Source organism: Somniosus microcephalus, chromosome 10, assembly GCF_052327205.1.
Source record: "Somniosus microcephalus isolate GS21.2 chromosome 10, FLI_Smic_1.0, whole genome shotgun sequence".
In the NCBI taxonomy this organism is placed as follows: domain Eukaryota; kingdom Metazoa; phylum Chordata; class Chondrichthyes; order Squaliformes; family Somniosidae; genus Somniosus; species Somniosus microcephalus.
The window spans coordinates 1426453-1495007 of record NC_140996.1 but is presented as its reverse complement, the minus strand read 5'-3'; the positions used below and the strand labels follow the sequence as shown (position 1 = coordinate 1495007).

The 68555-nt window shown below is 47.4% G+C and overlaps 1 protein-coding gene across 1 annotated transcript; it reads right to left on the bottom strand.

Annotated features, from left to right (window-relative positions):
• Window positions 1-12921: 12921 nt before the first annotated feature.
• Window positions 12922-43204, bottom strand: LOC147111384 (uncharacterized). Its single transcript, XM_085999879.1, has 7 exons — window positions 42977-43204; window positions 33004-33421; window positions 32383-32435; window positions 26968-27081; window positions 21245-21301; window positions 13999-14100; window positions 12922-13056 (listed from the first exon to the last, which is right to left on the bottom strand). The coding sequence occupies exons 1-7, from the start codon at window positions 43202-43204 to the stop codon at window positions 12922-12924; spliced, it is 1107 nt and encodes a 368-aa protein (XP_085856005.1).
• Between the last annotated feature and the right edge of the window lie 25351 nt (window positions 43205-68555).

Sequence of the window (68555 nt, the reverse complement as noted above, 5' to 3'; positions counted from 1 at the left end):
GTGTGCTAATTCCTTACACTGCTCTCGGCAGCTCCACCGCAGCCAGAGTTGTGAACTTGCCCGAAACCCCCCCAGAGCTCAACAAATACGGTACACTGAAAGCGCACCTCTTACAAACTTTCAGACTCACCGAAGCCGAACGTGCACGCCGGCTTCTCTCTCTACCCATGCTTGGCGACTCCAAGCCCTCGGAGCTGATGGACCACATGCTGGCCCTCCTGGGCACACACATGCCGTGCTTCCTCTTCAAGGAACTGTTCCTTCAACAGCTGCCAGGTGAGGTACGTTTGGCTTTAGCCAACTCTTCCACTACCGATTTCCGCGACCTGGCCAAGGAGGCCGACAAATTGTTCTCCGCTGGGGAACAGTACTGCATGGCCACGCGAAGACCTGCCCCCACTGATACAGCCCAACGGTGGCAACCCTCAAGCCTCTGCTTCTATCACGCACAGTTCAGTCCCAAAGTCAGACGTGCCGGCCACCATGCAGTTTTCCAGCATCGAAAAAATCTAAAGATCACTCATTGGCTGCTATGGCTGCTGGCATTTCAGGCAGTTTGTTGTTTATTACAGACATACCCGACTCCGGACCTCATTTCCTTTGTAACAGGGGCGCCCAGGTGAGCGTCCTGCCTGCGACAACCATAGACATTCAAGGGGGAAACCACGGCCCCGTACTCGAAGCCACCAATGGTAGTTCGATCCGCACCTTCAGGAAACGGAACGTGGTGCTTTGTTTTGGCGGGCAGTGGTTCACCTGGGAGTTTGTCACGGCAAAAGTGTCCACCCCCCTTCTCGGCACTGACGTCCCCTGCGCCAATGGCCTTTTGGTGGACGTCAAGAACCGACGTCTCATCAACGCAGAAACCTTCAGCTCGCTCCCATGTTCCCTCAGTGGGTCAAGCATGACGCAGTTGACCAGCGCACTCTCGGCCTCCAATGAGTTTTCCTGCCTCCTCGCCCAATTCGTGGACCTCACGAAGCCCACGTTTCACATCCGCCACCAAAAACACGAGGTAGAACACCACATCTCGACCACCGGTCTGCCGTTCTATGCCCGCGCTCAGCGCTCGACCAAAGCCGAGTTCGACACCATGGAGTGCCTCGGCATCATCTGCCAGTCGAAGAGACCATGGTAATTTGCCCCTCCACATTGCCCCAAAACCAGGCAGTGGGTGGCGCACATGCAGAGATTACCGGCACCTCAATGACGTGACGACCACTGACCACTCTCCGATTCCACACTTCCAGGACTTTTCCACCTGACTGAGGCTGGGAAATTGTTATTCCCGAAAGTGGACATCGTCCAGGGTTACCACCAGGTCCCTGTCCGGCCGCAGGACGTTCCAAAAACTGCGGTGATCACCCCATTCGGGCTATTCGAATTTCTCTGCATGCCATTAAGCCTCAAAAAACGCCGCAAAAGCTTTTCAACGCCTAATGGACACCGCGTTAGGGGACCTGACATTCCCGTTCGTCCACCTGGACGACATTCTCATCGCCAGCGCCTCCAGGATGGAGCATGTGTCCACCTCCGGACTCTCTTCGAACGACTCAGCCAACACGGCCTAATCCTCAACCCAGCCAAGTGCCAGTTCGTGCTGTCCTCAATCAATTTTCTCAGGCACGGCATCATGAAGGTCGGGGCATTGCCACTGCCATCGAAAGTGGAGGCCGTAATGGACTTCCCATAACCCCTCACCATGAAGGACCTGCAGGAGTTTTTGGGCATGGTGAACTTCTACCATTGTTTCATCCCCCGAGCAGCCCAGCTTATGCGGCCCCTTTACGAGGCCCTCAAAGGCAAGCCCGACAAACTCGCCGTTGACTGGTCCGATGAGATGGCCAATTCTTTCACGGACACGAAAAGGGCCCTGGCTAACACGACCACACTGGCTCATCTGTTATCTGATTCGCCGATCGCTCTCACCACCGGCACCTCAGATTATACAGTCGGCACCACCCACGGACAGTGGATCAATGGCTCCTGGCAGCCGCTCGTCTTATTCAGCTGGCAGCTCCGCCCCAATGAGCAGAAGTACAGCACCTTTGATCGCGAGCTTCTCGGCCTCTACCTCGCCGTCCGACAATTCTGTTTCCTGCTGGAGGCCCGCCCGTTCACGGCATTCATGGACCACAAGCCACTGACCTTCACCATGGCCAAAGCCACCGAGCCATGGTCGGCCCATCAGCGACGCCATTTGGCCTTCATATCGGAGTTTATAACGGAGATGCAACATGTGGCTGGGAAAGACAACCCTGTTGCTGACTGTCTCTCCCGAGCTGTCACCAGCGCCGTGCACCTCGGCATCGACTTCACCCACATGGCAGCCAACCAGGCCTCTGACCCGAACGTCCAGGCCTACAGGACGGCGGTCACGGGCCTTCAACTGGAAGACATCGCGTTCGGAGCTGCCGGCACCACACTCCTTTGCGACATCTCTGTTGTGCAGCCACGTCCCGTTGTGCCCGAAGGATGGAGACGGTAATTTTTGACATCGTCTATAATCTTTCCCATCCGGGCAGGAAGCCTTCACAGAAGCTGGTGGTGGCCAAGTTCGTCTGGCACGGGCTCAGGAAAGACTTTCGCGACTGGGCCAGCATCTGCATGGTAGGCCAATGACCGAAAGTACATCGCCATACTAAGGCCCCGTTGGCGCCTTTCGCGGTGCCCGACAGGCGCTTCGACCACGTTAACGTGGACCTTGTGGGGCCCCTGCCGCCTCCCGTGGGTTCACCCACCTCCTCACAATAGTCGACAGAACCACCCGATGGCCGGAAACCGTCCCGTTGTCTTCAACGATGACCTCCGATGTGGCTCGGGCATTCGTCTGCACTTGGGTCGCCCGTTTCGGCGCCCCATCTGACATTTCCTCCGACCGGGTGCCCCAGTTCACGTCAGATCTCTGGAACGCTGTCACCCGAGGCCTCGGGTTGATACTCCACCACACCACAGCTTACCACCCTCAGGCTAACGGGCTGTGCGAACGGTTTCATCACTCCATGAATGCCGCGCTCCGAGCCAGCCTCCGGGATGATGGCTGGATCAACAAACTCCCGTGGGTTATGCTGGGACTAAGGACTGCTCCCAAGGAGGACCTCCAGTCCTCGTCCACCGAGCTTGTCTATGGACAGCTGCTGCGGGTAGCCGTGGATTTCGTCCCCAATGCAACGGAACCTTGTTCTGCAGCCCATCAGCGATCTGGCCTTCTGGAGAACACCAAGGTTTTCGCTCCAGTGCCCATGTCGCAGCACAGCCACCCACAGCCCCACGTTCCGCTCAACCTTCGTGCAGCGGAGCACATTTTCGTTTGCCATGACGCCCACCGGGGTCCTCTTCAGCCACCCTACAATGGGCCATTCCATATACTGGAATCCGTGGACCAGACCTTCATCATGGATGTTGGCGGTAAACCGGACTGCATTTCCGTGGACCATCTTAAGCTGGCCCACCTGGATCTGGACCGACCCATTGAGATGGCGCAGCCCACGAGACGGGGCCCACCTCCGGTTTCCAGACCCTCATCCCGAGGTCCCTCCGATGTAACCCTGTCCCCACCCAGGAATTGAGTAGCCATTCCGGCAGAGTGACCCAGCCCCCCCCAATGATTGACATTGCCAGTACTAATGAATTCTGGGAGGACGTATTTGATGGAGACCACAAACGGACAATAACACAATGTATACTAATGCTGTTATATGTACCTTAACAAAATTCACTTTGTATAACAATATTGTGATAAGGGTTTTCAGTGCAGGGTCCCTTTAACAGCATCGGTAGCGTGATGACTTCATGACGTCCGTTTCGTGATGACGTCATAGCCCCTGCACGGGGCTGAGCCTTCAGACCTCGTGGACAGTGATTAACATAAGACACGTTTTGTTTTTGCTTTAAAGAAAAGTCTCAGCCTGTTGATTTCTGTCGATCCCAACAATTTGTCTTTTTCACCGCCTGCTTCACCTGCATGCATACCTTTAGGGACTGGTGCACAAGGACACCCAGGTCTTGTTGCACTTCCCCTTCTTCCAATCCATTGCTGTTCAGATAATAATCTGCCTTCCTGACTTTTCCACCAAAGTTGATAGCCTCGCATTTATCCGCATTATACTGCATCTGCCATGCATCTGCCCAAACATCCAACCTGTCCAAATCATACTGGAGTTTCTCGGCATCCGCCTCACAGCACACATGCCCACCCAGCTTTTTGTCGTCGGCAAACTCGGAGATATTACATCTAGTTCCCTCGTCTAGATCATTAATATGTATTCTGAATAGCTGGAGTCCTAGCACCGATCTCTGCTGTGCCCCACTAGTCATTGCTTGCCACACAGTAAAAGACCCATTTATTCCAACTCTTTGCTTCATGTCTGCCAACCAGTTCTCTATCCAATTCAGTACCTTACCCCCAATCCCACGCGCTTTAACTATAATTGCTAATCTCTTATGCGCGACCTTATTGAAAGCCTTCTGAAAGTCCAAATACACCACAACCACTGGTTCTCCCTTATCTATTCTACCAGTTGCGTTCTCAATAATTTCCAGTATATTAATCAGACACGATGTACCTTTTGTAAATGCATCTCCATCTGGTTCACTGATGTCGTTTTGGAAATCTGCTATCTTTACCTGTTCTGGCCTTATTTGACTCCAGACCCACAACAATGGGAAGCTACTCAATTGCAACAACTCGCTAGAAGAAAAAATAATAAGAATTTAACCGGAGGGACTATTCAGTATCAGCTACGGACACCACAACGAGAAACCCACTCCAGTCAACCCTGCAAAATGCTTCTCACCAACATCTGGGGACTTTGACAAAATTGGGAGAGCTGTCCCACAGACTATTCAAGCAACAGCCTGACCTAGTCATATGTTGCAGGATCATACATTTCAGCCAATCTCCCCAAATCCTTCATCAGCATCCCAGAGTATTTCCTGTCCCACTGGCAGGACAGATCCAACAGTGTTGGTACCACAGTGGTATACATTCGGGAAGGACTGGCCCTGGGAGTTCTCAACATTGATTCCGTACCCCATGAATTCTCATGTCCTCAGGACAAGCATGGGCAAGGAAACCTCCGGCTGTTTTTGAACTACCGCCCTCCCTTAGCTGCTGAATCAGTACTCCTCCATGTTAAACAACCCCTTGGAAGAAGCACTGAGAGTAGCAAGAGCACAGAATGTACACTGGGTGGGGGATTTCAATATCAAGCACCAAGTGTGACTCGGTAGCACCACTACAGATCGAGCTGGCAGAGTCCTGAAGGACATATCTGCCAGTCTGGGCCTGCAACAGTTGGTGAGAGAACCAACATGATGGAAAAACGTACTTGACCTCGTCCGCACCAATCTACCTTGCGCAGATGCATCTGTCCATGACAGTATTGGTAGCAGTGACCACCGCACAGTCAATGTGGAGACGAAGTCCCGTCTTCACATTGAGGACACTCTCCATCATGGTGTGTGGCATGACCAACATGCTAAATGGGATAGATTCAGAACAGATCTAGCAGTGAAAAACTGGGCATCCATGAGGCGCTGTCGGCCATCAGCAACAGCTGAATTGTATTCCACCACAAACTGTAGCCTCATGGCCCGGCATATCCCTCACTCTACCAACCCTGGATCAATAAGGCATGTAGAAGACCATGCCAGAAGCAGCACCAGGCGTACCTAAAAATGAGATGCCAACCTGGGGAAGCTGCAACACAGGACTACATGCGTGCTTAATAGCGGAAGCAGCATTCTATACAAAGGACTGAGCGATCCTACAATCAACGGATCTGATCAAAGCTCTGCTGCTCTGCCACGTCCAGTCATGAATTGAGGTGGACCATTAAACAACTAACGGGAGGAGGAGGGTCCATGAATATCCCCTTCCTCAATGATGGTGGAGCGCAGCACATGAGTGGAAAAGTCAAGGCTGAAGTGTTTGCAACCATCTTCAGCCAATAGTGAAGAGTAGATGATTCATATCGGGCTGCTCCTGAGGTTCCCACCATCACAGAAGCCAGTCTTCAGCAAATTCGATTCCTTCACGTAATATCAAGAAGCGGCTGAGCTCACTTGATACAGCAAAGGCTGTGGGCCCTGACAACATCGTGGCCGTCGTGCTGAAGACTTGTGCTCCAGAATTAACCACGCCTCTAGCCAAGCTGTTCCAGTACAACTACAAAACTGGCATCTATCAGACATAATGGGGACAACTGCCTAGGTATCTGCTGTCCACAAAAGGCAGCTCAAATCCAATGTAGCCAATTAACGCCCAATCCATCTACTCACAATCATCAGCAAAGCGATGGATGGAGTCGTCGACAGTGCTATCAAGAGGCACTTACACGCCAATAACCTGCTCACTGATGCCTACTTTGGGTTCCACCAGGACCACTCGGCACCAGACCTCATTACAGCATTGGTAGAACCATGGACAAAGGAACTGAATTCCAGTGTTGAGGTGAGAGTGACTGCCCTTGATATCAAGGCAGCATTTGACCGAGTGTGGCAGCAAGGAGCCCTAGTAAAACTGAAGTCCATGGGAATCAGGTGGGAAACACTCCTCAGGCTGGATTCATACATAGCACAAAGGAAGATGGTTGTATTGCTTGAAGGTCAATCATCGCAGCACTAGGATATTGTGGCAGGAGCTCCTCAGGGCACTGTACTAGGACCAACCATCTTCAGCTGCTTCATCAATGACCTTCCCTCGAACATAAGGGGGGTGTTCGGTGTTGACTGTGCAACTCCTCAGATAATGAAACATTCATGCCCGCATGCAACAAGACCAGGAAACCGATCAGACTTGAGCTGAAAAGTGGCTTGTAACATTCGGGACACCAAAGTGCTGCACCTCCAATTGTTCAGCGCTCCCTCAGTACTGCATCTCCGACAGTGCGGCACCCCTTCAGTACTTCCCCTCCAATCGTGCAGTGCACCTTCAGTACTGCACCTCCAACAGTGCAGCCGTCAATCAATACTACCAATCCAACAGTGCAGCACTGCCTCAGTATTGCCCCACCGACAGTGCAGGGCTCCCTCATTATTGCCCCTCCGACAGTGCTGCTCTCCCTCAGTACTGCACCTCCAACATTGCAGAACTCTCTGTTTTGCCCCTCTGACAGTGCAAACTACATTAGTATTGGCCCGCTGAGAGTGCGGAACTCACTCTGTGCTGCCGCTCTGACAGTGCTGCAATACTTGATGACTGCCACTCCGTCAGTGCAATGCTCCATCAGTACTACATCTCCAACATTGGTTGCCTCAGTACTGCCCGACCGATCATGCAGCTCTTCCGCAGTACTGTCCCTCCAAAGGTGCAGCACTCACACAATAATGACCCACTGACAGTGCAGCGCTGTCTCATAACTGTTCCTCCGACAGTGCAGCGCACCCTCAGTGCTGTCCCTCCCCAATGCAGCACTCCCTCAGTACTGTTCCACCGGCAGTGCAGCGATCCTTCTATACTGACCTTCCAAAAGTGCAGCGTTCGCCAGGACTGCTACTCCGACAGTGTATGGCTCCCTCAATATTGCCCCTCCGACAGTGTAGCGCTCCCCCAGTACTGCCTCTCTGACAGTGCAGTGCTCCCATCGTACAGTCCTTCCACCAGTGCAGCGCTCCCTCAGTACTACCCCTCTGACAGTGCAGCACTTCCTCAGCACTGTCCCTCCGACAGCGCACCATTCCTTCAGAACTGTCCCTCTGACAGTACAGTGCTCCTTCTGTAACTTCCCTCAAACAGTGCAGCTGTCCCTCAGTAGTGCCCCTCCGACTGTGTATGATTTCCTCATTACTGCCGCTCTGACAGTCTTGCGCTCCCACAGTACTGCCTCTCTTAAAGTGCAGCGCTCCCATCGTACAGTCCCTCCAACAGCGCAGCGCTCCCCCAGTACTAACTCTCTGACAGTGCAGTGCTCCCTCAGTACTGGCTCTCCAACAGTGTAGCGCTCCCTAAGTAATGCCCCTCCGACAGCGCAGCGCTCCCTCATTACTGTCCCTTCGACAGTGCAGCGCACCCACAATACTGACCCTCCACAATGCAGCATGCCCTCAGTAATTATGATCTGTTAGTACAGCGCTCCTTCCATCCTGAACCTCCAACAGTGCAGCATTCATCAGCACTGCCCCTCCGAAGGTGCAGTCCTCCCTCCGTACTGACCCTCCAAAATATCAGCCGTGCCTCAGTACTGCCCCACCGATCATGCAGTGCTCCCGCAGTACTGTCCCTCCAACAGTGCAGCACTTCCTCAATAATGTCCCGCCGATAGTGCAGCACTCCCTCAATACTGCCCCTCCGGCAGTGCAGCACACCCTCAGTACTATCCCTCCACAATGCAGCACTCCCTCATTACTGACCCTTCGGCAGTGCAGTGCTCCATCTATATTGATCCTCCGACAGTGCAGCGTTCATCAGCACTGCCACTCCGACAGTGCAGTCCTCCCTCAGTACTGCCCCTCCGATAGGGTAGTGCTCCCTCAGTACTGCACCTCCGACATTGCAGCGCTCCCATAGTGCAGTCCCACCAAAAGTGCAGTGTTCCATCAGTACTACCCCTCCGACAGTGCAGCACTCCCTCAGAACTGCCTTTCTGACAGTGCAGCGCTCCTTCAGTGCTCTCTCGGACAGTGCAGCGCTCCCTCATTCATGCCCCTCCAACAGTGCAATGCTCCTTCTGTAATCTCCCACCGACAATGCAGCGCTTCTCCTGTATTACCTCCTCTGACAGTGTAGCGCTCCTTCAGTGCTGACTCTCTGAAATTTGCAGCTCTCCCTCAGTATTGCCTCTCTGACAGTGCAGCTCTCCCTCAGTACTGCTTCTCCGACAATGCAGCGCTCCCTCAGTACTGTCTCACCGATACTGCAGCACTCCCTCAGTATTGCCCTCCGACAGTGCAACGCTCCCTCAATACTGTCCCTGCGACAGTGCAGCGCTCTCTCAATACTGAAACTCCGATGGTGCAGCACTCCCTCAGTACTGCACCTCTGATAGTGCAGCGCCCCCTCAGAACTGGCCCCTGCAGACAGAAGTAACCAGGTGGAAAGACACTAACTGTCGGAGAAATGTAATTAAACATTTCTCAATATTATTGAAACTCACACATATGAAAATGCTGGAAGAGGTCACATTTAGGACGAAATTATCACAGTTAAACAGTCACTAATGAAGTAATAACCTGCAAGGACAGACATGATGTGTTCTAGCCACCGGGCCAAGCAGTCAGGAGATCATCAGATGATGTCGGGTGTTTTGTCAGATATTTTTGTCCAAATTTGCATTCAGGGAATCTGAAATTGAGAATTTCCACCCTCCCCACCCAGAGAATTTTCACAGCCGAGTTGCAATTAAATCATTACTCCCATTTGCTGAGTTGCTGTATTTGTTTTTATTTTAGAGTGAAGACTTAATTTGACTGAAACTAGGGACAATAATTACAAGATGGTCACCAAGAAATCCAATGGGGAATTCACCAGAAACTTCATTTACCAGAGAATCGTGAAAAGGTGTAACTCGCTATTGCAAGGAGTATTTGTGGCGAATAGCATTTAAGGGGAAGCTACATAAGTAGATGAGAGAGAACGGAATAGAAGGGAATCTGCTGATAGGATTAGATAAAAAAGGAAGGGAGGAGGGTAGTTTGGAACAAATCACCGGCATAGACCGGTTGTGCTGAATGTTTGTTTCTACGCTGTAAATTGAATATAATTCTATGTAATATGTACGATGAATATTGATAAATGCTGCTATGCAGATTGACCTATTCCGGGTTCTCCAGAGGAGCCACAATGGAATTTCTGATCGTTATTACAGGTGAACTTGCTTTTCCGGAGTGGTGGTGCAGATGTACCCTGACTACCTTGACCTGAAGTGTGTGGCTTGTCCATTACACGAGAGCGAAGCTATTCCTACTCGCCGCTGTGTAACTTTTACCTCTCTAACAGGAGTTATATTATAAATTTTCTTGAGGTGGATTGTAGCGCTAGTGACAGACATCGACTCAAACAAAACTGCGAGCTGGGTGCTGAAGAGAAAAACAGATTCAGTGCCAGCAATCACTATCACCGAGTAGGACAAGGACAGCAGACGTGTGGGAATACCCAGCTTTCAATTCAAGTCACACATCATCCTGACTGGAATGTATATCACCGTTACTTCATCATCACTGGGTCGAAATCCTAGAAATCCCTACCTATCAACACTGAGGAAGCACCTTTACCATATTGGCCCTGAAATTAGATCGGGGGCTTGCCGCACATGCAAGCCCCCGATCTGCACTCACCCTACGCGCCGTCATCTGAAGCCCGGGCCTGCTTGCATTTCCTGTCACAGGCCCGGTTCAGCTGTCGGCGCACTGTGCTAACCTGATCCAGTGGCGTAGTTAGTGCAATGTGCTGGCTGGAATCAGGTGAGCACTGTGCACCCAATCAGGGGAGGGGAAAATCATTCATGAGTTTGACAGAAAGAGCTGTCAAACTCATGAAAACTCCTGGCCCGAAAACACTACTTAAACCTGAAAGAAAATTAGCAAAAACATTGCACTACTTAAATGAACAATAAAGAACTCTGAAAAACTATTTTAAACAATAATTTTAAAATTTGAAAAAAAAATTCTTTTTAAAAATCGGGGCTAAAACTAAACTTGCCTTACTGTAAATACTTTAGAAATAACAAACCTGTGGAAAAAAAAATTCTCAATTGTACTAAAAACTAAAAGCCCACTGACCTGAAAAACTAAGTACTTACGTGTGGTTTTTCAATGTGTAAAGACCGGAGGCCTTTACACACGTGCAACTCTGAAAAAAAAGGAATTTCACTGCGCACGCGCTGCCTGTGCAGTCGCGCGATTCTGCCTCTTAAACCCTTGGGTCAGAGGACAGGAAATGCTGGTTTTCAGCGCATGCGCTGTGCATGCTGAAAACCGGCAATTCCTCCGGGCACACGCACGAGTATCCCGTCCGTACTCACGCATTGTGCCCGGTCATCTTTCCTACTATGTTCAAATTTCGTTCTGTATACTTGCCTTCCGACTTATGCAATAGAAGGTGTGTAGCTTGTCATCATGTAATGCTAAGAGAAATGGTACATGATTTACTAAGCGCAATTCGGGAAGAGATTTAAACTAATTGACCGAGATTCAGTGTGGAACACGATGAAGAAATGAGCGAGCAATTAAAGGGATAATTGGGTAGGCAGGGAATGTTAAAGTGCACGAGGTAGAGACCCTGGTTTGAAAAAAAAGAAATTACAACAGGCTTAGGAAAGTTTGTTAGTAAATTTAATGCTGTAATAAATCAGAGCAACAAACACTTTCGGGAACAACTGTTCTGGAAAGCAATCATTTGCATTATGTATTGCATCTGCGCCTCAGAGCAGTGATGGTTAAATGGAGATTTAACTGAGGTGTTCAATTTTATAAGGGATTTTGCTACTGTAAACAAGGGGAAAGTGTTTCCAGTGGCAGGAGGGTCAGTAACCAGAGGACAGGGTGATTAGGAAAAGAACCAGAGGGGTGACGACCAGAATATTTTAAGCAGCGAGTTTTTATGATCGGGAATGCATTGCCTGAAAGGATGTTGGAATCATATTCAATATTAACGTTAAAAAGGAATTGGATCACTAATTAAAGAAGAAAATTTGCCAGGCCCTGGGGAAAGACCAGGAGAATGGGACTAATTCTGAGCTCTTTCAAAGAGGCGGCATAGGAACAATGGTCAGAAAGGCCTCCTTCGGGGCTGTACCATTCCATGTGCTGAATCAGATTCAAAAAGTGTTAACTTTGAATCTGCTTCCACCACCCTTTCGGGCAGAGCATTCCGGATTCTAATAACTAGCTGCCTAAAGACAATTCTCCTCTCTGGATGTTTTGCAAATTATCTTAAGTTCCTGTTTCTGGTTATTGATCCTCCTGCCACTGCACATACACACTTAAGCAACTGCTAATGTAGCGTTGCACGGGTATCAATACAATGAAGATCAGGTAAATTGTCATTGATCGCAAATTAAGTGCGTGAACCTCAACAACATCAATAAAAATTGCATTTATATGGCTCATTTAACGGAGTACAACATCCCAAAGTGCGTCACAGGAGCGTTATCAAACAATGTTTTGACATCGAGACACGTAAGGAGATACTAGAAGAGGTGATCAAATGATTGGTCAAATAAGTAGGTTTTAAGGAGCGTCTTAAAGGAGGAGAGATAGGTAGAGAGACGCAGGTTTAGGGTGGGAATTCCAAATTTTAGAGCCTTTGCAGCTGAAGACATGGCCACCAATGGTGGAGCGATTAAATCGGGAATACACAAAAGGCCAGACATGATGAAGTGCAGATATCTCAGGGCTTGTGGGGCTGGAGGAGATTACAGAGCTATGGAGGGGCGAGGCCACGGATGGATTTGAAAACAAGAATTGGAATTTCAAAATCGATGTGTTGCCGGGCCAGGCACCAATATAGGTCAGCGAGCACAGGGCAGATGGTAAACCGGGACTTGGTGTGAGTTAGGACACGGGTAAGAGAGGTTTGGATGAGCTGAATTGTACATAGGTTGGCAATAGGAAGCCAGCCAGAAGGGCATTGGAATAATCGTGCATGGATATCTGGATTAAATGGATAATTGGCTAGACTGGGGCTGTTAAAGCACAAAAGTGAGACACCCTGTTTTCATTAAAAGAACTGACAGCAGATATGCATGGCTCATGGGAGCAGGTTTTAACTCTGAGATATCAGCGCAGTTGAATGTCATCTTCTAATCAGTGCTGCAAATCTGAAATACAAACAGAAACATCTGGGAAATACTCAGCAGGTCAGTTAGCCTCTGCGGAGACACTAAAAAAGATAACCTTTCAGCTCGATGACCTGTCGTCAGAAATGGTACAAGCTTGAAACACTTTCACTGCAGCCTTCTTTTCCCAATCACCATTAGTGATTCACGGATGCACAGAACGTCTAGCTTTGTTTTCCTTGTTCAACCAAAAGCTGATGACACCGATGTTCCAGATAGAAAGAAACAATTGCATGACAACGAACAAGAGTATCAGCCAATGGAAGGTGACCAAGTAATCCTGTAAGGGATGAGACACAGGCCTCTGAATGAGCTGAATATATTCCACTGGGAGGCACATGGCTCCCGCAGACAACAGCTTGTTTAAAATGAACTTGATGAACATCACCACTGAGAGACAGGGCAGAATTGGTGCCTTCATTGGGATACAAACGTGGGCGGGGCTTTTTAGGTAGCGCATTCCTCAGCCATTGGGCATCACTTTCCCATCATTTCCCTGTGCACTGGTCCTTTTCACCAGTCTGCATTGTTCATTCCCAATGGGTTAAATGTTGAGATTTTGCGATGGTATAAAACGGATGATAGCGAGTCACCCAAATGATTTACATCTCTCCATGACTTCAATAGAAATCAAAATCGGGAGAGATGTAAAGCCGGCTTCCGATTCGCTAAGACCCATTGAACATTATCGCACAAAAACAACAACTTGCATTTACATAACGCTTTTCACATATTCAAATATCCCAAGGTCATTCAGAGACACGCATATAAGACAAACATGTGCACCGAGCCACACAAGGAGATATTAGAACAGGTCACCAAAAGCTTGGTCAACGAGGTGAGGAACGATGGAGAGGCGGAGAGGTTTGTGTGGGGTGGGCGGGCGGCTGAAGGCACGGCAGCCAATGGTTGGATAAGAGTCGGTGATGGACAAGTGCCAAAGTTCGAAGAGCTGGGATCTCATGATGGTTGTAGGGCTGGAGGAGGTTAGAGAAATAGGGAGAGGCGAGGCCATGGAGGGATTTGAGCGTGAGCATGAGAATTTTCAATTCAATGCATCGGTGTATGGGAAGCCAAAAAATTGCCACAAATAAAGACGAGGAAAATATCAATCTGCAATATCTAAAGAAGTGACTCAGCCAAATGATTTAAATTATTTCCAATTGATTCACAATTTCCACTTTGGGTAAATTCATTCAATGGGGAAACAGAATTTTCTCACCGTACAGTCCTCTGGTTGGTCAAGTCCATTCCAGGCTGATAATCCCAATGAAAGTAGAGCCAATACGAAGCCTATTATGTTCGAGCCAAGTACAAGAATCAACTGAAAACGAGATGTTTAATCACTGGTTAGTGTTTCTACAATTAACTCTCAGTGCAACGGCCATCAGTACCTTACATTACCAAACAGTAACATCTAGATGTGAGAAAATCTCTACAGAGGTGACCCAGGAGGTATGATATCGAAACATTTATCTCTGACACTTGAGGTCAAATTCAGCCCGTAGTGATAGCAAGTGATTGTGTTAAGGTACATATCAGCCATGATCTAACCGAATGATGGAACAGACTGGAGGGTTTGAAAAGCCTACTCCTGTTTCTTTAAATCAAATTACATGGAATGTGCAGCAGAGAAACAGTCCATTAGGAATAACTGACCAATGCTGATGTTTATGCACTAAACACGCCTCCTTCCATCCCTCTTCATCTAAGACAATCAGCATATCCTTCAATCTCTCTCTGACGTGCTTATCTAGCTTCCCAATAAATACATTTGTTAGTCGCCTCAAACAATACATGTGGTATTGATTTTTACATTCCAACTACTCTCTGAGTTAAAAAGTTTATGCTAAATTCCCTACTGAATGATTAGTAATATTTCTATATTTATGGCCCCTGGTTTTGGTCTCCCCCACAAGTGAAAATATTTTCTCCATATCTACCCTATCAAAACCCTTCATAACTTTAAAGACCTCTGTTAGGCAACACTCAAACTTTTCTTTTCTAAAGAAAAGAGCCTCAGCTTGTTCAGTCTATCCTGAAAATTATAACATTTGAGTTCTAGTATCATTCTTTTAAATCTTTTTTGCGCATTCTCGATGCCTTTATATCCTTTTTAAAAATATGTTGACCAGAACTATGGAAAGTACTCAACGTGAGTTCTAACCAAAGTTCAATAATTGTAAATGACTTCTCTGCTTTTCAAATCTAGAAGTGAAGGCCACGAATTGTCTGAATTTGAAGGACGTGTTAACCTGCGTCGTTAATTTAGTGAGTTGTCTGTCGGTATGCCATATCCTTTTACGACTTGTCTTTATCCCTAATAGGCTCTTATTATGCAAGGAGAGTGTGACTTCATTTTTCTTCCGATCAAAATATACCACCTCACACTTAACTATATTGAAATTCATTTTTCCATTATGCAAGTTTATTAATGTTTTATTGTAGTGTCTCACATACCTCCTCATTATTAACTGCGACGCCCCCATCGCCCCACCCCCAATTGGTGTCTTTGATTCTAAGCTAATTCTAATGTATCTACTGGAGTAATGAATTCAATTCTGGGCACCACACTTTAGGAAAGATGTCAAGGCCTTAGAGAGGGTACAGAGGAGCCTTACCAGAATGATGCCAGGGATGAGAGACTTCAGTTATGTGGAGAGACTAGAGAAGCTGGGATTATTCTCTTTAGAGCAGAGAAGTTTAAGGGGAGATTTAATATATGTGTTAACATTTATGAGGTGTTCTGTTGGTGTCGATCGGGAAAAAACTAATTCCAGTTGCAGGAGGATTGGTAACCAGAGGACACAGATACAAGATAAGTGACAAAAGAACCAGAAGTGACAGGAGGAGACAGGTTATATGTCACGAGTTGTTATGATCTGGAAAGCTCTGCCTGAAAGTGTAGTAGAAGTAGATTGAATAATAACGTTCGCAAGTGAATGGGCTAAATAGTTGGAGGGGAAAGCTTACCAGGGCTATGGGAAAGGACTAAGATAATGGGACTAATGGATAGATCGTTCAAAGAGCCAGCAGAGGCCCGATAGGTCGATTAACCTCCTTCTGTGCTGTACGATTCCATTTCCTGTCAGCTGCAGTAGTGCGATGGGGTAACTCATTGATCAAACGACACACTGAAGTTGGTAATGAGACACATTGTGGTGACAGATTAAGAGGCAGGCTTCACTTGTATCCAGTTGTAGTGTATCTGACTGTTGTTGCTAGCATTCAGAACATGGATCTCAAAAATTCCAAGTTTTCCAATTCCCAGCACTATCTATCACATCGATTAACACAACGATCATAAGAAAATAATGTTTGTGAGTAACTATCTTTCATTTATCTTTTATAATAATCAGCTACCACACCAAGCACTTCACAGCCCAATGAGTCTTTTGAAGAGCGAGAGACAAGATTAGAGTGTTCATGTGCTGACCTGAATTGGTACATTTTATCCCCATATAGATTTTGTGTGTGGCACACGAACTGGTGAGAGGGAAAGGATCAACGCCAGAAATGATTCTCAGAATGTGAGAACAAACCTTTTAAAGATATGTACGAGATTTCAGTATCTAGATTCCGAAAGCAAAAGCTTTGCAGCAGGTGGAGGCCATAAAGTCCCTCTAGACTGTTGTGTCATGAATTCAGGTCGTGACTGATCTCTACCTCAAGTCCAATTTCCCCCCTTAGCTCCATATCCTTACCCAACAAAAATCTATCGATCTCAGGCTTGAAAGCTCCAATTGACCACCAGCATCCACAGCATTTGGGAGTGATAACTTGATTTCCACTACACTTTGTGTGAAATAGTGATTCCTGACATCACCCTCTGAACGTCGTAGCTCTTACTTTAAGATTCGTTTCCTCCTTTTTCATTCCCCCAGCTAGGGCGAAATAGCTTCTCCGTATCTACCGTAACAAATCATTTTCACATTTCAAAAACCTCGAACAGATCAGCAAGAATCCTTCGAGACTCATGAGATTCCTTTCTGAGTTGTTCAAAGAATAAATTCAACAAATGAGTTCCAGACCTAGTAATCCAGAGCCCTGGATTACTAATCCAGAGAACGCGAGCTCAAATCCAAATGTGGTACTTTGAGATTTTGAAATTAGTTTTACAAATCTGGAAAAATAATCACTGGTTCACTTCTGACCCTTTCGGCAAAAAAACCTTCTTCCATAGCCAGATGGCCTAAATGCGACGTTAGTTCCACACCAACAGCAGGAAAAACGTGCAATGATATAGCGCCTTTAATGCAGTAAAAGGTCCTAAGGCGCTTTACAAAAAAGGTACTGAATAAATTGACGTCAAACCAAACTCAAGTAAGGAGCTTTTAGGGCAGATAATCAAAATCTTGATCAGAGGTAGGTTTTAAAGAGCTTCTTAGAGGCGAAAAGAAATGTAGAGAGGCAGGAAGAGGGGATTAGGGCGGATATTCCACAAATAGGCCCTGGGCAGCCGAAAGCACGGCCGCGAATGGTGGAGCGTTTAAAATCGTGGATGCACAAGAGGCCAGAATTAGAGGAGTGCTAGAATCATGGAGGGTGGTAGAACTGGAGGAGATTACAGAGATAAGGAGGGGTGCAGCCATGGAGGGAGTTCAAAACAAGGATGAGTATTTTAAAATTGAGGCATTGCCAGACTGGCAGAGAATGTAGGTCAGCGAGCACATGGCAGGTTGGTGGACGGGACTTGTACGAGTCGGGACACAGGGAGCCGAGTCTTGGATGAGCTCCAGTTTATGGAGCGTGGAAGATTGTAGGCCAGCCAGGAAAGCATTGGAATATTCGAGACTAGAGGTAACAAAGGCATGGATGAGTTCCCAGCAGCAGATGAGCAGAGGCCGGGACAAAGTCAGGCGATATTACAGAGGGGGAAGTAAATTGTCTTGGTGATGGAGCGGATATGTGGTCGGAAACTTTTCTTTGTGTCAAACATTCAGTTGCGTCATAGAATCATAGAATGGTTACAGCACGGAAGAAGGCCATTCGGCCCGTCGAGCCCGTGCTGGTTCTCTGCAAGAGCACTTCACCTAGTTCAGACCCCCTGCCCTTTCCAAGTAGACCAGCACTTTTTTTTCTTTCAGTTACTTATACAACTCCCTTTTTGAAAGCCGTGACTGAGTCGGCCTCCACAACCCTTTCAGACAGGGCAATCCAGATCCTAACCATTTGCTGCATAAAAAAGTTTTTCTTATGTCGTCTCTGGTTGTTTTGCCAATCACCTTAAATCTGTGTCACCTGGTCTCCACACTTCTGTCATTGGAAACAGTTTCTCTCTATCTACTCTGTCCAGGTCCTTCATGATTTTGAACAACTCTATCAAATCCCCTTTCAATCTTCTCTAGCCTAAGCAGAACAACCCCAGCTTCTCCAGTCTATTCATACAACTAAAACCCCTCATCCCTTGAATCATACTTGTAAATCTTTTCTCCAGCCTCTCTAAAGACCTCACATCATTCCTAAAGTGCAGTGCACAGCAGTGCACACAATACTCCAGTTGAGGCCGAACTAGCATTTTATAAATCTTCATCATGACTTCCTTGCTTTTGTACTCTATGCCTATACTAATGAAGCCCATGATACTGTATACTTTTTTAAACTGCTTTCTCAACCTGCCCTGCCACCTTCAGTGATTGGTTCACATATACCGCCAGGTCTCGCTGTTCATGCACCCCTTTTAGGATTTTACCCTTTACTTTATATTTCCTCTCCTCATTCTTTCTGCCAAAATGTCTCATTTCGCACTTTTCTGCTTTAAATTTCATCTGCCACGTGTCTGCCCATTCCACCAGCCTGTCTATGTCCTCTTGAGGTCTATCACTATCCTCACTTTTCATTATACTTCACGTTTTGTTTCACGTGCAAATTTTGAAATTGTACCCTCTACACCCACATCCAAGTCATTAATGTATATCAAGCAAAGCACTGGTTCGAGAACCTACCCCTGGGGAACACCACTGTATATCATCCTCCACTGAGAATAAACAACCGTTCACCAATAATCTCTGTTTCCTGTTACTTAGCCAATTTCGTCTCCATGCTGCTACTGTCCTACTTACTCCAAGGGCTTCACCTTTGCTTTCAAGCCTATTACATGGCACATTGTCGAACTCCTTTTGGAAATCCATGTACGCCACGTCAACCACATTGCCCTCATGAACCCTCTCTGTTACCTCATCAAAAAACTCGATCAAGTTGGTTAAACAAGATTTGCCGTTGACAAATTTGTGCTGGTTTTCCTTAATTAATCCACACTTGTCCAAGTGGCTGTGAATGTTGTCGCTGATTACTATATCAAAGAGCTTTCCCATTACCCAGTTTAAACTGACTAGCCTGTAGTTGTTGGGTTTATCTTTACACCCTCTTTGAACAAGGGTTCAACATTTGAATTCCCCATTCCTCTGGCACCAGCCCCGATTCTATGGAGAATTGTAAGATGTTGGCCAGTACCACTGTGACTTCTTCTTTCACTACCTCAGTTTCAAAGCATGCATCCCATCTCCTGTTGACTTATCTACTTTAGGTATAGACAGCCTTTCTAGTACTTCCTCCTTATCAATTTTTTTCCCATCCGTTATCTCCTCTACTTACTCCTTCACTGTGGCTATGGCAGTAAATTTTTCCTTGTTGAAGACAGATGCAAAGTACTCACTCAGCATCTCAGCCATGGCGTCTGCCTCCCTGCATAGGTCTCCTTTTCAGTCACTAATGGGCCGCACCCCTCCTCTTACTACACTACACATATACTATGTATATGCCTGTAGAAGACTTTTGGAATACTTTTTATGTTATCTGCCATTCTATTCTCATAAGCTCGCTTTGCCTCTTTTATTTTTTTCAAGTCTCCTCGAAGCTTTCTATATTATACTGATTCTCAGATGTATTATTGACCTGACATCCGTCATATGCACTCTTTTTCTGCTTCATCATACTCTCTATCACTGCCGTCATCCAGGGAGCTGTGTCTTTATTTGCCCTACCTTTTCCCCTTGTGAGAATGTAGCTCGGCTGTACCTGAATTATTTCTACTTGAAAGGCAGCCCATTGCCCATTACAGTTTTGCCTGCCAATCTTTGACTGCAATTCACCCAGGCCAGATCCGTTCTCATCCCACTGAAATTGGCCATCCTCCAATTAAGTATTTTTACTCTAGAACGCTCCCTGTCCTTTTCCATAGCTAATATAATCCTTATGATACTATTATCACTTTTGCTTAAATGTTCCCCTATGGACACTTGCTCCACTTGACCCAACTCATTCCCCGGAACCAAATTCAGCAATGCCTCCATCCTTATTGGCCGGGAAAGATATTGATCAAGATAGTTCTCCCGAACACATATCAGTAATTCTTCTCCCTCTCTGCCATTTACACTATTACTATACCAGTCTATATTAGGATAGTTGAACTCTCCCAATATCACTACGCTATTTTTCTTGCATCTCTTTGTAACTTATCTTTAAATTTGCTCCTCCATACTTTCCCCAATATTTAGTGGTCTATAAAATACAGCTGGTAGTTTAATGGCACTTCTATTATTTCTTAACTCTAGCCATATAGATTCTGTCCTTGAGCCCTCCAGGACACCCTCGCTCTCCTGCACATTAACATTCTCCAAAAGCAATACCTCCACACCACCTCCTATTTTTCTTTTCCTCTCTTTCCTAAATACCTAATAAACAGGAATATTTAATATTCAATCCTGCCCTTTTTTGAGCCATGCCTCTGTTATTGCCTCGATATCATATTCCCCTGTGGCTATTTTCGCCTGCAGCTCACAAACATTGTTTACTATAATTTGCGTGTTCACATAAATACAATGTAAACCTATCTCAGACCATTAGATGTGTATGAAAACCAGTACAAGCGAATCAACAAAAAGGCACACCAGCACCTTATCCAGGGCAACTAGGGATGACCTCTTAATATTGGCGTTGCCAGCGACCTCCATCCCAAAATGAAAAAAGATGTCAAACACCCATCTGAAAGGAGCAAGCTATCAGAATGACACGTGCTAATATTCGGAAGGCTAAAGTAACAAATACCTGTCTCGGGGCATCAGTGGGAGTCGTCGCTGAACTGTAAACCTAGTGTGTAACCTTGATCTTCCAGTCCTATGTTCCTGCCCGAGGACAGACGGCGCTGATCGTGAGATTGCACCAATTGAACTGGACAGAGACTCACAGGATGGGGATAGCCAGCGGAGCAGCTTCCCCGGTATGACAGGCCAGCCTGCACCCAATCCTAAGGTGAGCGGGAAACTCTCACATGATCTATTGACACAAAGGTGAAGCTTTCCAGGTATGCTGGAGATGAAGAGAACAGGAGAAGGATATTTCTCACATTCAACACTAATATCAAAAATGACATAATCGTGAAATGATGAGTAAAGGAGATATAAATATCCCATATGCGCCATTTCTAATACAATCATTTTAAGCAGCCGAGTATCAAGGATACGTTGTACCTTGTATATTTCCGTCTTCTTGAGAGACAATAACTGCATAATTCCTCCAACAGAAAACTGCAACAAAGCAAAACGACACATTTGAGAAAACCTTGCGTTGGTACCCTGTGTAACCGATTATAACGCGGTCTGATTTACACTATATAAGTTGATGTAGGTGTAAGGTTTATATTGCAATATTTTGTGCTGTTCAGGTTCAGATTTGACACGTCTGAGGAAGGAAACATCTTCTCATTTAGAGTTCCCAATTTCAGCCTCGCTCACTCCTGCATCCGGCGCTGGATGGAGAGCAAAGCACAATGGTTCACCTCAGCAGTACAATCTAGCTCAGCACTGAACTACAGAGGGGGTAGCACAGAAGGAGACCATTCGGCCTCTGGTGCTTGTGGCTGCTCTTTACCAGAACCATCACAAATAATCCCATTGTGTCGCAGTCCCAATAGCCTTGTATCAATCCCAATTTATTCCCACTGCACGTCGCACTCCCATAGCCCCTGTATCAACCCAAACTAAAACCTCTACTCCTCTCACTACCATAGCCTAGTATCAATCCCAAATTAAATCCTCTGCCCAGCTTGCTCCCATAGCCCTGTATCAATTCCAAGATAAACCCTCTGCTCCTCTCACTCACATAGCGCTGTATTGATTCCAAAGTAAACCCTCTGCTCCTCTCACTCACATAGACTTGTATCAAACCCATGCTAATTCCACTGATCCTCTCATACATATAGCCCAGTATCAATCCCAAACTTATACAACTGACCCGCTCTCTCCCATAGTCCTGTATCAATCTCAAACCAAAACTACTGCCACGCTCCCTCCAATAGTCCTGTAACAATCACAAAATAATCCCACTTCCACGCGCTCTCACATTGTACTGTATCAATCCCAAACTATACCTACTGCCACCATCTCTCCCATAGTCCTGTATCAATCCCAAAGTAATCACACGTCCCAATCTTTCCCATAATCTTGTATCCACCCCAAACTAAATCCACTACCCCACTCTCCCACATAGCCCTATATCAATTTCAAAGTAAACCCACCACCCCGCTCTCTCATAGCTCTGTATCAATCCCAAAATAGCCAACTGCCCCATCCCCCACATAGTCCTGTATCAATCCCAAACGAAACCTACTGCCATGCTCTCTCCAATAGTTCTTCATGATACCCAAACTTATTCCTCTGACCCGCTCTCTCCCATAGTTTTTTTAATCAATTTCAAAGTAAACACACTACCCCACTCTCTCCCATGGTGCTGAATCAAAATCCCAAAATAAACTCGCTGCACTGCTCTCTCCCACAGTCCTGCAGCAATCCCAAACTAAACCCACTCTTAGCTCTCTCCCATAATCCTATACCAATCTCAAACTAAAACCTCTGCTCCTCTCGCTCATATAGCCCTGTAGTAATCCCAAACTAAACCCTCTGCTCCTCTCACCCACATAGCCCGGTATTAATCCCAAACTAAACCCTCTGCTCCTCTCACTCACGTAGCCCAATATTAATCCCAAACAAACCCTCTGCTCCTCTCACTCACATAGCCCTGTATTAATCACAAACTAAACCCTCTGCTCCTCTCACTCACATAGCCCGGTATTAATCCCCAAAAAAACCTGTGCTCCTCTCAATCACATAGCCCTGTATTAATCCCAAACTTAAACCTCTGCTTCTCTCACTCACATAGCCCTGTATTAATCACAAACTAAACCCTCTGCTCCTTTCACTCACATAGCCCGTTATTAATCACAAACTAAACCCTCTGCTCCTCTCACTCACATAGCCCGGTATTAATCCCAAAAAAACCTGTGCTCCTCTCAATCACATAGCCCGGTATTAATCCCAAACTAAACCCTCTGCTCCTCTCAATCAAATAGCCCTGTATTAATCCCAAACTTAAACATCTGCTCCTCTCACTCACATAGCCCTGTATTTATCACAAACAAACCCTCTGCTCCTCTCACTCACATAGCCCGGTATTAATTCCACAAAAAACCTCTGCTCCTCTCAATCACATAGCCCTGTATTAATCCCAAAAAAAACTCTGCTCCTCTCAATCACATAGCCCTGTATTAATCCCAAACTAAAACCTCTGCTCCTCTCACTCACATAGTCCTGTATTAATCCCAAACTAAACCCTCTGCTCCTCTCACTCACATAGCCCGGTATTAATCCCAAACTAAACCCTCTGCTCCTCTCACTCACATAGCCCTGTATTAATCCCAAACTAAACCCTCTGCTCCTCTCACTCACATAGCCCGGTATTAATCCCAAACTAAACCCTCTGCTCCTCTCACTCACATAGCCCGGTATTAATCCCAAACTAAACCCTCTGCTCCTCTCACTCACATAGCCCTGTATTAATCCCAAACTAAACCCTCTGCTCCTCTCACTCACATAGCCCGGTATTAATCCCAAACTAAATCATCTGCTCCTCTCACTCGCATAGCCCGGTATTAATCCCAAACTAAACCATCTGCTCCTCTCACTCACATAGCCCGGTATTAATCCCAAACTAAACCATCTGCTCCTCTCACTCACATAGCCCGGTATTAATCCCAAGCTAAACCATCTGCTCCTCTCACTCACATAGCCCGGTATTAATCCCAAATTAAACCGTCAGCTCCTCTCACTCACATAGCCCTGTATTAATCCCAAACTAAATCCTGTGCTCCTCTCACTCGCATAGCCCGGTTTTAATCCCAAACTAAAACCTCTGCCCCTCTCACTCACAAAGCCCGGTATTAATCCCAAAGTAAAGCCTCAGCTCCTCTCACTCAAATAGACTTGTATCAATCCCAAGCTAATTCCACTGCTCCTCTCACACATGTAGCCCTGTATCAATTCCAAACTTATACCACTACCACGCTCTCTCCGATAGTCATGCATCAATCCCAAGTCAAACCTACTGCCATGCTCCCTTCCATAGTCCTGCAACAATCCCAAACTAATCCCACTGCCACGCTCTCTCCCATAGTCCTGTATCAATGCCAAACTAAGCCTACTGCCACGCTCTCTCCCATAGTCCTGTATCAATCCCGAAGTAAACACACTTCCCGCACTCTCCTATAATCCTGTATCAATCCCAAACTGATCCCATTGCCCCACTCTCCCTCATAGCCCTGCATCAATTTCAAAGTAAACCCACTTCCCCGCTCTCTCCCATAGATCTGTATCATCCAAAACTAAACCAATTGCCCCGCCCTCTCCTATAGGCTTACATCAATCCAAAAATAATCACACTGCCCCGCTCTCGCCCATAATCCTGTACCAATCCCAAACTAAATCCAGTGCCCCACTCTCCCAGATAGTCCTGTATCAATTTCAAAGCAAACCCACTGACCCGCTCTCTCCCATAGCTCTGTTTCAATCCCAAACTAATCACACTGCCCCACTCCCCCCATAGTCTTGTATCAATCCCAAACCAAACCTACTGCCACGTTCTCTCCCATAGTCCTGCATCATAATCAAAGTTTTTCCTCTGCCCCGCTCCCTCCCATAGTCTGGTATCAATTTCAAAGTAAACACACTGCCACGCTCTCTCTCATAGTCCTGAATCAATCCCAAAATAATCTCGCTCTAACATCCTCCCCCATTGTCCTCTATCAATCCCAAACTAAACCCACTGCCCCGCTCTCCCCAGAGCCCTGTATCAATCCCAAACTAAACCCACTGCCCGCTCTCTCTCATAGTCCTGTATCAATCCCAAACTAATTCCAATTCCCCACACTTTTCTATAGTCCTATATAAATTACGAAGTAAACCTACTGCCCAATTTTCCCCAGAGCCTTTTATCAACCCCAAATTATTCCCACTGCCCAACGCTTTCCCCATAGCCCTGTATCAATCTCAAATATTTCCCACAGCCCCGCTGTCTCCCATAGTCCTGTATCAGTCACAAACCTATCCCAGTTCCCCGGTCACTCACATAGCCCTGCATAAATCACAAATAATCCCACTATGGCTCTCACCCCATAGCCTTCTTTCAATCCCAAATAAAACCCACTACCCCATTCTCTCCTCACAGCCCTGTATCGATCACAAACTAATCCCACTGCTCCGCTCCCACCCATAGCCCTGTGTCAATCCCAAACATCTTGCAACGCTCCACTCTGTCCCATAGTCCTGTATCAATTTCAAACTAATTCTATTGTTCTTCTCTCTCCCATAGTCCTTTTTCAATTTCAAAACTAATCCCACTGATCGCCCCACTCATAGCCCTGAGTCAATCACAAACTAATCCCACTGCTCCACTCTCTCGCAGCCCAGCATCAATCCCAAAATAATCCCACTTCCCCAATCTCGTGCAAAGACCTGTATCAATCCCAAACTAAACCCATTGCCCCGCTCCCTCGCATAGTTCTGTATAAGTCACAAATCAGTCCCAGTTCTCCACTCTCTCCCGTAACGCAGTTTCAATCGACAAATAATCCCACTGTGCCATTCTCCTCCATAGCCTTGCATCAATCCTGAACTAAACCCACTACCCCACTCTCTTCTATTAGCCCTGTATCAGTCTCAAAATAATCCCACAGCCCTGCTCTCTCACAATAGTCCTGTATCAATCCCAAACTAATTCCACTGCTCTGATGTCCCCCCATAATCCTGTATCAATTTCAAACCAACTCCACTGTTCCACTCTCTCCCATAGTCCTGTATCAATTTCAAACTAATCCCACTGCTCGCCTCTCTCATAGACCTGCATCAACCCCAATCTTTTCCCAATGCTCTGCTTTCTCTCATAGCCCAGTATCAGTCCCCAAATAATACGACATCCCCGCTCTCGCCCAGACACATGTATCAATCTCAATCTAAATGCACTGCCCCATTGTCTCCCTTAGTCCTGTATCAATTCCAATCTACTGCAACTGTGCCGATCACTCACATAGCCCTGCATCAATGTGAAACTAATACCACCACTCTCTCCCCATAGTCATGTATCAGTGATAAACTGATCCAATTGCCCCACTGTCCAGACAGTCCTTTAGCAATCCCAAACCGATCCCACTTCCCCGCTCTCACCCTATAGCCCTTTATCAATGCAAAACTGCTCTCACAGTTCCAGCTCTGCACATAGCACTGTATCAATCCCAAACTGATCCCACTGCCCCACTCTCTCTCTCTCTCTCGCTGTAGGTAAAGTGGATTAGTAAACTCTCACGGTTATGTGAAATGATGGGCTGCCCAGCGGCCACAGATTAACTACTTTGAAACTCATGAGATGTGTTCACAGAATCACAGAATCACAGAAACCCCACAGTGCAGGTAGAGGCCATTTCGGCCCATCGGGCCTGCACCGACACATATCCCACCCGATCCCCGTAACCCCTACACCAACACATATCCCACCCTATCCCCGTAATCCCACGTATTTAATCCCCCTAACACTAAGGGTCAATTTATCGTAGCCAATCAACCTAAACCGCACATCTTTGGACTGTGGGAGGAAACCGGAGCACCCGGAGGAAACCCACGCAAACACGGGGAGAATGTGCAAACTCCACACAGACAGTCACCCGAGGCCGGATTCGAACCCGGGTCCCTGGCGCTGTGAGGCAACAGTGCTAACCACTATGCCACCGTGCTGCATCACGGTAGATTTGATTACCACGTCCGATCATCTTACTGATACAGGACTTTAAAGGCAAAGGTGAGCAGCCTGTCCATCATCCTTATAAATAAACCAAACACAGATAATTCTGGTGCTGCTTGCAGAGACTTACCAGAACACCAGACCACCATGGAATCCGTAATGGTAAAAACCGTCTATGGGGCGTCAAAATCACCGAGGTCATGGCCAAGATGCTGATCACCACACCATGAAAAATTTGCAAAATCTGAGGATCAGAAATTAAACTAATCCAGACAACAGGCCATAAAAATGCAAACCAAACACTAGAGTTTATTTCTAGAGGGCTAGAATTGTAAAGTAGTGAAGTTATGCTAAACCTGTATCGAACCTTGGTTAGACCACACTTACAGTACTGTGTGCAATTCTGGTCACACCATATTATAAAAAATGATATAGAGGATATAGGACAGGGTGCACCGAAGATTTACAAGGATTTTATCAGAAACGCGACGGTACACCTATCAGGTAAGGATCAAAAGGCTGGTTCTCTTTTCTCTTGAAAAGAGAACGCTGAGGTGTGGCCTAATAGTGGTCTTTAAAATCATGCAAAGGTTTTGAAAGAATAGATACTGAGAGAGTGTTTCACTTGTGCAGAAGATCAAAACTAGAGGCAATCAATTTAAGATAGTCAACAAGAAATGAAATAGGGAGTTTGGAGAGTGGTGAGAATGTGGAACTCGCTAGCACAGGGAGTGGTGATGCGAATAGCATAGATGCGTTTAAGGGGCGGTTAGATAAGCATGTGAGGTAGAATGGATCAATTGGTTAAGCTGATCGGGATAGATGAGGAAAGACGGGAGGATGCTCGAGTGAAGCATAAACATTGGAATCGACGGATTGGGCCGAATGTCCTGTTCCTGTGCTGTATATCCTATGTAATCCTATGTAATAGTAATGGGCACTTAGATTACAATTATGGACACATATATCTACACTGTCTTGATCGCATTTATATAGGATTGGGCACTTAAATTAAAATTATAAAGCAATTGACACATGATTCCACGACAAATTGATAGCATTTGAAATGAATGAGCACTTAGCTGACAATTATATAGCAATGGACACAAAAATCTACAATGGCTTGATAAAATTTATCCAGTAATCTACACTTAAATCTACAATGGATTGATAGCATTTATATAGAAATGGGCACTTAAACCTACAATGGATTCATAACGTTTGAATAGGAATGGACACAAGTATAAAATGGATTGAGTAATATTAAATACGCTGAGTATGGACAGCCACAAACTGCAATTAAATATCGGCTTTAGTGTAGAATAATTTGACAAAAAAATTTCACAGAGGCGGATTGATTAGAAATGGACACCACGGCCTAGAAATTCGGTATTGCCGAGTTTGGCACGCTAGTCCTGGCGATGCAAAAAGTTTAGTGCCAGGCGCAATTTAGCGCCAGCTAGCGCGATATAGGGTTGCAGCGCCCCTAAAGTGAATGTGGCATTAAATCAGGCACTGCACACTACTCTTACGGCGCTAACCCAGCGGCGCAACCCAATTTCGTGGCGGCGGGGTGCAGCGAGGGTGCTGTCAATGATCACTTTCCCTGAGACACACTGGCGCCGGCCAACTCTTAAAGGGGCAGTTCAATTGGCATCACCAGACACACTCACTGCCTTGTAGGCCTTCAAAGCAGTGTGAGACTACCTGTGGTGCACCAGCCTAGCAAGACATGGAAAGGGTGAGGCAGAGGGTGGAATGCCTCACTGATGGGGCATTGGATGCTTTGGTTGGTACAGTGAAATCAAGGCCAAGGAAGATGGTCGGAATGTGATTTATGTTTTGGACAGTCACCCGGGTGTGAGAGGCAGTTATGTGTCAGTGTATTAGTTTTGCTTTCTGTTGCCATAGCTTCCTCATGTTTGAAGGAACCACATTTTGTGTAATGAAACACTTTCTTCATTTACAATGACCATGCCTTCTATTTACATGCATCTTGCCCTTCACAGGCTTGGGGGTATCAGACCGGTTCCATTCCTGTTCTTGGAATGGCAACAAGCATTCCGGGAGAGGGGCCTACAAGCTACTTCTTATCAGCCTCTGACGCGCAGCCTGAGAAGAGCCGCTCGCGTAGAAGTTCAGGCCAGCAGGCATCTTCTCAGCCACGGACAGCGACGTCCTGCACCTTAGCTGAGGCTGCAGATCTGGCTGAAGCAGCTGGCACATCTCAGTCACCACCTCCTTTCTAAATCGAAGCCTTCTGACAAACTGCTCCTCCGGCATGTTCATGTATGAAAACTGCTGTCAGAAACCCTACCAGCGTAAGGTCTGCTGTGGCGACGTCTGTTGGCCCTCCTCCATCTGGCCATCCCCACCCCCCTCTCCCAGCATCTCAGTGCCCTTTCCAGATGATTCAGCAGCAAGATGTTCCCCTCCAATGCAGCCCCCATAATAAGTGCCCACAGGAAGTTTCCCCGTTGTCAAGGCTCACCAACAGCAAGGTGATGGTCAGAAGGCTGAAGATCGTCTGCCTGCGCTGGCTCAGTGGTCAAATGGCTCTCAGTGTGCAGCTCAGCAACTCTTTGTAGCTCTCGAGGAAGTTGTGCTCCAAAAATGGCTGCCGCTTTTAAACCACACCAGTCCCCTTTAAATAACGCTCCTCCAGCCCGAGAGCGACTAGGTAAGGCCCAGGTAAGATGTCAATATTAGCGCCAGGTGCTATGGAGGGGGGCGCCACTCAATTTCCGGTCCCAGGCGCTCAAAAGTTGTTGCTCACTCAAATGACGTCATAATCAGCCGGCGCCCATGAGCGGGCACTAAGATTTAGCGCCGGCGCTAAATGCATGTAAATATGGGACGAGGCGCTAGGCGCCTTGTGCCCAACCAGAAATTGGCTTGCGCCCCACTTCTTGGCCTCTTTAGGCATTAATCGGTGGCACTAACAACTGAATTTTTCCCCCTACCTGAAAGAAGGGGATATTATAAGGGGTTGACCAAGAGTTGGTCATAGATGTGGATTTTAAGCATAAGCTTATAGTTTTGAGCGACAGAAGGGTTATGGGAATTAATTCCAGAGATTCGGACGACACACACACATCTTTCAAAAACTTTTAAAATGGATGATATATTGGAAGTTTATGAGTCATAGAGTCATAGAGTTTTACAGCACAGAAAGAGGCCCTTCGGCCCATCGTGTCTGCGCCGCCCTTCCATCCCATCCAGTCTAATCCCATTTTCCAGCATTTGGTCCATAGCCTTGTATGCAATGGCATTTCAAGTGCTCATCCAAATGCTTCTTGAATGTTGTGAGGATCCCTGCCTCTACCACCCTTTCAGGCAGTGAGTTCCAGCTTCCAACCACCCTCTGGGTGAAAAAGTTCCTCCTCAAATCCCCCCTAAATCTCCTGCCCCTTACCCTGAATCTGTGCCCCCTTGTTATTGACCCCCCTACTAAGGGGAAAAGTTCCTCTTTATCTACCCTATCTATGCCCCTCATCATTTTGTACACCTCAATCAGGTCCCCCCTCAGCCTCCTTTGCTCCAAGGAAAACAACCCCAGCCTGTTGAGTCTTTCTTCATAGCTAAGGCGCTCCATCCCAGGTAACATCCTGGTGAATCTTCTCTGCACCCTCTCCAGAGCAATCACATAATTCCTATAGTGAGGCGACCAGAACTGCACACAGTACTCCAGCTGTGGCCTCACCAGCGTTTTGTACAGCTCCATCATAACCTCCCTGCTCTTATATTCTATGCCTCTGCTAATGAAGGCAAGTATCCCATATGCCTTTTTAGCCACCTTATCTACCTGTTCCGCTGCCTTCAGGGATCTATGTACATGTACACCAAGGTCCCTCTGACCCTCTGTACTTCCTAGGGTCCTACCACTCATTGTGTATTCCCTTGCCTTATTTGTCCGTCCAAAATGCATCACCTCGCACTTTTCCGGGTTAAATTCCATTTGCCACTTTTCCGCCCATCTGACCAACCCGTTAATATCGTCCTGTAGCCTGAGGCTTTCCTCCTCGCAATTTACCACCCCACCAATTTTCGTGTCATCCGCGAACTTACTAATCATACCCTTTACATTCTCATCCAAATCGTTAATGTAGATCACAAACAGCAAGGGACCGAGCACCGATCCCTGAGGTACCCCACTGGACACAGGCTTCCAGTCACAAAAGCAACCTTCGACCATCACCCTCTGCCTCCTGCCACTCAGCCAGTTTAGGATCCAACGCGCCAAGGCCCCCTGGATCCCATGGGCTCTTACCTTCTTGACCAGTCTCCTATGCGGGACTTTGTCAAAAGCTTTACTGAAGTCCATGTAAACCACATCCACAGCATTTCCCTCATCTACACACCTAGTCACCCCCTCGAAAAATTCAATCAGATTGGTCAGACATGATTTACCTTTGACAAAGCCATGCTGACTATCCCCGATTAATTCTTGCCTCTCCAAGTGGAGACTAATTTTGTCCCTCAGAATTTTTTCCAATAATTTCCCCACCACAGATGTTAGGCTCACTGGCCTGTAATTCCCTGGTTTATCCCTGCTACCCTTCTTGAATAATGGTACTACGTTAGCTGTTCTCCAGTCCTCTGGTACATCCCCTGTGGCCAGAGAGGTTCTGAAAATTTGTGTCAGAGCCCCTGCAATCTCCTCCTTTGCCTCACACAACAGCCTGGGATACATCTCATCCGGGCCTGGGGATTTATCCAATTTTTGGCCTGCTAAAACCGCTAGTACCTCCTCCCTCTCGATGCTAATATGTTCAAGTATGTCACAGTCCCCTTGCCCGACTTCTATGTCTACATCCTCTTTCTCCACAGTGAACACGGAGGCAAAAAATTCATTTAAAACCCCCCCCACTTCATCTGGCTCTACACACAGCTTGCCACTTTGGTCCCTAATGGGCCCTACCCTTTCCCTGGTAATCCTCTTGCCCTTAATATACTTATAAAACATCTTAGGATTTTCCTTTATTTTGCTCGCCAGTGTTATTTCATGGCCCCTCCTCGCCCTCCTAATTTCCTTTTTGAGTATGCCCCTGCACCTCTTATACTCCTCTGGGGCTTCCACCGTCTTTTGTCTTTTGTAACTGCCAAAAGCCCCCCTTTTTTTCCCAATGCATTTTTGTATATCCTTTGTCATCCAAGGTTCCCTTTGCTTGTTGGTCCCACCCTTGACCTTTACAGGAACATGTTGGTGTTGTACTCTCTCTATTTCCCTTCTGAAAGCCTCCCACTGTTTTGATGTGGATTTTCCTATAAGTAGCTGCTCCCAGTCCACTTTGGCCAGATCCTGTCTTATCTTATTAAAATCGGCCTTCCCCCAATTTAGAACCCTTATTTCCGGGCCGTCTTTGTCTTTTTCCATGACCACCTTAAATCTCACCGAATTGTGAGCAGTTTTGTTTTGACTTGGTGCCATTGTCTCAATTGATTGTGAAAAAGGGAGACAGGCTGATGACGAAAGACATTTCTCAGTAAATGCTCGCAGAGCACCAAAAACTCTAGCTTTGTATCGGGATTTTTCAATACTCACAGAAGGATATCGCAGCTTTCCTTTGCGACCATAAGATTTCGATTTTCTTTCATCTAAACAAATTATCAAAGTATTGAAAATAATTCTGCTTTTCACTCATACAAAGATTGCATGCAACAGTTTCAGCATTGATGCAAGCAGTTTTATTCAAAGACATTCTGAAACGTAAAAGAATAAAATATGAAGATAATATATCTGATGCAAAATCTACCTGCCTCCCTGCCTCCCTGTCTGTCTAGGAGAAGGAACAGAACAGAGTGTCTTACGACTACTGATGGACCTTGTTGGTATTTGCTCTTGGTTTGTGGTGACACTGTCAGGGCAGCATGTGTTGCTCTTACCTAATTGCCTCGAGGGATTTAAGAGCCTAGTGCCTGCCTTGCCACATCACACCCACCACAAGAACAATTTATTGGTACTGCACAAGTGACTGGCAATGATCATCTTCAACAAGGGAGAGCCTAACCATTTCACCTTGACAATTGATGGCATTAAAATTGCCGAATGCCCAACATCAATACCCTGGGAGTCACCATTGCCCAAATACTCAACACGCACTACATAAATGTCATGGCTACTGGAGTAGGTCAAAGGTTGGTTATTATGCAGAGAGTGGCTCACCTCTGGACTCCACCAGAAACACCTCACCACCATTTGCAAGGAACAATTCAGGGCTGTACTGTACTACTCTCCACTTGCCTGGATTGGTGAAACTGCAACTATACGCAAGACACTCGACGCCATCCATGTCAAAGCAATCCACTTGATTGGCAGCCCCTCCACCATAGTAAACATCTGCTCTCTCCACCACTGGCGCACCTTGGCTGCATGTGTATTCAGGAATGGCAGTGTCCTGAATGCGAGAAATATCTGGTGGAGAAATATTCAGCACAAACTTTGAGTACTCACCTGAAGATGCGGTTGGCTGCATCTCTAACGATCCCTGTTGCTGAGAAGCAATCACTTCTGGACTGGTTGGTGATATAAGAGTAATGCCTTCTGCCGATTTCTTTTCCTGACCATCAGTTGCATCGTTACCCTGCAAAGATAAGGACATCAGCAAAGCTCAGTACTGTGCCATTGGGATTGCACATGTCTTCACGAACAGTTGTGAAGGGTTTCGACTCAATATTGAGACTCCCAGACTGTAATCCATCGTTCTTCTTCCTCTGGTAATTCTATCGTGCTGGTGTGATGATGTTTAGGATGATGGGTCTCTGAATAGGATTACATCAGGCTGTTACTTGACACATCTGAGGCTCTTCCAACTTCGAGCAGCAGTAACTTGCATTTATATCGCTTCTAAAACGTAGGCTAAAGGTCACAATAGGGTTCACAGAGGTGTAATCAGACAGAAATTACACCGTGATATTGAAGCAGCCATTAGAGACACTGCTCAAGGATATTGGCTAGAAATTCGTCTCGGGTGGTGGCGCACAGCGGGCGGTATAGGATCGGCCGCCCATTATATGCAGCGCCAGATATGCAGCTACGTTGCAATCAATGGAACTGAATAGACGGCGCTGCACATAATGGGCAGCCGATCCGGAACCACCCGTTTCCCGCCACCGCCCGAGACGAATGTCTAGACCATAAGGTTTTAAGCAATATCTTAAAGGAGGAGAGAGAAGGAGAAAGACGGAAAGGTTTAGCGTGGGAATTTCAGATACTATGGATTATGCAGCTGAAGGCACGGCCGCCAATGGTGGGGAAAAGGGATTGGGTGCCAGAATTGGCGGAATGGTTATAGGGTGGAGTCACCAGACATTGTTGAGCAGATCTTTGCAGAGTCAACACGGCTAAGTTGTAGGACACTTTGTCCTGAATTGGTGCCTGGGTCCTTGCTGATATTCCTATCTATTTTGATTTTACTTATTAAATTCAAAAGCACAACTTGGCATGGCGGGTTTCTGAACTCATTGCATACATATAGGAAATGCTGGAAATACTCAGCATATGTGGAGAGAGAATCAGATTTAACGTTTCATGTCAATGACATTTTGTCAAAACAGGTAAATGTGAGAGATTACCTTACCCGCTCATTTTGCTATTCTGCTGTAACCACCTGCACCTCCGCTAGACCCAGCTGTTGTTTATTTTCATGTTGCATCAGCACCTCCCTTTGTCTTCATTCCTTTTTTCAGTTAATCACTCAGGCCCTTCACCCTATCACAGAACTTTCCCTTTGCTGTGTTCTGCCCCCATTTCGCTGCCTTTGTATTGCTTAAAATCGATTAAATCTCTAACATCTTCCAGCTCAGACGTAGAGTCTACAATCTGAAACGTTAACTCTGGTTCTCTCTCCACATATGCTGCCTGACCTGCTGATTATTTCCAGCATTTCCTATTTTATTCCAGATTTCCTGTATCCGCAATATTTTGCTTGTCTGATGCACCAATGTAAGCGACGGATTCCACACCATAACCACTAAACTAGCGAACAACTGCTAATAAAAAACACACAATTGCAGGCTTGAGTGAGCACTGCAGATCGCTAAACAAATCAGGAATTGATTCAGTCAGTGTTCCCAAGAGAATCATTCTCCTCCCTAAGCCATATAAGATAAGTGTTTGCAAAGACTCACGGTAGTGGTAAAGAAAAACGAGATGCAATCGCAGTCACCTCCTCCTCAACACAAAGGGCTAATTCTGCAGTTGCGCGGTGATGTAAAACGGGTGATATCGAATTTACCGCCCGTTATACACTTCGCCCGATATTCCAGTCCAAAGAAAAGGAGGTCAATTCTATACCTCCCGATGTACACACTCGGTCAAAGTTAAAATGCACCCCCATGACGTAATGTGGAGGAGGTCCCAGTTGCAAACACATCTGCTGATGAGAAGGCTGGTTTGCCCAGTCTTTGTGGAAAAGCAATGGGATTTGCACCTTCAGTGCGATCTACTACATTCCTTCAGCTAAGTGCCTGAGAGACCTGCAGAACTAACATCCCTAGTCCATGAACACAATAAACTGACGCAAAACACGATCGTTGACCGCATCCCTCATGCTATCTCAACTCCCTTGGACCTGCAGGTCACTGCTCTGTTGCAGACCTTTTCTCTGTTACCGGAATTAAACTCACGAGGACAAAGATGGGGTGAAACTGCAACAAACGGATTCGCCGTTTGTTCTATGTTACGGTGAGTTTGCTCTTTGTAACCTGACAGCCTCCCCTCAGTGATAAGAACATATGAAATAGGAGCAGGTGTAGACCAATCGGATCTTCGAGAGTGAGCGGCCATTCATTACAATCATTTATTTTTATTCGTTCATGCGATGTAGGCGTCACTGGCAAAGCCAGCATTTATTTCGTATCTCTAGCTGCACTTGAGAAAGTGATGGTGAGCTCTTGAACCGCTGCCTTCTGATTGACCTTTAAACTCAATTTCAATTTCCCACCCGATCTCTGTATCCCTGGATTCCCGTATTGTCCTAAAATCTATGGATCTCAATCTTGAATAAATTCATCCCCAAACGTTTGGTGCAGAGAATTCCAATGATTTACATCCCTGGGAATGAACAAATTCCTCCAGTCTTAAAAGGACGACCCCGAATCATGAGACTTGAATCTTAGTTCCAGAATCTTCAGCCAGGGAAAACAACCACTGTACATCTAGTTTGTCAATCCCCCACCGAGTCTTATATGTTTCAATGAGATCACTTTTCATTCTTCTGAACTTCAGAGAGTACAGGCCCAATCGACACGTCTCTCCTCGTAGGAAAAACCACTAATCATAGGTATCAATCTGGTGAACCTTCGTTGCACCACCTCTAATGCTGTTCCATTTCTAGCTCCCAAACTGCAACTGAGCTAAGTTGTTCTCGGTTGTGTCGATTAGTAAAGATGAAGTAATGAAAGGGCCGCATCTTCAAACACCGAAACAGTGTGCAGTCAGCTCCCCCTGGAGTGGTGCTAACTTTCAGAACAAACGGGAATCTGTTCAACTTCCATCACATCCAGTCCAGATCGAAGGCCGTCCCTTCCTCTGTCGTCGAACTACAGTATGCAGATATAGCTTGCACCTGCGCACACTCGGAGGTTGAACTCGAAACCATTGCTAACACCTTCAATGAAGCATACAAGAGCATGGGCCTTACACTAAACATCCGGAAAACAAAGGACCTATACCAACCTGCCCCCGCCACACCGTACTATCCACTGATTATCAAAATCCATGACAAGGCCTTGGACAACGTGGACCACATTCCATACTTCGGGAGCCTACTGTCAACAAGGGCAGACGTCGGTGAAGATGTCCAACACCGCCTTCAGTGTGCCACTGCAGCCTTTGATCGCCTGAGGAAGAGAGTGTTTCAAGACCAGGACCTCAAAGCCAGCACCAAGCTCATGGTCTAGAGAGTAGTAGTAATACCTGCCTTGCTGTATGACTCAGAGACATGGACCATGTACAGCAGGGACCTCAAAGGACTGGAGAGGTACCACAAACACTGCCTCTGCAAGATCCTGCAAATCCGTTGGAAGGAGAGGCGCACCAATGTCAGTGATCTCGCTCAGGTTAACATCCACAGGATCGAAGCTTTGACCACGCTTGGTCAACTCGGATGGACGGCTCACATCATCTGCATGCCCGACACGATACTCCCAAAACACGCGCTCTACTCAAAGCACGGACACTGCAAGAGAGCCCCAGGTGGGCAGAGGAAACGCTACAAGGACACCCTAAAAGCCTGTTTGAATCAGTTGAACTTCCCACCGACACCTGGGAATTCCTGGCCCAAGACCGCACAAAATGGAAAAGAGGCATCCAGGAAGGCAACGAACACCACGAGTCTCTTCACTGGGAGCAAGCAGAAGCCAAGTGCAAGCAGCGCATGGAGCGCACGTCAACTCAAGCACCCAACCCACCCATTCCTTCAACCACCATCAGCCTCACCTCAGTCTTCAGGCCCCACATTGGACTCATCAGTCACCTGAGAACTCATTTTTAACGTGGACGCAAGTCATCCTCGGTTCCGAGGGACTGCCTAAGAAGAAGAAGCAGGACAATACCGCAAACCACAGTCCAGAGATGGTTCAAAGAACCAGCAAGAAATTCCTCAAAGAGAATAAAAATCCCAAATTACCAGTAAAGAGAATAGTGGGTGAAATCATAGAATGCTGTAGTACAGAAGGAGATTGTTCCACCCATTGTACCCATGCTGTTCAATTAATCCCACTCCTCTTATCTTTCCCCACAGACCAGCCATTTTTCTCCTTTTGAAGTATTTATCCAATTCCAATTTTCAAAGTTAATAATGAATGTAACTATCAGACAGGATAGAGAGGGAAGTAAAAAGGGAGGGTGCGTCGTGTTATTGATTAAATAAACTATTAAAGTTGTGAGCAGGGATGACATGTTGGAGGGATCATGAACCGAAGCGAAATGGGTCGATTTGAAAAACAAATTAGGGGCGATCTCACTGCTGGGTGTGTACTACAGACCCCCAAACAGTGAGAGGGAGGTAAGAGAACAAATATGTAGACACATTTCTGAGAAGTGCAAAACTATAGGGCCGTAATAGTAGGGGATTTCAACTACCCCAATATTATCTGCGATAAAATTAGTGTGAATGGTATAGAGGGTGCAGAATTCCTAAAATGCATCCCGGAGTTTTTTTTGCCAGTATGCAGAAAGTCCAAAAAGGGAGGGGGCGGTTCTGCACTTAGTTTTAGGGAATGAAACTGGGCAGGTAGAAGGTGTATCAGTGGAGGAGCATTTTGGTGCTAGCGACCATAGTTCTGTTAGATTTAAGGTAGTTATGGAAAAGGACAAGGAATAAAAAAAACAATTGGGGACCAGCAAATGTTGCTATGCTCAGACGAGAGTTAGCCATAGTGGACTGGAAACAGTTACTTGGAGGTAAATTAGTGTCACTGTGGGGGGCATTCAAGGAGGAAATCCGGAGGGTTCAGACCAATATGTGCCCTTGAAGAAGAAAAAGTGGGGCTAACAAAGATTGAGCCCCGTGTATATCTCGAGGCACACAGGGTAGGATAAAGTGAAAAAGGGAGGCGTATGACTGATACTGAGGGCTAAATACTCCATTGACTTTAGAGGAGTGCAGAAACTGCAGGGGTCCAATTAAAAGGATATTAGGAAAGCAAAGAGAGAGCATGGAAAACTCTTGGCAAGTAATATCAAGGAAAACCCAAAGATGTTTAATAACTATATTAAGAGCAAGAGAATAACAGAAGAAAGGGTTGGGCCTATTCGAGATCATGAGGGCAATCTGTGTGTGGAGGCGGGTGACGTCTGTAGGGTTCTAATGAATTATTTGCGTATGATTTCACAAAGGAGAGGGCGAAGCAGACACTGCTATCAGGGGGGAGGAGTGTCAAATATTAGATGAAATAAACATAGTGAGAGAGGAAGTATTAAAGGGTTTAGCAGCTTTAAGAGTGGATAAATCCACAGGCCCAGATGAAATATATCCCAGGCTGTTAAGTGAAGCAAAAGAGGAAATAGCATAGACCCTGACTATCATTTATCAATCCTCTCTGTCTTCAGGTGCAGTGCCAGAGGACTGGAGGGCTGCTAATGTGGTACCCTTTGTTTAAAAAGGGAGCAAAGGATAGACCGAGTAATTACTGGCCATTCACACTAAACTGGGTGGTGGGAATATTATTGGAAATAATTCTAAAGGGCAGGACAAATCTTTATTTAGAAAGACACGGATTATTCAACGACAGTCAGCACTGATTTGTTAAGGAAATGCTGTGTCTGACAAACCTGATTGAATTTATTGAGAATGTAACAGGGAAGGCAGATGAGGGTAGTGCATTGGATGTAGTGTATATGGAATTTAGCAATGCATTTGTAAAGGTTCCACATGGCAGACTGGTCACGAAGTTAAAAGCCTATGGGATCCAGGGCAAAGTGTCAAGTTGGTTTCAAAACTGGCTCGGAGACAGGAAGCAGAGAGTAATAGTTGATGGGCGTTTTTGTGACTGGAAGGATGTTTACAGTGGGGGTCCGCATGGCTCAGTACGAGGTCCCTTGTTTTTTGTGGTATATATCAAAGATCTAGACTTGAATATAGGGGGTATGATTAAGAGGTTTGCAGATGATACTGAAACCGGCTGTGTTGTTGATACTGAAGATGGAAGCTGTAGACTGCAGGAAGATATCAATAAATTGGTCAGGTGGGCAGACCAGTAGCAAATGGAATTCAATCCGGAGAAGTGTGAGGTAATGCATTTGGGGAGGGCTAACAATAGGGAATACATATTCAATGGTAGGACACTGAGTAGCGTGGAGAAATGAAAGGACTTTTGGGTGCATGTCCACAGAAGGTAGCAGGCCAGGTAGATAAGCTGGTTCAGAAAGCATACGGAATGCGTGACTTTATTAGCCGTGGTATAGAATACAAGAGCATGGAGGTTATGCATCGACTATATGACACACTAGTTAGGCCTCAGCTAGAGTACTGCGTGCAGTTCTGGTCACCACATTACAGGAATATATGATTGCACTAGAGAGGGTAGAGAAAAGATTTACAAGGGTGTTGCCCGGAGTAGAGAAGAAAGACAGGATAGGCTGGGATTGTTTTCCTTGGAACAGGGGAGGCTGATGGGAGACCTTATTGAGGTGTATAAAATTATGAGGGGTATAGTTAAAGTGAATAGAAAGGAACTATTACTCTTAGCAGATGTGTCAGAAACCAGGGGGCACAGATTTAAAGTAATCGATGAAAGGTGTAGAGGGAATTTGGGGGCAAAGTTCTTCTCCCAGAGGGTTGTAGGAGTCTGGTGCTCACTGCCTGAAAGAGTGGTAGAGGCAGGAACCCTAACCACATTTAAAAAGTACTTGGATGTGCAGTTGGAATTCTCTAACCTGCAGGGCTACGGAACAAGAGCTGGGAAATGGGATTAGGCTGGATAGCTATTTGTTCACCGGTGCGGACATGATGGGCCAAAATGGCCTCCTTCTCTGCTGTAATGTTTCATGATTCTCTGATTCTATGAATGTGCTTCTACCACCCTTTCAGGCAGTACATTCCAGATCAGAACAATTCGCTGCGTAACAAATAAGTCACCTCACTTCCTCCTCTGGTTCTTTTACCAATTACCTAAATCTGTGCCTTTTGGTTATCGACCCACCTGCCAATAGAAACAGTTTGTCATTATTAACCCTAGGCGTCAGCAATGGCTGAGAGGTCGCCCTCTGGCTGCTGAGTTAATAGGTCGTAGTTTGAAGTCTGACTCCAGAGGTGCCGTCTTTCTGAATGAGACATTAAACCAAGACCACATCTGCTCGCTCAGGTGGATATGAAAGATCCCATCCTAATATTTTGAAGTAGAACAGTGGAGTGCACCCGTACTCCATGAGTCATTCGTTATCCCTCAACGAACATCAGTATTAATAGATTATCTGATCATTAACCCTATGCTGTATGTGAGAGCTTGCTATGCGCAAATTGGCTGTAAGGTTTTGGTCTGAAAAGGCGCTATATAAATGCAAAGCAAAATTGTTTTCTTTTCAAAACCCTTCATAATAGTAAACACCTTTATTAAATATCCACTTAAAATCCCCTGCTTTAAGGAATTAATCTGGGATTCTCCCAATAGTGCCTCCGTATCAATGGCGGGAATCGGTTTTGTTTTTGCAAGTCATTCATGGGAACCATCCGGGAGTATAAGCTGGATGTCTCAGCCCAGGAATGGCTGACGGTTGCTCAAGGTCCTTATTTTTGTTTGCTCTTGCGGTGCGGTGACACTGGAAGGGCAGTATTTATTGCCGATCCCCAGCTGCTCCGAGGGCTTTCGGAGTCTGATACTGACGGTGCCACTGTCGCTCCATCCCAAGAACGATTCGGTGACATCGCAAAAGTGCCAACCAAGGGCAATGCCCAACAATGGAGGGTCCAACCAAATCCCCTTGCCATTCGATGGCACCGCCAGCGCCCAATTGCCCTACCGTCAATATCCTGCTGGCCAATATTGGGCAGCATCTCAATTGTAACAGCCAGGTAAATGCCATGGCACAGGAGCAGGACAGTGGCTGGGTATTCTGCGGCGAGTGGTTCAATTCATGACTCCCCAATATTTTTCCAGCATTTACAAAGCAGAAGTCAGGAGTGTGATCGAATTCTCAGCACTTGCCTGGATGAGTGCAGCTCCTGCAACACTCAAGTAGCTCGATAACATACAGAAAATAACAATCCTCTTGATTGGCACCCTATCCACCAATTTAAACATTCACCCCCTCCACCATCTGCACAGCGTGCCTGCAGTGTGTACCACCTACAAGATGCACTGCAGCAACAAGGCAAGAATTATTCAGCAGCACCTCTTAGACCCACGATCTCTACCACCTTGAAGGACAAGAAACCAGGTGCATGGGACCACCATCACCTGCAAGTTCCCCTCCAAATTACACACTATCCTGACTTGGAAATATATCGCTGTTCCTTCATCGTTGCTGGATCGCAATCCTGGAAATCAATCCCTAACAGCAGAGCGGTAGTATCTTCACCACAGGGACAGCAGCAGTAAAGTGGCGGCTCACCGCCAGCTTCTCAAGGGCAATAAATGCTGGCCTTGCCAGCGAAGCCCACATAATGGGAATTAAAAAACACAAAACTCTTTATTGTTCAAAACTTATAACGCAACCGAGCAATATTTTTATCCTCCATTGTTTCTCTACCGTTGCTGTTGTTTCATATGACGGAAATAGCTTATAATGGGATGTTTAGTTTGGCTATCGATTCGACGGCCTCCTGAGGTGCTGAGTGGGAAAATGAGGTGCGTTCCTTAACAAGTTTTAGTGGGCAGGTTGATGTGAGTGTTCGATGGTCTGGGATTCATGGCCACTGTCGCACTTCGCGTCATGCCTCATCATCCACTTGGTGAGCAGGTGGCTGCATCTTCCAGGTCCCGGGTGGATTGAGTTGACCGCTGTCTTCGAGCGAGGTCGTAGCTAGGGACCATTGCTGTTGGGTCAGTGATGATGTGCTTGTTCTTAACATTTCATGTGTCCCATGATTCCGCCCTTCTGGACAGTGGGTCGGTACCAGCTGCATGAATATTGCCTGCCATTTCCCAGATTAGCCGGTGTGATTTCAAGAGCTTTGGTGGTGTTTTTTTTAAGTCATTGTGAATTAGAAGTCGATGTTTTCTCGTATCACCGAGCATGGAGTTGTCGTAGCGAATGGCAGGTGGGACAGCACCAGGAGTCAGTTAGTTGGAGTGGACTAGAGCATCACTAACTCCATCCTCATGGCAGCATTTAGCTGCATGTCCATGGTCTTTATGTGGTGGCTGCAGGACCATGAGGCAGAGCAGTATTCGGCAGCAGAGTAGACTAGGCTACTGGTAAGGAGCAGAGTGTAATGGCTGTGCTCTTCCATGTCATTCCAGCGAGTTTCCAAACCTGGTTCACCCTGTTGTTTACTTTTTGACCGTTGTTGGTTAAATGAGGCCGAAAGGTGAGAGTCTTGTGCACATTGACGCCCAAGTGTTATGGGTGGGGTTCATGGGTAACTCGCCTTACACTGATTGACTATTCCAAAACCAATGCCTTACAATTCTCAATTTTTTTGTCGTGACGGGGAGACCATGGAAAAATCGCAAAAGAGGAAAATGCAAATTACCTGCAAAGTTTCCACCAAATCCATCCGTGGAATTTTCACAAGAATACTCTTTATCACACGCAAATGCTCTTGGTCATTTGGACAGCTTTTCTTGATCAGCTCTACCAGTTCCAAAGGGTCAGCATCCTCGATTTTCCCAGCCGGGATTTCCTCCTCTCCCAGAATGTGTCTGAATTTTTTCAGCTCAGCAACTGACAGATTCTCTAGCGTTCTTACAGCTCGATCCATGAACTGCTGACAATCTACTCCAAATGCAAAAAATAGATGTATTGCACTGCCTGACTGTGTTTCTGCTTTCTGATAAAATGGCTTTTAAGAACATAAGAAATAAGAGCTGGAGTAGGCCATACGGCCTTTCGAGCCTGCTCTGCCATTCAATAAGACCATGGCTGATTTTCTACCTCAATTCAACTTTCCTTCCAGATCCTCAAATCGCTTGAATCCCATAGTGTTTAAAATTCTATCGAACACAGTCTTGAATATATTCAAAGTCTCATCCCTCTGGTGTACAGCATTCCAAAGATTCACAACGCCCTTAGTGAAGGAATGTCTCCTCAGCTGATTCCTAACTGGCTGATCACTTATCCTAAGGCTATGAGGGTTGCTGAAGGTTGAAGTTTGAAATTAACATTTCAGGTTTTGCACTTCATCCAATAGAAATGCTTAGTTAAAACCGTAGTCACTGTTGTGTTGTGAAATCTCAGTTAACATTGAAATCTGCAATTCATTAATAGAGACGGGAATGGATCAGAAACTGGTCTTTTCTCTTCTGAGACTTGGTGTGACGTAAAGTAGCAGACAGGACTGAAAGGCTCCACTCTTTGATGGGTGACTGGGTGGGGCAGTGAGACAAATACTGGTCCTTCTCCCTGTGGGACCTGGCGTCAAAACAAGCAACCAGTCAGAGGGGATAAAGGGCGCATCTCCCTGATTCTGGATTGGTTGGGTCAGAAAATCTAATTTCACGCTTTCAGACCTAGGCTCAATTGCATCTCCAGAGAGAGAGAAGTGGTGAAGGGCTGCTCTCTCTCTGATCGGTATTGAGTGGGGCAGTGTGTCAGACACTGGCCTTTTACCCTCTGGGAACTGGACTCATATCCAGCCCCAGACAGAGGTGGTAGAGAGCTCTGCTCTCTGACAGGCAGTGAGTGGGGCAGTAGGGCAGACCCAGACCTTTCACCCTCTGGGATCTTGGCTCAAATCCAGCTATATATATTGTATTGGATAGGCTGTGATTGTTTTCCTTGAAGCAGGGGAGGCTGATGGGAGACTTTATTGAGTTGTTTAACATTATGAGGGGCATAGTTAAAGTGGATAGATAGGAACTATTTCTCTTAGCAGAGGTGTCAAAAACCAGGGGGCACAGATTTTAAGTAATCCTCGAAAGGTTTAGAGGGGATTTGAGGGGAAATTTCTTCTCCCAGGGTGTTGTGGGATGCTGGTACTCACTGCCTGAAAGAGTGATAGAGGCAGGAACCATAACCACATTTAAAAAGTGCTTGGATGAGCACTTGGGATTCTCTAACCTGCAGGGCTGCGGACCAAGAGCTGGGAAATGGGATTAGGCTGGATAGCTATTTGTTGGCCGGCGTGGAAATGATTGGCCAAAATGGCCTCCTTCCATGCTGTAATTTTCCATGATTCTATGATTCTATGAAGGTGCATCTACTACCCTTTCAGGCAGTATATTCCAGATCAGAACAATTCGCTGTTTAACAAATGAATCCCCTCACTTCCCCCTCTGGTTCTTTTACCAATTATCTAAATCTGTCCCTTTTGGTTATCGACCCACCTGCCAAAGGAAACAGTTTGTCAATATTTAGCCTAGGTGCAGTAGGGCAGACACAGACCTTTCACCCTCTGGGACCTTGGCTCAAATCCATCTATATATACATACCTGCTGGGGTGCCTGGCAGTGCCGAGGCTTTTTTGAGGGCATGTTTTTGTTGGAAGAGAGAGAGGGAACGACTGGGGGGAAGAGAGAGAGAGCGACTGGGGGGAAGTGAGAGAGAGAGCGACTGGGGGGAAGATAGAGAGAGAGCGACTGGGGGGAAGAGAGAGAGAGAGTTACGGGGGGAAGAGAGAGAGAGAGCGACTTGGGGGAAGAGAGAGAGAGAGAGACGGGGGAAGAGGGAGAGAGTGCAACTGGGGGAAAAGAGACAGAGAACGACTGGGGGAAGAGAGAGAGAGAGCGACTGGGGCAAAGAGAGAGAGAGAGCGACTGGGGGAAGAGAGAGAGATAGCAATTGGGGGGAAGAGAGAGAGAGCGACAGGAGGGAAGAGAGAGAGAGAGCGACTCGGGGGAAGAGAGAGAGCGATGGGGGGAAAGAGAGAGAGAGCAACTGCGGGGAAGAGAGAATGAGCGACTGGGGGGAAGAGAGAGAGAGAGGGAAGGAGAGAGAAGGAGAGAGAGAGGGAAGGAGAGAGGAGGAGAGGGAGAGGGAAGGAGAGAGAAGGAGAGCGAGAGAGAGAGGGAAGGAGAGAGAGAGAGAGGGATGCAGAGATAGAGACTGGGGGGAGAAGAGTGAGACTGGGGGGAGAGAGCGACTGGGGGGGAGAGAGCGACAGGGGGGAGAGAGCGACTGGGGGGAGAGAGCAACTGGGGTGGAGAGAGCAGCTGGGGGGGAGAGAGAGGAAGAGAGAGAGAGACTGGGGGAGAGAGAAAGAGAGAGAGACTGGGAGTGTGTGAGAGAGAGGGAAGGAGAGAGGGTAGGAGAGAGAGACAGAGAGAGAGGGAAGGAGAGAGAAGAACAGAGAGAGGGGAGGAGAGAGAAGGAGTGAGAGGGGGAAGGAGAGAGAGGGAGAGAGAGAAGGAGAGGGAGAGAGGGAAGGAGAGAGAGAGAGTGAAGGAGGGGGAATGAAAGAGAGGGAAGGAGAGAGAGAGAGAGGGAAGGAGAGAGAGAGAAAGGGGGAAGGAGAGATAGAGAGAGAGGGAAGGAGAGAGAGAGAGGGGGAAGGAGAGAGGGAGAGGGGGAAGGAGAGAGAGAGAGGGGGAAGGAGAGATATAGAGAGGGGGAAGGCGAGAGAGAGAGAGAGGGAAGGAGAGAGCGAGAGGGAAGGAGGGAGAGACTGGGGGGGAGAGAGAGAGAGAGACTGGGGGAGAGAGAGAGAGATAAATTCATCACAGCACTAAATTCTCCTGATCTCACACGTAAAATAGCAAAATTTAAAGAAAATCTATATGAGATCACCAGAGATGGTGTAAACATGGCCATAGGTGATATAAATATGATCTTCCATGAGGCAGATGTAAAAGCCGACCTTGTGAAACAGAAGAGGAAACGTTACAAAAGACAAAATAAAAATGAGAAATGGTTTGACCACGAATGCAAATATGCCAGAAAAGACCTGAGAAAAATATCAAACCAAAAACATTGCCAACCAAACAATCCAGACCTACGTATTAGATACAATGAGACCCTCAAAAGATATAAACACACCATTAGGAACAAAACACAAAATTATACCCACAAAATACTCGAAGAAATTGAAAACTCCATTAATCCAAATCAATTCTGGGATATGTGCAATAACCTGAGTACAACACAATTGCAAGCATTACCAATCCAAGATGGCGACATCTGGAGAACACATTTTGAAAACCTCTACAAAGACATCCCAATAAACGAAACAAACCCAAGTCAACATCATGTCACAGAAAAACTCCACACATTAGAAGCAACAATTAAAGACAACCAAAACCCTCTAGACTCCCCAATCACATGGAAAGAACTGGCCGCAAAAACAAAATCTCTCCACCTAAAGAAAGCCTGTGGTCCAGAAACATCAAAAATGAAATGCTGAAGTTCAGCAATATGGAGATGCAGGGTGCTGTACTCAAGTTATTCAACATCATATTACGCTCAGGCTGTTTTCCCAATATCTGGTGCCAAGGACTCATCTCTCCCATATATAAAATTGGAAAAAAATCAGACCCAAATAACTACCGCGGCATCTGTGTCAACAGTTGTCTAGGGAAGTTATTCTGCAGTATTCTAAATAGTAGATTACTGGATTTTCTTAACAAACATAATATCCTTAGAAAAAATCAAATAGGCTTTCTTCCAAAACACCGCACCACTGACCATATCTATACCCTTCACACTCTCATTGAAAAACATTTACACCAAATAAAAAATGCGAAATTATTCGCTTGTTTCATTGACTTCAAGAAAACCTTTGACTCTATCTGGCACGAAGGGCTCTATTATAAACTGCTTCAGTGTGGAATAGGGGGCAAAGTCTATGACCTTATTAAATCGATGTATCTGAAAAATAAATGCGGTGTCAAAATCGGAGACAAACGCACCAGTTTCTTCACCCAGAGAAGAGGCGTCCAGCAGGGCTGCAATTTGAGCCCAACCCTGTTCAACATATACATAAATGAATTAGCAGACATGCTGGAGCAAAGCGAGTCACTGGGTCTCTGTCTCCTGGATGGAGAAGTGAAATCCCTGTTCTATGCAGACGACCTGGTTCTGCTGTCTCCCACAGAACAGGGATTACAGCAACAATTAGACCTACTCGACAAATACTGACTAAATTGGGCCCTAACAGTAAATCTAAAGAAAACCAACATCATGATTTTTCAAAAAAGGCCCAGATGTCAGGAAAACAAACACCAGTTTACTCTCAGTGATACCATCATAGGACACACTATGAACTACACTTACCTTGGTCTAACCATCACAGCATCAGGGAGCTTCAGCATAGCAGTGAATACACTAAAAGAAAAAGCCCGAAGAGCCCTATATGCAATAAAAAGAAAATTCTACAACATCCAAATCCCAATCAAAATCTGGCTCAAAATATTTGACAGCATAATCCTGCCCATTGCGCTGTACGGTAGTGAAGTATGGGGCCCACTCAATCACCATAGCTACACTAAATGGGAAAAACACACAATAGAAGCCCTACATGCAGAATTTTGCTGAAGCATTCTTCGCACCCAAAGGAAAACACCAACAAATGCATGCAGAGCCGAACTAGGCAGGTACCCACTGAAAATAAACATCCAAAAACGAGCACTAAACTTCCTAAATCACCTCAAATCTAGCTCCCCAGACACCCTTCACTTTAAAGCCTTCCAGACCCAAGAGCTAAACCCAGAAAAGAGTCCCCTGAGTCAGCTGCTACTGATACTATGTACTCCTACTCAGCCGGACCCTGACCAGTCCCAGACCAACACTGCCGTCCAAACACCAATCCGAGTGAACCAAATCATTAAACAATGCAAAGAAACCTACCTGGAACATTGGAACAAAGTAACCAAATGCCAAAGCAGATTAGAATGTTACTGGGCCCTAAAAAGAGAATATAAACTGGCAGACTGTCTCTCGACCATCAGAGAAACAAAACAGAGACAGACCCTCACCAGGTACAGACTAAGCGACCACCAACTGGCAATTGAAAAAGGAAGATACAAAAAATCCTGGCAGCCTAGAGACAATAAAATATGTGATCAATGTCTGGCCGGCGAGGTTGAGACAGAGATGGATTTCCTCCTAAAATGCGAAAAATTCAACACAACAAGAATCATATTATTTGACAAGCTCAGCCAAACAACCCCAGATTTCAAAGAATTGGATGATCTGTCAAAATTAAGATTAGTCCTGGGAGAAGGAGACAGACCATACCTTGGTGCCAAATATGTAACAACATGTCACAACCTGAGGACTGTTTAAAAAAATTAATATTGAATGTACCCAACGATGTTCAACGGCTGTTTAAATTAATATTGTTTAATTAATATTGTATGTACCCAACGAAGGTCAAAATTGTTTGACACCTACAGAATGTTGGAAAACTGTACTTTTTGTTATGTAAGCTTTGGCAATATGGTTCCCTGTAAACTTTCATGCCAATAAAGCATTTGAATTGAATTGAATTGAATTGAGAGAGACTGGGGGGAGAAGAGAGACAGAGAGACTGGGGGGAGAAGAGAAAAATAGAGAGATTGGGGGAAGAGAGAGAGACTGGGAGTGTGTGTGAGAGAGAGAGAGAGAGACTGGAAGTGTGAGAGAGAGGCAGAGTGTGAGAGAGAGAGACAGAGACTGGGTGATGTGCCTCAATAAATCCGAGACTCGATGTTAGCAAAACAAAGCAAGGCTTTTATTGACTTAGAAGGTAACACACAGAGGAGAATGTATCTTCCATCCAGAGGTCTACTGTACTGGATGTGCTGCAGGCTGGGCCAGCTTACATAGGAGCCAGGTATGGGCGGAGCCCTACACAAAGTACAATACAATGGAAATGAAACTGAAACCAACCACAGTCACAGGCAGAGAAATACTGATGAGTGATGAATGGAATATTTCATCACATTCACCCCTTCTATAGATTTAGTCTGTTTGGGAGTTTGATAGTCCTCTGCGACCGACGTGGCTGTTGTGGTGCCGCGGGTGTCAGCCGGGTGTCCCCGGTGGCCTCCTGGGTCTCTGGGGGTGCCGCCAGGGTTGTTGAAGGGGTAGTTGGTGGGGGTACCGTTGGTCGATGTTCTTCCGGGGGTGATGAAAGATTAGTGGGTGGGTAAGAGTTGCTGTGGTCGTTGTTGCTGCTGTTGTCGTGGTTGTTGTCATTACCGGCTGGGGCGATGTCTTTTATGGACACGGTGTCCTCCCTTCCATCGGCGTGCCGGACATATGCGTATTGGGGGTTGGCGTGGAGTAGGTGCACTGACTCCACGAGAGGGTCCATCTTGTGGCCCCTCACATGCCTTCGCATGAATACCAGACCTGGGGTGGAGAGCCATGACGGCATGGATACGCCTGAGGTGGATTTCCGGGGAAAGACAAACATTCGCTCGTGAGGCGTGGCATTAGTGGTAGTACACAATAGCGACTGTATCGAATGGAGCACATCTGGGAGGACTTCCTGCCAGCGGGAGATAGGGAGGCCTTTGGTCCTTAGAGCTAGAGTGACTGCTTTCCATACTGTCCCGTTCTCTCGCTCCACTTGACCGTTACCCCGGGGGTTGTAGCTCGTGGTACGGCTCGTGGCGATCCCCCTGGACAGCATGTACTGGCGTAGCTCTTCACTCATGAAGGACACCCCCCTATCCGTACGGATGTAGCTCGGCATACCGAACAGGCAGAACAGGCAGTTGAGGCATTTAATGACCGTGGCGCTGGTCATGTCTGGGCAGGGGAAGGCGAATGGGAAACGAGAGTATTCATCCACAATGATCAGGAAGTAAACATTGCGGTCGACGGACGGGAGGGGGCCCTTGAAATCTAAGCTGAGCCGCTCAAAGGGCCATGTAGCTTTGATTAAGTGGGATCTATCTGGGCGGTAGAACCGAGGCTTGCACTCAGCGCAAGTGCGACAGTTCCTGGTCAGGGACCGAACTTCCTCAATCGAGTAGGGTAAGTTGCGGGGCTTTATGAAGTGGAACAGCCGCGTGACCCCTGGGTGGCAGAGGTCATTGTGGAGGGTCTGTAGCCGACCCCGGTGGCGCTGGCACACATCCCTCGTGAGAGGGCGTCGGGGGATTCGTTAAGGGCCCCTGGCCGGTAAATGATGTCATAATCGAAGGTGGAGAGCTCGATCCGCCACCTAAGAATCTTATCATTTTTAATCTTCCCCCTCTGTTTATTATTGAACATAAACGCTACCGACCGCTGGTCGGTAAGTAGGGTGAAGCATTTGCCGGCTAGGTAGTGGCGCCAGTGGCGCACTGCCTCCACGATGGCTTGGGCCTCCTTTTCTACGGATGAGTGTCTGATCTCGGGCCCTTGGAGGGTCCTCGAGAAGAAAGCTATGGGCCGCCCCGCCTGGTTGAGGGTGGCCGCCAAGGCAAAGTCAGACGCATCACTTTCCACTTGAAAGGGAGTGTTCTCGTCCACTGCCTGTAGCGTGGCCTGCTCAATATCCTGCTTAATGCTTTTGAAAGCGGCATGGGCCTCAGCAGAGAGCGGAAAAGAGGATGCTTTCAAGAGGGGGCGGGCTTTGTCGGAGTAGTTGGGGACCCATTGGGAATAATAAGAAAGTAACCCCAGGCACCTTTTCAGGTCTTTGGGAGTGTTGGGCAGGGGCAGCTCCCGTAGGGGGCGCAATCGGTCGGGGTCTGGTCCGATTTCCCCATTCTCCACCACGCTGCCTAGTATGCAGAGGCGCGTGGTGTTGTAAACGCACTTGTCCTCGTTGTAGGTGAGGTTGAGTTTTTGTGCGGTTTTCAGGAACCTCTCGAGGTTCGAGTCGTGATCCTGCTGGTTGTGACCGCAGATGGTGACGTTGTCGAGGTAGGGGAAGGTTGCCTGCAAGTGGTGGTCATCGACCATGCGGTCCATCTCCCTCTGTAAGACCGAGACCCCATTCGTCACCCCAAAGGGGACACTGAGGAATTGGCAGACGCGTCCGTTCGCCTCGAAGGCAGTGTACGGGTGGTCCTCTGGTCTGATAGGGAGCTGGTGGTACGCTGACTTGAGTTCGATTGTGGAGAACACCCGGTATTGGGCGATTTGGTTCACCATTTCTGATATGCGGTGTAGCGGGTAGGCATCTAGTTGGGTGTACCTGTTGATCGTTTGGCTATAGTCAATCACCATCCGTTTCTTCTCACTACTCCTTACCACCGTCACTTGGGCACGCCACGGGCTATTGCTGTGTTCAATAATGCGCTCTTTCAGGAGCCTGTCTACCTCGGTCGCGATAAACCGCCTGTCCTCCCAGCTGTACCTCCTGCTTTTGGTCGCCATTGGCCGGCAGTTAGGGGTAAGGTTCGCGAATAGCGAAGGCGGCTATACCTTCAGGGTAGCCAGATCACACACTGTGAGGGGCGGCTGGGACCCACCGTAATTGAGCGTGATGCTTTGGTGGTAGCACTGCAAACCCAGGCCCAAGATCACACTCGCACATAGATTCTTCATGATTAATACTTTAAAATTATCGTATACAGTTCCGTTAACGGACAATTGTACCGTGCAGTAACCCATAATGGTCGATGTCTGGGTTTTATCAGCCATAGAGATGGTACCCCGAGTAGGGACCACCTTTAGGGAGAGTTGTTGTACAAGTTCAGGGTGGATAAAACTCTCCGTGCTTCCACTGTCAATTAAACATTTAACCCTGCACCCGTTTACCTCGATGTCCACCATTGATTTGGATAGCGGGTGCGGCCTGGTCTGGCCCACTGTGACTGATGCCACTGTAGGGCCCTGATCAAGACAAGATGGCGTCCACGCTGTCTGCTCACAAGATGGCGGACCCCACGAGGTCGGGCAAGATGGCGTCCAAGATGGCCGCTCCCACGGCGCACCCGCGGCGGTGCTGGGTTTTCCGGTGGGGTTCCCTCTGCACACCTCCCCGAAGTGCCCCTTCTTACCGCACTTAAAGCAGGTGGTGCCTTTCGCCGGGCACAGGTTTCTGGTGTGCTTCGGCTGCCCGCAGAAGTAGCAGTTGGGTCCCCGATGCATCGCGGCTGTCGTAGGGCTTCTGGGGGGAGAGCGGGGCCCCGACGGTGTCGGGCTGCCGGGCGGGGAAGATGACTTCCAAGATGGCGGCGCCCTTGGTGCACACGTGGTGGCGTGGACGGCGCGGGCTGAAGAGTAGGCGTCGGAGTTTCTCTGGGCCACATCCAGGGATCGTGCTTTGTCCGCAGCCTGTTTCAGGTCCAATCCCGTTTTTTCCAGCAGTCTCTGCCGGATGTAAGTGGAGCTGAGGCCTGTGATAAAGGCATCGTGAACAATCTCGTCAGTGTACACTGCGGCTTTTACATCTTGGCACATGCAGTCTTTGCCAAGCGTTTTCAGGGTGCCTAGGAACTCCCCCACCGATTCCCCAGGTCGCTGTGCGCGAGTAGCGAGCAGTTGCCTAGCATACACCTCATTCGTAGGCTGCTGGTAATGCACCTTTAAGATGTTGCAGGCGGCCGGGTACGTGTCGGCGTCTTGGATGAGGGGGTAAACCCGGTGGCTTACCCAATTCCGCAGAATTCCGAGTTTCATACTCGCAGCGTCCGTAGCGTCTTTGACGGTTGCAGAATTGTCCAGGAAGAATTCCATACACATAAACCAGTGTCCGAAGCATGCCGATGCGTCCGAAGCATGCTGGTCCAAAAAAAAGCTCGGGTTTCAAGAGTTGATCCATTGTGTTGAAAATTAAGTCAATAAAATTGATGTGCCTCAATAAATCCGAGACTCGATGTTAGCGAAACAAAACAAGGCTTTTATTGACTTAGAAGGTAACACACAGAGGAGAGTGTATCTTCCATCCAGAGGTCTGCCGTACTGGATGTGCTGCAGGCTGGGCCAGCTTAGATAGGAGCCAGGTATGGGCGGAGCCCTACACACAGTACAATACAATGGAAATGAAACTGAAACCAACCACAGTCACAGGCAGAGAAAAACTGATGAGTGATGAATGGAATATTTCATCACACTGGGAGTGTGAGAGAGAGAAAGAGATTGGGAGTGAGAGAGAGAGAGAGAGATTGGGAGTGAGAGAGAGAGAAACTGGGAATGTGAGAGAGAGACTGGGAGTGTGAGAGAGAGAGAGACTGGGAGTGTGTGAGAGAGAGAGAGATACTGGGAGTGTGAGAGAGAGAGACTGGGAGTGAGAGAGAGAGAGAGGGAGACTGGGAGTGTGAGAGAGAGAGAGAGACTGGGAGTGTGAGAGAGAGAGACTGGGAGTGAGAGAGAGAGAGACTTGGAGTGTGTGTGAGAGAGAGAGAGAGATTGGGAGTGTGAGAGAGAGAGAGACTGTGAGTGAGAGAGAGAGAGAGACTGGGAGTGTGTGAGAGAGAGAGAGAGATAGTGGGAGTGTGTGAGAGAGAGAGAGAGAGTGGGAGTGTGTGAGAGAGAGAGAGAGTGAGAGTGTGTGTGAGAGAGAGAGGGAGACTGTGAGTGAAAGAAAGAGAGAGAGACTGGGAGTGAGAGAGAGAGAGACTTGGAGTGTGTGTGAGAGAGAGAGAGAGATTGGGAGTGTGAGAGAGAGAGAGACTGTGAGTGAGAGAGAGAGAGAGACTGGGAGTGTGTGAGAGAGAGAGAGAGATAGTGGGAGTGTGTGAGAGAGAGAGAGAGTGGGAGTGTGTGAGAGAGAGAGAGAGTGAGAGTGTGTGTGAGAGAGAGAGGGAGACTGGGAGTGAAAGAAAGAGAGAGAGACTGGGAGTGTGTGAGAGAGAGAGAGACTTGGAGTGTGTGTGAGAGAGAGAGAGACTGGGAGTGTGAGAGAGAGAGAGACTGTGAGTGAGAGAGAGAGAGAGAGACTGGGAGTGTGTAAGAGAGAGAGAGAGATAGTGGGACTGTGTGAGAGAGAGAGAGAGAGTGGGAGTTTGTGAGAGAGAGAGAGAGAGAGTGGGAGTGTGTGAGAAAGAGATAGACTGGGAGTGTGAGAGAAAGAGACTGGGAGTGTGAGAGAGACAGACTGGGAGTGTGAGTGAGAGAGAGAGACTGGGCCACCACGGCCGCTCGCTGGTGGCTTTGGGTCGGGCTCTGGGTCGGGGCTGTTGACGCCAAGGCGAGGTTTTGTGCGCGGCCGCTTCCGGCACGGACCGCCGCGGCCAGTCTCCTGGTGGCTTTGGGTCCGACTCTCGGACGGCGCGGTTGATGCTGCGGGGAGCCCCGGGACTGGGCCGAAGGGTTGAAAGCCCGAGTGAGTCCCCGGGCCGCAGCCGAAAACTGAGCTGAGCCCTGATGCCATTGGCCGAGGCAAAGACGGTGACCTGGTCGTGGAAATGAACGGCCTTCAGCAGGTTCCGGGCATTGCCTAAACTGGCGACTAAAACAAATCAATCGGCGTCTGCCTCGGGCCCAGGGGGCAGCGGTATCGCGCCGGGAATCTACTCAACACAAGGCCCAGGCTTCCCGGGCTGCTAGACCGCGCCCGGCGCCGGCACAGCCGCTAGAAATGGCCATCAAATGAGACGAGCCTCCTGGCGAAGGGCAGGGGATCACTTCATTTCTAGCTGTTTCTAAATACAATTTAAAACTGAAATAAATTGATCTTTTCCTTAGTTCCCTAACACACAGAAACTGGCAAAAATAAATAAAGTGAGGAATCAAGATGGCGGCCACTCACCTCTGGTCAGAAGGATTAGGCACGCCCACCCACGCAATGTGACGCATTGATTGGTCAACCATCAGGTCACTGAACTGTAGGATTGGTCAATCACAGAATCACAGAATCACAGAAACCCCACAGTGCAGATAGAGGCCATTTCGGCCCATCGAGCCTGCACCGACACATATCCCACCCGATCCCCGTAACCCCATGTATTTAATCCCCCTAACACTAAGGGTCAATTTATCACAGCCAATCAACCTAACCCGCACATCTTTGGACTGTGGGAGGAAACCGGAGCACCCGTAGGAAACCCACGCAAACACGGGGAGAATGTGCAAACTCAACTGTAGGATGGCCCGCCCGCACACGCAATGAACCCGCCCCCGCGATGCAGCGATTGGCCGACCGTCAGGTCGCTTGACTGTACGATTGGTCAACCTTTACGTCACTCAATGTTAATGAGGGGATAATGAGCGGAATTTTGAACGTTTTTTGGATACCGTCGGCTCAATTTTTGTCTCACCGAAAAGTAAATATTCTTATGACCGTTCCGGAATCATAAGCTTTCTTTTGATGTAATACGCATGTAGGTACGCTCTATAACTTTCGAGTGTATAGGGTACGGACAGACAGACAGACAGACAGACAGAAGAGCAATTATATATATACAGATATAAATATACTAGCTGGAGTGCCCGGCGGTGCCGAGGCTTTTTTGAGGTCATGTTCTTGTTGGAAGACAGAGGGAGACCGACTGGGGGGAAGAGAGAGAGAGAGCGACTGGGGGGGGGGAAGAGAGAGAGAGAGCGACTGGGGGTTAAGAGAGAGAGAGAGCGACTGGGGGGCAGAGAGAGAGAGTGTGACTGGGGTGAAGAGAGAGAGAGATTGCGGGGGAAGAGAGAGAGCGACTGGGGGGAAGAGAGAGAGCGATGGGGGGAAGAGAGAGAGCGACTGGAGGTAAGAGAGAGAGCGACTGGGGAAGAGCGGGGGAAAGGGGAGGGGGAGGGGAGGGGGAGGGGGGAAGGGGGAGGAGGGGGGTGGGAGCGGGGTAGGGGGCAAGGGGGGGAGGGGTGAAGGGAAGGGGAGGGGGAGAGGGGGAGAGGGGGTGTGGGGGGGAGTAGGGGAGGGGGGGAGTGGGCAGGGGGAGCAGGGAAGGGGGGAGGGGGAGGGGAATGGGGGAGGGTGCAGGGGAGGGGGAGAGGAGTGGAGGGGGAGAGGGGGGAGGGGGAGAGGGAGGCGGGAGGGGTGGAGGGGAGGCGGCGAGGGGGTGCAGGGGGGAGGGGAGGGGGAGCGGGAGAGGGGGGAGGGGGGAGGGGAGGGGGAGAGGGGGGAGGGGAGTGGAGGGGAGTGGAGGGGAGAGGGGGGATGGGGAGGGGAGGGGGTGAGGAGGGGAGGGGAGGTGGAGAGGGAGGGGAAGGGAGGGGGAGGGGGCAGAGGAGGGGAGGGGTGGGGGAGGAGGGGGAAGGTGATGTAAGAAAAAGGAGACTCACCATCAAGTAACTTTAAAGTAAGCTTTAAGTAACTTATAAACACACTATATACACAAGAGAGGTCTTTACCATGCCTCTGGTAGAAGCCTCTTACAATACTGAACAGACCAGTATTTATACCAGTCCAACAGGAAGTGACATATGACAGGAAGTGAGGTATGTACACATTTCATAGTTCATAGTTCACAGGAAGTGATGACATAACTTCCCGGAAGTTATCATTTTTATCACATTCTTCCCTCCTGCAGGATTAGGAGGCTGTGGTCTACCTTTTGGTCCACAGCTGCCGAACAAGGAAGAGTCGCACCCGTTTGGATTCCCGTCGTAGAGGGTCGCTGGTCCGCTTACATGCGGTTGGCCATTGGTCAGAGTCTGTGTGGCCTGGATTGCCCTGTGAAGGGTCGGGGAGATCATGGCTTCGAGTACGAGCCCCAATAGGTTCAAAGTCGGACTGCCTCTGTTCAGAGGGAGGTGCAGAGCTGGTCTGTGGCGGATCAGTACTTTCATGCGCGGTACTGGGAGGGTCGCAACCTTGAGCGCGGTGTTCTACAGGCACAAAGCTAGTTGGTGTCCGATCAGGATCCTGGAGAGGGGTATCCGATAGGTCCCAAGAGTTTCCTGGTGAAATGCCATCACCCGATGTCCCACTAGGTCCTGGTGGGCAGGGAGCCAGATCCCGTAATGATACGGTAGATTCTCGGCCGTCGGAACATCGTATGTTTGCATAGGTGGGGTTGGCATCGGTTAGTTCGACCTCGTCTACAAGAGGGTCATTTTTAGACGTCCGAACGTATCTTCGGAGTAATACAGGTCCAGGAGTAGTTAGCCATGACGGGAGTGATGTCCCATGAGATGAGCGACGCTGGAAACCAAAGAACCGCTCATGAGGTGTAGTATTTGTGGCTGTAGAAAGCAGGGACCGTATAGAGTTCAATGCATCTGGAAGCACTGTTTCCCATTGCTGGTCTGGTAGGCCCCGAGATCTTAAAGGGAGACGTACGGAATTCCAGATGATACAGTTATACCTCTCTACCTGCCCATTTCCGATGGGATGGTATGGTGTTGTTTTGCTTGTAGCAATTCCCCGTTCTGAGAGGTAGTCCTTGAGTTCCCTTGACATAAAGGATGGACACCGATCTGAGTGAATATAAGCCGGCATGCCACAGAGAGAAAATACCTGCTCAAGGCAGCAGATTACTGTGGACGCCAGCATATTGGAGCAGGGGAAGGCAAACGGAAAACGTGAATATTCGTCGATCATGGTGAGCAAATATGTGTTCCGAGTTGAAGAGGGCACTGGGCCCTTAAAATCGATGCTAAGTCGTTGCATCGGTTGGGTTGCATGTATGAGTATACCATCTGAGGGACGGAAGAACTGAGGTTTTAATTCCGCACAAAGCCGGCATTCTGAGCATATTTTCTTTACATCTCCAGTGAAAAAAGGGAGATTCCGTGATCGTACGAAATGTAGCATGCGCGTAACGCCAGGATGACACAAACCATTGTGGACATCCATGAGAGTGGAGGATGACATAGTGGAGCAGAATGCCCGTGTGAGGGTGTCCGGGGCCACATTCTCCTTGCCAGGCCGATAGAGAATGGTATAACCAAAAGAGGCCAGTTCCATCCTCCAAAGTTGTATTTTATTATTCTTAATTTTGGTTCGTTTTCGATTATCGAGCATGAAGGCGACTGATCGTTGGTCCGTGATCAATGTAAAGTGCTGGCGAGCTAGAAAATGGTTCCACTTCTGTACTGCCTCTATGATGGCTGTGGCTTCTTTCTCAACCGGAGGATAATGTAGCTCGGCACCTTGTAAGGTCCTGGACATAAATGCTACAGGGCGACCTTCCTGATTCAGAGTAGCCGAGATCGCCACCTCCGAGGCATCACATTCAACCATGAAAGGGAGATTCTCATCAATGGAGTGAAGAGCCGCTTTCTCCAACTGTTTTTTGAGAAGGTTAAAGGCTGCAACAGCCGCTGTTCCCAGTGGAAATGATCTAGCATGCAGCAAGGGTTGGATTTTGTCCGAAAAATGAGGAATCCATTTAGCGTAGTATGCAAACAGACCGAGAGCCTGACGTAAAGAAGCCAGATTCTTAGGTGACGGAAGCTCTTGGAGCGGGTGAAGTCTTTCTGGGTCAGGCTTAATGATACCATTGCCTACGCAGTAGCCAAGGATGTTGATGGTCGGTTGCGACTCAACAGATTTGGATTCATTCAGGGTCAAATTACGGCGATGGAGGGCATCCCGAAATTTTTGGAGGTTGGAGTCGTGTTCCTGTTGATCGTGACCTGCAATGGTAATGTTATCAAGATAGGGAAAAGTGTCCCTTAGGTTTTCCTGCTTAACCATGCCATCCATTGCCCGTTGAAAGACAGCCACTCCATTAGTAACCCCGAATGGGAGGCGACGAAATTGGTACAGCCGTCCATTAGCCTCAAAGGCTGTGTACTGCTTATCTGAGACCTTCAAGGGTAACTGATGATAGGCACTTTTTAAATCGTAAGTTGAGAACACTTTGTATTCGGCCAGTTTATTAATCATATCATCAATGCGTGGCAATGGGTAGGCGTCCAAGTCGGTATATTGATTGATGGTTTGCGAATAATCGATGCATAGTCGCTGTTTGTGAGGTTTTAGAGGGTTCTTGACAATGACGACTTGAGCCCGCCAGGGCGACGAACATGGTTCAATGATATCCTCTGCTAGAAGTCGAGAGATTTCAGCCGCAATAAAAGATTGGTCTTCCTGATTAAAGCGCCGCGATTTCGTTATTATCGGTTTGCATTGAGGCGGATTACTGGCAAATAATGAGGGTTCATCAAGTGAAGCTGCTGATAATGCACAAAATGGTAATTTAGACGGTATATTAGAAATAGCAAGTCCGGGTTTGGATCCACCAAACACAATGGTGAGTTTCTTATGCTGTTTTTGGAAGTCCAGCCCTAAGAGGAGATCGCTACATAAGTCCTTGAGCACCGAAAGTCGGGTGGAGGGATACATACGACCATGAAGTGTCATATCAACAACACAAAAGCCGGAGATTCTGGTATTAAGTGATGACTGGGCCATCGCAATTGCCTGGTCCGATCGGAAGACATGTAGTTTCAATTTCGCAACAATCTGTTCCTTAATGAAACTATCAGTACTTCCTGAGTCAATTAAGGCATCTAAGGTATGCCCTTTAATTGAAATGTTTGTGGCTGCATGAGACAGGTTCTGTGGGCAAGCAGCTGTAATTGGTGTCATTGCACAGAGAGTGGCTAAAACTCTCGGTGTGCTTCTTCGGGAGAGAGCTCGAGAGAAAGCTTGATAGGTCCTAGCTGGAGCATCTTGATAGGCCCTAATTGGGGCAGTTCGGTAGGCCTTAGCTGGATTGGCCCTCGTAGAGGCCCTTGATAGGCAAACTTTAGCAAAGTGTCCTTTTTTCCCGCATTAACTGCAGATTGCATTGCGAGCAGGGCAGGTTTTCCTAGGGTGAAAAGCATCTCCACAAAAGAAGCATTCCTTCCTAGATTGCCAAGAGGCTGCTAAAGTGGGGTCGTCCTCCTCTTCTTCATCAGAATTATCAGAATTAGATTCCCCCATGATAGGGTTCACCTGGGACCGCTTGAATTGTCTGGTTGCAGCTACAGCAGCAGATCGAGATCTGGGCAGCTGATAGAGGTCTGCATTTCTCTTTGCCAAATCCAGTGAACAAGCTAGGTCAAAAGCTTTTTGTAGCTCAAGTGTTTTACTTTCTAGTAGACGCTGGCGTATAAATGGAGAGGCAATCCCGCAGATGAAAGCATCACGAATCATTTCTTGGCGGTACAGCTCAGCTGAGGCTGCCTGAAAGTTACAATCTACGCTGAGCCTGCGAAGTTCTTGCAGGGATTCGTCAATTGATTCCCCTGGCCCTTGTCGGGCTGTGGCCAGTAGATGTCTAGCATAGACCTCATTTGGGGTCTTCGCATACAGTTTCTTAAGTTCCCGAATCACCTCTTCGTAATTATCCCATTCATCAACATATTCGAACACTTTTGGGGTCACATAATTGACAAGTATCTTCAAGTTAGCAGGAGCATCCGCTTTACATTCATCCAGAAAATTCTCAAAAGTACGATACCAATTCTTCCATACCATGCCAGCTGCTGGTGTATTCGGGTCCAAGTCCAGACGAATAGGTCTAAGATTTTCTCCATGATGGGTGGTTCCCTGGATTCTTAACTTCCGAGTTTGTCTGAAGGTCTAGTATTTGTCAGTGTAAATATTAAGTTACTTAAATTGATGTAAGAAAAAGGAGACTTACCATCAAGTAACTTTAAAGTAAGCTTTAAGTAACTTATAAACACACTATATACACAAGAGAGGTCTTTACCATGCCTCTGGTAGAAGCCTCTTACAATACTGAACAGACCAGTATTTATACCAGTCCAACAGGAAGTGACATATGGCAGGAAGTGAGGTATGGACACATTTCATAGTTCATAGTTCACAGGAAGTGATGACATAACTTCCCGGAAGTTATCATTTTTATCACAGAAGGTAGGGGGGAGAAAGGAAGGGGGGAGCCAGCAGACCCTCTCCCCTCTGCCGGCGATGGCTCCACTGAGCTCCGTGCCTCCCCATCCACTGACATGCCGAGTGCTGCGCCACGATCAGCCCGAGCCCCGCCCTCCCGAGGCCGGGCCTGAGGCAATTTGAGACGGCCGATTGTGGCTGGCCGGGCCCGGTTCCCTTGGTAACCATCCTCCCCTCTCCGCCTGCTGATCTCCGGGAACGGGCCTGGGCCTGAGTGGCTTGAGACGGCCGATTGCGCCTGGCGAGCCCGGTTGCCGGGGTAATCCTCTCCGCTCTCGCTCCCCCTCCCCTCCTAAAACCCGCCCCCCCCCGCTAACCTGCTCGCTTCCCTCTGGCCGCGCTCTGTGTGGAGGTGCGCGTGCACCGTGCAGCGAATGAAGTGCAAAGAGCTTGCAGTGAGCCCAGCCAGCCTTTACCAAGATGGCTAGCCACTGGTTCGGATTTGGGCCCAGCGGGTGGGTGGGGGGTGGAGGGTGATGGGTGGGAGGAGCTTGTGACAAAACAATTGCCTTGGGTCCAGCATGGCTGGCAACAGACGCCCAGGCTTCGAGGCCTACCTGCCAAAACGGGGAAAGGTAGGAAAATTAATGAGATTAGATAAAAGATTTAGAAAGTAATTAACTTTTTTAAAAAACAATATGTGTTTTAAAAGCAACTTTTTTTTTAAAGACGAAGAACGTGGGAAAATGAAATGAAAAGTTTGGAATGAAGATGGCGGCGACTCACCTCGGTTCAGAACGATAATGCCCGCCCACGCATTCACCAATTGGTCGACCATCAGGTCACCGAAGCGTAGGATTGGTCAATCATCCTGTCACTCGACTCTAGGAGGGCCTGCCAGCACGCGCCAGAAACCCGCACCCGCCACGCAGCGAGTGGTCGACCGTCGGGTCGCTTGACCGTATGATTGGTTGAACTCTACGTCACTCAATGCTAATGAGCAGATAGTGCGCGGAATTTTGAAAGTTTTTTGGATACCGCGGGCGCAATTTTTGTCCGGCCGAAACGTAAATACGCTTATGACCGGTCTGAAATCGTAAGCTTCCTTTTGATGTAGCGCACATGTCGGTACGCTCTATAACTTTAGAGTGTATAGCCGGACAGACACACCGAAGGACAGACAGACAGACAGATAGACAGACAGACAGACAGACAGATCTATCCTTTTATATATAGACTAGCTGGGGGAGCCCGGCGGTGCCGAGGCTTTCTCGAGGGCATGTTGTTGTTGGAAGAGAGAGAGGGAGTGACTGGGGGTAAGAGAGAGAGGGAAGGAGAGAGAGAGAGAGGGAATGAGAGAGAGGGAAGGAGAGAGGGAGGGGGAAGGAGAGAGAGAGAGGGAAGGAGAGAGAGAGAGAGAAGGAGAGAGAGAGAGGGAAGGAGAGAGAGAGAGAGAGAGGGGGGGAAGGAGAGAGAGACAAACACCGAGCCGGGCCGGGCCGGGCCAGGACTGCACAGCCGAGCCGAGGGGCTGGGACCAGGGCAGAAGCCCGGAGAGAGCGTTGGGAGCTGAGAGCTGAGAGCGCGAAATTTGAATGAAGGGAAACGGCTTAAAGGAGAAAAGGAGCAAAGAGAGGTAACTGCACCTAGAGAGAGAGAGACGGAGCGAGAGAGCGTGAGAGAGAGAGAGGAGAGGAAACACCAGCTGGAGAGAAAAAGCTGGAGAGAGAGAGAAACAGAGGCCTGAACCGCGAGACAGGGAGGAGCAGCCCGAACCAGGACAGTAAATAAGAGGACTGGGGAAGGTGAACCCGAGAACGCGAGGCCCAGAGACCGCGGGATCGGAGACCGGGAGGAGCTGCCCGAACCGGGAAAACGATTAAGAGGCCTGGTGGAGGGCGAACCCGAGACCGCGAGACCGGGAAAACGAGTAAGAGGCCTGGGGAGGGTGAACCCGAGACCGCAAGGTCGGAGAACGGGAGGAGCGGCCCGAACCGGGAAAATGAGTAAGAGACCTGGGGAGGGTGAACCCGAGACCGCGAGGCCCAGAGACCGCGGGAATGGAGACCGGGAGACCAGGGCAGAAAACAGCCTGGTGAGTCAAAAAACCCGGGGGCCTGAGACCGATACGACGACGCGAGGAGATCCGCCCAGGGCGCGGAGGGCGAATGAGTCCGGGGCACGGAGAGTGGACGAGTTTGGAGCACGGAGAGAGAGAGCGGGTCCGAGACCCGGAGAGCGAGTGAAAGAGTCGGAAGAGGAAAAAAAAAAAAAGCCGGAGAAATAAGTTTTACCTAATTCTACCTAAGTTTCATTTTAGTTAAAGTTAGTTCGGAAAAAGTTTAATTTTATTTAAATTTAGCTCGAAAAAAAAAAAAAAACCTGAAAAAAGAACAACAAACCCGCGAGGAAAAGGAATAGAAACCCGAGAGAAACGATAAACTACCCGAACCAAGAGCCTGTGAGAAAAAGAGAAAGATAAACCTTTAAGAGCAGCTATATCAAAGATGAAACCCTGAAAAACTCCCAATTTTGGACCTAAAAGTGGGCTAAGGTGGAAGACGACACAAAAAAGAGAAAAAAAAAGTTATCTATCTGAGACAAAAAACAAACGACTACAATGAGCAGGGAAATAATATATCCTGAGCAATGCACAAAAAATAAAGCAAAGGAAAAATACAAGTACACAACACTAAAAAATAACCCAGAAATCCTCTACGTTGACTATACCACACACAAAGGGACTAAGCTGAAGAACAACCTCATATTCTACACCGAATACGTCACCTCCTGGAAGGAGACTTTACAAAAACACTACGCATACGTCTCCAGTGAAGGTATTGGCAGTGGAGGCAGACTGAAAATATGTAAAGATGGAAACCTAGATAAAGATGACCCCCTGCTAACCATAAGCTACTACAACAAAAATAGAAAGATCATGATACAGGGGAATGTGGAAAATCTGGACACCTTCGAAAAGGAATTCCCCCAGTTGAAAACTAAGGCAGACACAAAGAGGACCAATGGACAGGAAGCAAAAGAGAGTCGAACAGAGGATGATGAGAGCCAAGTGGAGGAAGAAGAAGAGAGACCAGCAGAGGAAAACCCCCCCCTGTACATCTCCACCCCCCCACACCTCTCAACGAAAACAAAATGATGAAAGAGAATCTGGCCAAACTAGAACTTGATTTCAACGAATACAGAGAAACACTGGCCAAGAATTTGAAGGAGGAATTCAAACAGCTAAAAACGGAACACGAGTCCACCATCCACAAGATGAGAAAGACCATAGAGGAGCAAAGAAATGAGATCAAAGAACTCCGTACTCAACAAAACAAAACGAAGGAGACCGTAGAAAGGCTCAGCAGGCAACACAAACCTCTTAAGGTCCAAAAACCTGAGGACACAAAAACAACACACACAAAGACACAGAACCCGCCGGATGCCACCCCACACGAAGACACACCGAAAGCCACAAACCCCGCTCCAACCAGCCCTCAGTCGAGTCATGCCCAGACTACTGCTACCCAGTCCTCACACACAGGAACACAAAAACCGACAGATACCCCCCCAAACGATGACACACCGAAAGCCCCAAACCCCGCTCCTGCCACACAACATATCCCAGAAACCCAGCCAACAACCAGCCACCAGGCGAGCCCTACCCAGACTACTGTTACCCAGTCTGAAAAACCAGCCCCTCAGGCGGTCCTGCTGACCGACTCCAACGGAAAGTTTCTGGACCCCCAGAGGCTGTTCCCAGACCATCAAGTCCTGAAAAAATGGTGCAGCAACACAGGCCAAGCAATGAAGATCCTGAACAAAGAATCCCTTGGAAGCCCCAAATGGATTGTGATCCACACAGGCACGAACGACCTACGCACCCTACAGGAAGGCACGGCTAGGGCGGTGAGCAGGATGGCAGAAAAGGCCAGCAGGGAATTCCCCGAGGCGCGGATCGTGATCTCCACACTACTGCCCAGAAAGGACACCCCAGCCTATATAATCCACAACACCAACAGAGAGATCGACACGAGATGTTCTGTCCTCCCCAACGTCTCCCTGGCCCATCATCCAAACATCAACACAAGGGACCTCTATGACGAAATACATCTACTCAAACAGCGGATGTGGGTCTTCGCAAGAAACCTCATAAACACTGCCAAAAGACGCAGCCCTCCCACCCCCTCTACCATTGGGAGCCCAAACAGGACCACCAATGTCCCCCACCCCCCTTTACAAAACCAACAACAGAACCGTGCTTTTATACCTGACCCAAGACCCCCCTCTAGACCACAGACTGTAGACCAAGAACTGAGAAAGATCATGACGATGCTGAACAGCCTGATAGAAAGCCGGAGAAATTATTAATATTGTTATTTATCATTATCATTATTGTTATCTTATCAGTATTATTACTATTATTAGATAGATATATGTGCATGCCTCATGAAATTTATACTAAATCATCATTTAGCATTATAGAAAATAGTGTTTCCACACTCATCCCACAAATAGGTCCATTTTATTTCATTTTATTGAACTATATAAATGCGTTCTTTCCACATAAGCTGCTGGAATATCCAGGGCCTCCGCTCCTCAACTTTTGGGATGAAGAGTACAGACCCTGAATTCCTAAAAGCTATAAAAGACATTGATATAATTGTGTTAACAGAAACATGGTGCCAAAAGGACGTGCCGACCCACTGTCCTCCAATGTACCATGAAATCATTGTGCCCTCAGTAAAGAACACTAAAACACGCAAGGGCAGAACCTCCGGGGGAATATTGGTGTGGTATAAGGGAGAACTGGACAAACACATCTCACCGGTAAAACAGGGGAAATCACACGTATGGCTAAAACTAGATAAAAATATAGGAATAGCAAAAAAAGATGTTTACTTATGTGCGATCTACATACCTCCAATAGATTCGCCATATTTCGAAGAGGAGTTATTTGATACTCTCCACATGGAAATCAGCCATTTCCAGGCCCAAGGAAAGGTGATAATATGTGGGGACCAAAATGCAAGGACCGGTTGTGAACCTGACTTCATAGACCCACAGGGAAACAACCATGTGTTTGGCCAGACCCCTTTAGATGTCACACCAGCCATCGCAAATCGGAACAACCTTGATCGTGAAATAAATAAAAGCGGTAGGGAGGTAGTGCAACTCTGCCGAGCCTTAGACCTGTACATAGTTAATGGTAGGTTCAGAGGGGACTCCCTAGGGAGACTCACATACTCCTCAACTCTTGGGTCCAGTGTGGTGGACTATACAATCACTGACCTGGACCCCTGCGATATCAACGCATTCACTGTCAGGCAGCAATCCCCCCTCTCAGACCATAACCAAATAAATGTGTACCTTAAACTTTCTGCCCAAACTACAGACACAAAAAAGGAACCCAGTAAGCTACATAAAATAAACCAGACATACAGATGGGCCCCAGACAGTGGAGATAAATTCATCACAGCACTAAATTCACCTGATCTCACAAGTAAAATTTCAAAATTTAAAGAAAATCTATATGAGATCACCAGAGATGGTGTAAACACGGCCATAAAGGATATAAATATGATCTTCCATGAGGCAGCTGTAAAAGCCGACCTCGTGAAACAGAAGAGGAAGCGTCACAAAAGACAAAATAAAAATATGAAATGGTTTGACCATGAATGCAAAAATGCCAGAAAAGACCTGAGAAAAATATCAAACCAAAAGCATCAGCAACCAAACAATCCGGACCTACGTACTAGATACAATGAAACCCTCAAAAGATATAAACACACCATTAGGAACAAAACACAAAACTATACCCACAAAATACTCGAAGAAATTGAAAACTCCACCAATCCAAAACAATTCTGGGAAATGTGGAATAACCTGAGTACAACACAATTGCAAGCATTACCAATCCAAGATGGCGACATCTGGAGAACACATTTTGAAAACCTCTACAAAGACATCCCAATAAACGAAACAAACCCAAGTCAACATCAGGTCACAGAAAAACTCCACACATTAGAAGCAACAATTAAAGACAACCAAAACCCTCTAGACTCCTCAATCACATGGAAAGAACTGGCCACAAAAACAAAATCTCTCCACCTAAAGAAAGCCTGTGGCCCAGACAACATCAAAAATGAAATGCTCAAGTTCAGCAATATGGAGATGCAGGGTGCGATACTCAAACTATTCAACATCATATTACGCTCAGGCTGTTTTCCCGATATCTGGTGCCAAGGACTAATCTCCCCCATATATAAAAGTGGAAACAAATCAGACCCAAATAACTACCGCGGCATCTGTGTCAACAGTTGTCTAGGGAAGTTATTCTGCAGTATTCTAAATAGTAGATTACTTGATTTTCTTAACAAACATAATATCCTCAGAAAAAACCAAATAGGCTTTCTTCCAAACACCGCACCGCCGACCATATCTATACCCTTCACACACTCATTGAAAAACATATACACCAAACAAAAAATGGGAAAATATTCGTCTGTTTCATCGACTTCAAGAAAGCCTTTGACTCTATATGGCACGAAGGGCTCTATTATAAACTTCTTCAGTGTGGAATAGGGGGCAAAGTCTATGACCTTATTAAATCAATGTATCTGAAAAACAAATGCGGGGTCAAAATTGGAAACAAACGCACCGATTTCTTCACCCAGAGAAGAGGCGTCCGGCAGGGCTGCAATTTGAGCCCGACCCTGTTCAACATATACATAAATGAATTAGCAGACATGCTGGAGCAAAGCGAGTCACCAGGTCTCCGTCTCCTGGATGGAGAAGTGAAGTCCCTGTTCTATGCGGACGACCTGGTTCTGCTGTCTCCCACAGAACAGGGATTACAGCAACAACTAGACCTACTCGACAAATACTGCCGAAATTGGGCTGTAACAGTAAATCTAAAGAAAACCAACATCATGATTTTTCAAAAAGAGCCAGATGTCAGGAAAACAAATACCAGTTTACCCTCAGTGATAACACTATAGGACACACTATGAGCTACACCAACCTTGGTCTAACTATTACAGCATCAGGGAGCTTCAGCATAGCAGTGAATGCACTAAAAGAAAAAGCCCGAAGAGCCCTATATGCAATAAAAAGAAAATTCTACAACATCCAAATCCCAATCAAAATCTGGCTCAAAATATTTGACAGCATAATCCTGCCCATTGCACTGTACGGTAGTTGAAGTATGGGGCCCGCTAAATCACCAAAGCTACACTAAATGGGAAAAACACACAATAGAAGCCCTACATGCAGAATTCTGCTGAAGCATCCTCGCACCCAAAGAAAAACGCCAACAAATGCATGCAGAGCCGAACTAGGCAGATACCCACTGATAATAAACATCCAAAAACGAGCACTAAACTTCCGAAATCACCTCAAATCTAGCTCCCCAGAGACCCTTCATTTCAAAGCCTTTCAGACCCAAGAGCTAAACCCAGAAAAGAGTCCCCTGAGTCAGCTGCTACTGAAACTAAGTACTCAGCCGGACCCTGACCAGCCCCAGACCAACACAGCCGTCCAAACACCAATCCGAGTGAACCAAATCATTAAAAAATGC

Excerpts from the sequence above, each read along its gene's own strand:
- LOC147111384 (XM_085999879.1), bottom strand. The coding sequence starts at position 43,204 with ATGGATCGAGCTGTAAGAACGCTAGAGAATCTGTCAGTTGCTGAGCTG. Across the intron at positions 32,436-33,003 it reads GTTTCTGGTGGAGTCCAGAG|ATGAAAGAAAATCGAAATCT; the intron begins GTGAGCCACTCT and ends TAATTTGTTTAG. Across the intron at positions 27,082-32,382 it reads GAAAGCTGCGATATCCTTCT|ATTTTGCAAATTTTTCATGG; the intron begins GTGAGTATTGAA and ends TCTGATCCTCAG.